Source organism: Alligator sinensis, unplaced genomic scaffold (genome assembly GCF_000455745.1).
Source record: "Alligator sinensis unplaced genomic scaffold, ASM45574v1 scaffold701_1, whole genome shotgun sequence".
Lineage (NCBI taxonomy): Eukaryota > Metazoa > Chordata > Crocodylia > Alligatoridae > Alligator > Alligator sinensis.
This window is the reverse complement of record NW_005841915.1, coordinates 2,116,465-2,188,553: the sequence shown is the minus strand read 5'-3', so window position 1 is coordinate 2,188,553 and position 72,089 is coordinate 2,116,465.

Sequence of the window (72,089 nt, the reverse complement as noted above, 5' to 3'; positions counted from 1 at the left end):
ATTCTACAAACACATAATCTTTAATCACACCATTTCATTTCTCTAATGATGGCTTTCAACACAGTGATTAAATGCTTCAAAATTTCAGTACTATGTTGATAAATATGTTGCATGATTAATCCTTAAAAAGGAACACACTTCACAAGTTATCAAGTGGACCAGCAAGAAATACCTTTCCAACCAACACACACAAACTATGAAGAGAAAACCACATACCACTGTAACTGAATAGTACTTAGGTTTTGAAATCTTCAGACAATCTATAATATATTGGCTAAATATACCCCTGTCTATACCTTGAAGAGCAATTAAAATAAGGAATATGTCTTGTTAAAAAAAACCCCCACCTACCCACACTGTCCAGTGAAACAGTATTTTAGACTACTTTTAAACTGGAGATTTCAGTCTGACAACTGCATTTATTTCCAGGACAGTCCCTGAGCTGCGGGGAGCCTGGTCTTTCCCGCCACAGCAGCGGCACCCCCCAGGGCCACCTGGGCAGGGCGCCCGCTGTGTAGGTGCTGCCCCACCTTGCAGGCAGCACCTGGCCTGATCCAGCTTGGCGGGCTGCTAGCACCCTGTGCACTGTCCCCACTGTGTTCCTGCAACCTGGGACCGCCTGGGAATGGGCTGGCTTTCCCCTGGGGCAGTGCAGGAAGGTGGCAGGTGGGTAGCTGGGTGTGCTGGTGACTGGAGAAGCTGGCAGGGACAGTACTTGGGGCACTGGAAGCCTGCCAAGCCCAAACTTCCCCAAGCACACCTAGGGTTCCAGCACCCCATGCACCATCCCTGACACTTTCTTTGGATGTATCACTGAAATTTGTTACATAGCAAACTAAAATACATAGGATATGTTTTACTTTGTTACATATCAAAGTCATTTAAATCAAAACATGCCACCACACATGTACGATATAATGAAATTGAATCATAATATGCCACCGCAGGTATAAACTGTGACGCAATTAAACCAGTAAAAAAGGGCAACTAAAACTCTAAAAAAGGCCAGTTTTGTCACGTGTACAAGTGCCCACTCAAGTCGGTCAGCAGTCACTCCACTAATTCAAAGGTGGTTCTTCTTATTTAAAGCACTAAAATTGACAGAACAACTTGGCTGCTTCTCTTGAGTTTGATTACTTATAGGTCAGTGGACTCTTCCTATGATGAGCATGACTTCCCACACATGAATTCCCAGCATCTAAAATTATAATGCTGTTTGATACTAAATTTCCTAGCAAGCATACTGCACAATTAAAATAGAAATTAAAATCCAGATCTCTTCCCCATCAGTTTATGACAGGGTTTTTTTTTTCCTTTAAACTCTAACCTTCTGGGGGAAAAGACCATGTCTCATCTGTGTTCCTTAGCTGTCTTATCACTGCCAAAGTACGGGTGACTGATGGATATAAGAAAAAAGAAACTTTCAAAATGTCTTTTTTATTATTCAATAAATGAAAAATAAATATTTTGGACCTGAATAAATATATTGTCTCATTTGAACACCTGGGTTGTTTGGTAATCAACAATATGGTGTTGCAGATGCTTTATAAACCATGGGAGGTAAGGCAGGTTAACAGGTTAGTGCATTAGCCTCATTAGGGTTCACAAAGGAAGATGCACAGAGCAGGTTTCTGGTTCTTCAACAGTTTTTACATAAGATGTCTGTTACTAAACAGTTATATATAACAGCATGGTGTAATATGTTCTACTGTCAGTGGTATCCAGGAAAGCCAACTGACTTCAGTTCTGTTTCTTGGATGTAACAAAGCTCTTAGCCTCTCCACTAACAACTCCTCCTCCCCTCACTTCCTCTTTTGATCATGGTGGACACTACTGGCATTCTACCTGTCACTCAGGCCTGTAACACAAGTTTCATCTTGGACTCTGAGGCTGCCTATACACATGCTCATTTGTGTCCTAATTAGAATGCTACGCTGTTGCTGCAGCATCACATGTATTAAGCCCCCGAGCATTTTAAAACGGCCACGGGGTGAGTTATCTAAAACTCACTGAACGAGGTTTAGATAAAGAATCCCATGACCATTTTTAAACACACAGGGGCTTAATACATGTGATGGTGAGGTATTTTAATAAGAAATTAAATTAATTTAATAATAAGCCCATGAAATTGCTCTAATTAAAATGCCACCCTGCCACATCTCCAAATATGTGTATATGCAGCCTGATGTTGCTCTAAGTCAGGTGCGGCCTCTGTGTGTGGCACATGGCAGATTCAGGGATGCACAGTGGTAGGTAGGGGAGGATGCAGTAAATTGGGCTGGGAGCACACGTCGGGATGCAGAAAGCAGAACAGTGGATCAACCAGGAAGCACAGAAAGCAATGCAGCGAATCAAGTGGGGAAGGGGGTCAGAGTGGCATGCCTGCCAAAAAGGTTGGCCCCACACTGCTAAGTCTTCACATTCAAGCTAAGATACCTGTGTCAGCCTTATATGAACTACCTGAAGCACCAAAAGATACCTCATTGGGTGTATCTACGCATGTTCATTTAATGCCCATTAGCTCAATTAAAGGCTCATTAAGGGTGCATATCTACACATGCGCACCCTTAATGTGCCTTAAAATGGCAATGTAGACACGCCCATTGTGGAAGCACAGAGCTCACCATGGGATGATTTGACTTTCCAAGCAGCTAGTTCAAGTTCCTTCACCACACTGCAGTCTGTAGTGTAGATTCTTTCTAACTGCTCTAAAATAGTATTTTCTGATCAACCATGCAGCTAAACTCTCATCCAAGGTGTCATCAGCTCATGCCTCAATTACTCCATCATTCTTTGCTTCGCTCTCGGTAATTGCAGTCTTGCCCAGCATTACAGCTATACAGAATATTGCTTCAAAGTTCAGTTTTCCCAGCCCATTGTTTCCCCACCCCTTTCTCTATTGTTTTAGTTTTTTTAGTCTTCACCATCACACGATATATAATCAGCTTCTTTTCACTTTCAAAGCACTTTATAGCCTATCCCCACCTCAGTTTTCATTATTCTGTATACCGAGATACCAACTTCCACCTCCAAAACGCCCAGGACACCAGCCTCCTCATTACATTTTTAAGCCAGCACTTTGATTCTCTCTCTTATGCTGCCCCTCATGCTTTGAAGGGACTCCCTGAAAACATCTGGACACTAAGGACTTGGACATAGAACATATTTACCCCAGTGTAACTGGGCTTTACACCAACATAAAAAAAAAGGAGTGGACAGACAACATACACCCATGAACTGAGTAACTTTTGCCCATCATAATTTGACATAACCTGTGAAAGAATTAGAAGTACAATTCATAGAATCACAGAAAATGAGGGTTGGGAGGAACCTCAGGAGGTCATCTAGTCCAACCTCCTGCTCAAAGCAGGACCAGCCCAACTACATCCCAGCCAAAGCTTTGTCCAGCTGAGCCTTAAAAACCTCCAAGGATGGAGATTCCACTACCTCTCTGGGTAACTAACCTGTTCCAGGGCTTTACTGTCCTCCTTGTAAAAAAGAGTTTTTCCTAATCTCTAACCTGAACTTCCCTTGCTGCAGCTTAAGACCATTGCTCCTTGTTCTGTCATCTGTCACCACTGAGAACAGTCTAGCTACATCCCCTTTTGAATCCCCCTTTAGGTAGCTGAAGGCTGCTATGAGATCCCCTCTCAATCTTCTCGTCTCCAGACTAAATAAACACACTAAACTCAGCCTCTCCTCAAAAGTCATGTGCCCCAGCCCCCTCACCATTTCCACTGCCCTGTGCTGGACTCATCAATTTGTCCACATCCTTTCTGTAGTGGAGGCCCAAAACTGAACACAGTACTCCAGATGTGGCCTCACCAGTGCTGAATAGAAAGGAAGAATCACTTCACTCTGATGGCAATGCTCCTACTAATGCAGCCTACCTGGCATGTTGTTAGCTTTCTTTGCAACAAGGGCACACTATTGGCTCATATTCTGCTTATTGTCCACCGTAAGGACCTCCGAGTCCTTTTCTGCAGAAAAGTATAAGCTCTACCAGTACAGGTATCAGCTGTCCACTTCCATTTGAGGGTAGCAGTTTGCTTCAGGCAAAAAGAGCATGGCTTTTTTCTAGCTACCTCATGGCAAAAACTCTAACAGCAACTACTAAGCGCAACTATCCATGCTGACCCTGTTTGCTTCAAATCCCTCTAAAATTTACACTGGCATACAAAAATGGAAGTTACGCATGTAAAAGCATCACCTATCTATGCCTTAGTTCATTATCCTTCTTCAAACCCTCCTTATAACTCCTCTTGGTTATCATGCCTGTAACAGTCTTATACCTGCTGGGTTGCTGCTGTGTTGAGATGACTGTCTAGTATAATGACCTGTATGGCTGTTACCTTGTATTCCCGTCATCCATCTGCCTGTCACCATTTGATGCCTCTTGCCCTAGTTTTAAATACACTACTTGGTGCAGAAACGATGCTTTGTTTTTTTTATGTCTGAATTGCAATTAGCACACGACAATCCTGCTCTATAACCACCAGGTCTCTTAAATGCTATGGTGACCAACTAGAATCACAGTTGTGCAGATTGCATGACAAGAGATTGGCAAGACAGCACATGGCCTCTCACCTCAATGTTGCCAGGTTGCCTGTGTGTGTCCAGCCTCAGCTTGAGGCAAGCAAAAGTGTTCACATCTCTCAACTGCTCAACAACCAATCTGAAATGAATTAATTTGTGGCTTCAGTTCCAAAGTGGACCAGCATCCATAGCATAAAAAGAGCCAATTGAGGTGACTAGTTAGCAGCCAAACTTTGTGGAGAGGCCAAGATTATGGGAACAGTATGGATATGAGACCATTTTCTCATCCCTAAAGCAAATTCCTGTAGAAAGGGTGCACTGCCAGAGCACTCCGCAGGGCCCCTTCACCCTGTGGGGACAAAACCCCTTGAGAACTGTAAATCTGGAACACTTCAGGAACAATAAATTCACATAAAAAACCCAAAAACTAACCTCCAAACTATTCAAAGGAAGGGCTCATGAATTGTCATTTTTATTTGCAATATACCTGTGAAAAGAGAGAGATGAGATATTTCCCCCATTATTCAAACAGGAGCTGAGGCACAACAAAGTGAAGTCAAAAAGCACTAACTAATTTGGCAGATAAGGATCTTTGGGTGAATCTGATATCTTTTATTAGACCAACTTAAATAGTTGGAAATTTTTTTCCCCAACTATTTAAGTTAGTCTAATAAAAGATATCAGATTCACCCCAATTCCTTGTCTGCCTATGTCCTTGGACCAACATGGCTACAACCTACACCCCTCTAACTAATTTGGGCACCTAGTTTGCAATGTCCTGGGCCAAGACCTGACTTTTCTGAGTACTTAGCATTGTATAGCACTTTACAAAGTTTAAACAGAGCTCCCATTGACTTCAGTCCCATCTGAGTGCTCTACATTGCTGCAATTAGACCCCAGGCCTTCAAATCCAGATACCTGCATGGCTTTAATGACTTGCATCACAAAGAGGCAGGGATAGAATCTAGCTCTCTAGCATAGCATTCAACTCCCTTAACACCAAGACCAGCCTTTGTTTTCCTATATTCCTGCCTCATTTATTACATATCTTGCAACTTCTGTGACAACTAAAGCAAGAATGCTAAACATAATAGTCTCCTACACTGCACAGCCCCAACACATCCCCAGAGCATCCATCCTATCTAACAGATGAGGCATGTGTAATTAAATACTGCCCCATAATACACATACACAAGGCAACTGAATTAAGGTTCTAGTACTTTTTCTAACTTCTGAGTGCTTGAGTGTGCAATATTAATACTGTTCTTTTAACATATATATAATTATGAACTAATTCTAAGATCCAGAGAGACCCAAGTAAAAAGTCCAAATCTAAACATTTCAAACAACTGGGCAATGAGGAGAAGGTGAAGCCCAGATCCAAACTTCACCAATTGGGTTTTCTTTCTCTGACAAATTGAATGAAACTCTTGACTTCAAACAGCGCTCAACTCCTGAATGAGGAGACCTGAAATACAGATCTAACTACAGAGGACAATCATGCAGCCGTGGTCCATGTTTTTTCAAGGACACTGACTGCAATGCCTAACTAAAATGGGTGAAATCTTACTGCCCAAGCCTGAATAATTTGGCTTTTACACGCTAAAGCCAGGAGTTCTGTTTCACTACCGGAGCAATTACAGAATACAGTCACTCAATCTGAAAGACAGAAATTCATTATTTTATTCATTTCCAACAAGCAGTCTACTCGACAACTCTTTCTCAATATGTTAATCTGTAAACTCCCTTCTCTAACTGGAACCCCAGACTTGCAGACATAATGTTTTTAACCTGTCATGTAGTTCATTACATCTCCAGAGTATAACACTGATGGATCATTTTGATTTCACTGTACCGTATCGACAAAAGACCCTGGGTCATGGACTTTTATGACCAAACTGCGCATTTAATCTCAGCTGCATCTATAAAATAAAATCATGTGGAAACAATTCACACGATGTATTTAACATGGATGTAAGGGACAGTACAAATACCAACAGTATATCCTGGCATCTTTCTCTGAACTCTACTCAATTTCTGCTTGGAAAAGAAAGGGGGTGGAGGGGGAGGGGTGTCCATGCAGACTAGCATTTAAGTTATCTTCTAACTCCATCTCTGGAAAGAGAAAAGAACCAAGAGCTCAATACCTTCCCAGAGAATGCCTGACTTTATTCTTCTCTTTGCAAAAGTGACATTTTTATTATTTCAATTTTACCTTAAATGTGACATTGACATGCATCCTGTAGTAAATTTGACCCCTTAGACTCATTCATGAATTTAGCACATTACCAGCTCAATTTTGATAACCCAAATAAAACCCTTGACTTTTCAAATCCATCAATCATACATTTGGATTTTCCTTTGGCACATAGTTGTAAGTTTGGCTTTGTTGTTATTTTCTGGCATGTCTCCAAAAGCAAATAAAATTATTGTCATATATAGCAAACAAACAGTTTTATCATAAGGTTGGCTAGGACCAAATGGTGCTCCCTTCTATTCACACAGGAAGAAACACTGCTACACATAGCTGTGACCACAGATGTTCGAACCAAAATTCTTTGCCCAAAACTTTATTCCAACTGACACCCAGTTTTTCCTGCCCACATCTGATTCATACGCACATCACTTCTATGTTAACAACATCTCTCTAGGCTGCGCAGTTAAAGGGAATGGTAATCATATGTACACAAAACCCTTTAAGCAAAACTGGATATCCAAATACTGTACAATTTGCTGCAGTGCCCAGGGACTATTATGTTCTGTTACAAAGACTGCATCTGACTATTTGTAGTAGGGAATGTGGGGAACCTTATGAATGAGAAGCAATCCACTGGCTTCACTCTGAAAGGTTCATGATTTTCTCAAGGCTCTAGTGACAAGGAAGTAATTACAGATCTTATGGCAACATTATGGCTGGAGAAGGAGTGGGCTATCTTATAAATGTGCTGCCTCACATCTCTGATTACAAAGAAAACAAACCATCCTTTCGACTTGCAAACAGCACAGACAACAGTTGTGAGGTCTGCTCAGAGCACATAGCAAAATCCATTTCCCATCCCAAGAAAGAAAGGAAAAGTCACAATGAAAATCAGGTTTCCGCTTCACAGCCCCAAAGAAGAGAGACACTCTGCCCTTCACCTAGGATTTTTCAGGCATTTTCTAGACATTTTCTACAATGGGTGAATAGTAGATACAGTTTTTCTTCCTTAAAATCAGCCCATCAAAGAGGAACGTCCTCTTGCTAAAGGGGGGAATAGGATGCAAACCCAAAGGGACAAGCAGCAATAAGCAACATAGTAAAGACTACAAGACATGGACTTACACTTTTGGTGTGTAATACTCCCAGATCTTGCTGGCTGGAAATAACTAGCCCATTTCTTTATGGCACTGTTGCTTCCATCTGATCTACTGAAATAAAAATATAGCTCTGTAATAATGACATAACAGGCTGCAGATCTGGCAGCACGTCAGGATGTCAGAAGCTGCTCCAAGGCATTTACTGCCAAAAAATACTAATGCTAAGTGGCAGATAAATAAATACCTTTCAGGAGGAGAATGATGTTTCTGCTCCTGCTGCTGCTCCTTGTCTTGTGTAACAGCAAAGGCAGCTCTGTGCCACTGACATGCTGCCAGCCAGCATTTCATACAGACACTCGTGGGGTCCTAGTGCCTTCCCCAGCAGTTGTTTGCTATATTATATCCAGGTAGATTCAGATTTCACTGACCTGGTCCAGCCACTTGCTAGTATAGCTGCATTTCTCTTAGCATGTGTCTATTCCAGCAAGAGGATATAGGTTCTCCAGTTGCATTAAGTTTTGCTGTAAGCTTCCCAGTAGCACAGAATGCTTGCAAAAATCCAAACCACATGACATGCATTTTGATCCTGGTTCTTAAAGGTTCAGGCCATACCCCCTGATGGGTTTGTGAGCTTTTGAGTGCACCCTTGATGTACTGCTTCCTGTGGAAAATTTGTGAAATTTTCAGGAAACCAGATAATGATTGCGAGTTTGGGTCAAATTTTGCCCTCAGCACTGGGTTCGTTTGGACCCAAGGCACAAAGCAAAACTCAATGGCCACATCCAGATGAGTGTGGACATGAAGTATGGGGCATTGCTGACCCACTTGTGGTGCCACACACTGCACATGCAGGCATCCCCCATGCTGCTACCTTTCCGTGTGGTGGGCGGGAGGTGCTGGGGTTGACCACAGGAGATCCCAGGGTCAAAAAACCCTTGCAAAAACAAAAGTGGGGCAGCGCAGATGGCAGCAGTGTGTGCCACCCAAAACTGGAGCCTAGCTGGCTGGAGCCATGCTCCAGCTGCCAGCCAGGTGTCCTGCCACAGCTGCAGCCCCAGGAGGCCCCTAGGAGCCCAGGTAAGACTGCTGGGGCTAGCACAGTTGCTGGCCTCAGCTTCCCCTACCCCACCCAGGGTAACCTGCCACACACCAGAGTGCATGTGGTACAGGTGTTCCCTGGGAACAAGTAGCAGCAGCATAAGGTGTGTCGGTGCTTCTCCCTGGGGAAACAAACATTTGCACACATCTGGACACACCCAATGGGCACAAAAGAGAAGTTTGAGTAAACCAAGCTAATTAAAAAAAAAAAAAAAACACATCATTTTTTACATGTGGTGTCAGAACAGTTAAGGTGGAACTGCACAGCATTCAGCCTTGCGTAATACTTTTCTAAAGCACTCTAGTGAACAGGAGACGCCTGTGTATTCAACCATGAAGCATTTTGTTAAACTGTGCTTATGCCAACAATCCAGTCTCCCATTTGCAAACATGCAGAGGGCTTACATTTTATCAGACCACACTCTACCAGTGGCAGCTCTCCACGGAAACGTGTCCTTCCTTTGCAAAGGGCCCTCAATAAAGTATGACCTGCACACCCCTCAGTGAAGGCATCTTGCTACGGCTCCAGAGTCATGCTCTGGACTCATGCAGAAGGCTGCTCCTCATTGATCGAACTGTAAATGAGTACCTATTTGGTCATCCATACTGAGGAGCCAAAAGCAGCTACAGATAATGGCTAGCAATGCGAATCCTTTGTGTGCCACTGGCTATAAAAACTGGTATGACTTAACTATGTCAGCCCATTATGCTTTTAAGCTTGGGCAGACCTTGGACATTGACAGCACTTGCACAGTTCCTAGTAAGGAAATCAAGGAATTCAAACAGATCTGTGGCTTAATTTGAAACTGTTCCTTTAACCGTTACTCTGCTGCATGACCCAAAATTTCACTCTGTCACTTCCTTTACCTACCCCAGACTTTTCTTACATTGTCAAACAAGGAAACTGAAGATGATATGGGAAATCAAAAGAAAACGTGCACAGAGTTACTACATGCAACTGCAGAAACAGATAGGGTCATAATGGGTGTTTTGTTGCCACAGCTCTTATGAAATGTATATGTCCGTTACTACCTCACTTAGCATCTCAGAGCCCCCATTCAACAGGAAGCAGCTAGCAATTTTGTCTACATGGCACTGGAGCAGGAATAATATCCACCACCTGCCTGCCTGTTTCTAATGTGGTGGCCATGACTTAAGTCTAAATTAGCCTTGCAAACAAAAAACATTTTCCTATATCCAACAGCAAGAGAGGTACCACCACATACACTGTAGGCATGTCTACATGTCCATTTACATTGGCTTAAGTTTACTGTGCAGTAAGTTACTGCACAGTAAGCAGCAATAGGCTGGCATCTACAAATGCAGGCATTAAGGTGCATTAATGCTGTGTGTGGACTGACTTGGGAATAAAGTTAGTCCCAAGTTAGTCCACACACAGTGTTATTAACCAGCAAGGTGTCTACATGTGCATTAGTGTGCCGTAACTAATTGGGCATAAATTTGTTATGTCGTTCAAGTTGGCGTAAGTCACCATATTTACTGTACAGTATGGGCATGCACATGTCGACACCCACCTGTACCGTGCAGTAATTTTGGTTACTGTGAAGTAAATGTGCATGTGTAGACGTGCCCTGTGTGGACGTCTTTTACTGTAACCTATATCTATATGAAGGTGGTCTGGCAAAACAACTTAAAGTGGGAAGACAATGCTTATTAATTAAACTATATTAAACCCACATCTAGAAGCTCCCACTGAAGAAAAGTGCTTTCAAGTGCTGTAGTCTCTTCCCAAAACTCATCTCTGTGTGTTGTTTCTTACAGCATGATGAAAAACAAACCAATGGCAAACAAAATTAAAAAATGAACCATTTTCAACCCTAAGTTTCAAACTCTCCATAGTCCCTCTGGTTTTGTATGGGGATGAGACATAACAAGCAACTAGAGAGAATTTAAGCAAAAAATGTATGTTGTTGTATTTCCACTAACGAATTATATGTGGATTATTATCAAAAGCACATGGAATTTCTATGAAGGTTTATGGATTTTCTTTGCCTTTATTATGCCCTGTGTTGCTCATCTCCTGTATTAATGCTTGAGATCACTGCTGCAAATAAGGTGGAATTGCTCCAAGGAAAATCAACATGTGAAAGCAAAAAGCTAATAACATTTTAAATGCAAGCAGGGTAAAAGAAAATTTTGAGAAAATGCTGGCAAAAATCCATGGGTTTTTTTGATGTAGACATGATCACAGTTATTATTAATCATTATCATTGCAACTTTACTGAGCCATTGTGGAACAGCGTATAAACACAAAGAAATACACGGCTCTTATCTATAACTCGGTCAGTAAATATGTCAAAAAAGCCAGAATGACAAAAATAATTTCTCAGGTTTTCACTAAAAATGTTTTCTTTTAAAAAACATTTTGGCAAAAATGTTCTGACCACCTTGTTCGTCTTCCAAGCATTTGCACAGTCTGAATCAGGCACACCTTGAGCTTCTGATGAGAAGACACTTAAGACTAATGTTTCAAAATAGTTAATTAAAACACTGGAATTCTTGAATATTGAATTGAATCCCTTTCTTGAATAGAGGTTCCATAGTTTTATTCACATATTTGTAGGCAATACAGATCAATAAGAAAACAGCTACCACACAACAACGGTTTGAATGTAGTCTAGATGACTGGATAGACACTGATGGGTGAATCCTATTTCACTTTACGTGTCTATATGGCATATACAGCAGTGTAACTGTCTATTTTGGCACTTATCCCTTGATTTGGATTCTTTTTCATCCTGTGCTAAAATACAATGGCCCTATACTCATACCTGCCAGAAATAAAATGGTGGAGACAGTACTGTAGCAAGAACGTTCAGTGCCCGGAGCAAAGCCTGCAGCGGCAGCCCGCCCTTGGGCCGCACACAGATCCAGGGGTCATATGTACCCCCATGCTTGCCCAGCAGTGCCCTCACAGGCAAGAGCTGCCCTCCCCCTTGCTATGGTACTTGGCAGAGAATGCGGCCCTTCCACGTTTTAGCCCAATAGTGTCGTGGTTAGCGCACTTTCTCAGGGAACATGAGACTCAGTTTCCAGGCTTTTGTGCTGCAAAGGGGGTTTGACTATGCATCTCACAAAGGCCAGGGGGTTAGACACTATCCAGACTTCCTCTTTGAGATGATCCACTGCAGCTTGCATTAATATTCGCTGTAGTAGTAAGAAAATTTCTGCACCATTGGGATCAAGGATCCAGGTTGATCTCAGAACTCCCTCTCTTCCAAGGCAGTGTCCATCTTGAGCTGAGTCATGTGGCTTGTCTTTTTCCTTCTGGTTCCACATACCTCGTTCTATGGGGTCAGCTTCAAGGAGAGGGCAATCTGACAATGCCTAACTTTGCCTGGCTAGAGCACTGTGCTAGAAAGGCAAACACAGGTTCAAAATCTGTGTCTGAGAAAACCCCAGAAGGGACCTTCCCTCTGCTGCCTTCTCCCCCTTTCCTCCAGAGACAGCAGCTGCAGCTGGAGCATACAGAATTTAATTAAGTCCCTCCACTTAGGGACAGCTTCATTTGTAGTCTTATGCAATAAGAGTTAATTTGTCTCAGGATCAGAGGGCTCTGCAGCCATACTCTTCTGTTTGGGCATGGCTTTAGAGCAATTTCAAAGGGCTAATGGCATGACAAAATGTCATTTCTGTCTGCGCCCTATCTGTCCAAAGCACAGCTCTACTGAGCATGCTCAATGAACATGTGGATGCTTGCTTGCCGAAAACTTCTCATCTGTAGCAAGATAACACTTTCATCTTCATAGACCACTTTCTCTATTTTTTTTTTTTTAATCTCAGTAGAAACAGGAAGTCAGTAAAATCCAGTGGGATTTGACTGGTATACATGAGAAAATACAGACCTTGCTAGAAGAATCAGAATTGTCCTGAGAACTGCTTCTCTTTTCTGTTCCTACAGCAGCAACAAATTCAGTTTTATCCTAGCAAATTCTTAGGTTTGAATGCATCTAGAAAAGGATTTGGGGTTTACTGGATTTGTACAATATTTGACTTTTTCCATAAGGTTTCCACTGCAATAGGTAAAATGCCATATTCTTTCAAATATAAGACACACTTTTTAAAATGAAACATTTCTTCTAAAAACTGCCTGCATCTTAAATTTGATTAGAAAGAAGAAAAAAAAGATATAAAAGCACAGAGGTTGCATCTGTAAATGTAAATGTATCTTTATGTGTTATTTTTTTCCTTTAATTGAAAGCCAAAAAAATTAGGTGGCTTGCCTTTGAAGGAGTATATTAGGAAAAAAAATGCTCATTAATGTTTTCACAAATAAAGAGTCTGTGTTTGTCTCCACTTGTTCATTGTTCATATCATTTTTTACAGACCACAGCCTGGGTGAAAAGTTAGCAAATGGGTCTATTTATGCTAGTATGAATTAGGGGTGTGTGAAACAGGCCATATTAGATTTGAATTCAGATTCAGCCCAAATTGGGGACAGTGATTCGTTGATTCAGACCACTGTCCCTGATTTGATTTGGCTGAATCCGAATCTGAAGATTCGATGCTGATTCAAAGAATCAGCAATCTGGCCATAAACCCAGCTTTACATGTTTTTTCTACATACATCGAGGTACCAGGCACAGCTCCTGAATGCTGCAGAGCTCGGGTCAATGAAGCATCCCACATGCTCAGCAGTGAACCCAGAAGTATTTCTGGTCCACTTCCGGGTTCACCGGGGACCACACTGGGCCCCCCCCCCCGGACCCCTCTGGCTCAGTGATCAGCTACAGGGGGACCCCAGGTGCCCCCCCCCGATGCAGGAGGCATCAGTTGCTGAGCCAGAAGGGTGCAGGAGGGACCGGGGGAGGGGGGGCCCCACATGCTCCCCAGTGGACCTGGAAGTGGACCGGAAGTGCTTCTGGTCCACTTTCGGGTCTGCTGCTGAGTGTGCAGGGGACCCCCTGCCGTGCTCCTGTGGGACACTCCATGTGCCCCAGCATCACAGCATTTAAAAGCCACCTGGTACCTTGAAGTACGTAGAAAAAACATTTAAAGCTGTGTTGATGTCCGAATCTCCAAATCTTTCTGAATCTCTCCGAATCAATTCAGAGGGTTCTGATTTGATTCAGAGAGATTAAAGAGATTAAAGAATCTCCACCGAATCTCCGCTGAATCAAATCAGGGACCAAAGCTTGGCACAGCCCTAGTATGAATCCTCTATCCATCTGATCATTTGTATCATGAAATACAATTATTCTATTATTTGATTTTCTTCTGTTTACAATACTTCAATCAGGAAGCATAAAAAATACTATACTACAATGCTGTACATAAATGAAGGAAATCTTTACAGATAGGCAGTAATTTAAATAGTCTTTGCCCAAACTTCTCAGTAAATAACTGAAAATAATTCAGAATCATTTCCTGAATAATTTTTTCTCGAGTTTCTAATGAGTGTAATTCACCTCAAGTAACTCAAGTACTTCCTACGCTATGTGTTTGAAATGTTTGCCAGTTAATAGAGAGATTTTGGTCCTGTTCCTGGGACAAGTCGCTTATTGTGCCAGTTCCTTTGTTTTCTCACCTGTAACATGGCTGTAACAATTATGGAGAGAGATTAGCACCTCTCCACAGTTAAGGGCACAGTTAAATTTCAGTTTTCAGCCAAATGTTGCATCTAATACATAAAAATATAACTAAATTGGCTTGAAATGTGACAGGACAGGTCAGAGTTTATGCTAGAATCTGGGGGGAAAACTTGAGATTTGCCCAAGAAATAGCACCGCCACTTTCTGCCAGAAGATCTTTCCCTTCCAAAAATACCCTTTTTGTGCGCTGCAGAGCATATGATCAAGCAATCCAAGCTCACCTCATCAACTGACTTCCTTTATATTTCTGAGGTTTATACTCTTGAGTTCCCTTCCCTTCTTTTTACACAGGGGTTGTGTAACAGTAGTGGAAAGTGAAGGGTGAGGTGGGGAGTGCAAAAATAGCAGCTGATGCTGCTTCAGGCCCCGCCACCACCACTGGCACCCTAGTTGTTAGTGCTACCTCGTGCACGGCTGCCATCCAGCGCGCAGAAGAGCCCACTTACGCTTCTGTTGTATAATGTTACTTCTGGAGCTGGAAACAACACTTTTCACGATGGCGCAAAAAACTCACCCACTCTCTCTCTCTCTCTGGGAATCAACATGGCCAAGTTTTGGAAATCATCATCTTCCCAGCGAACACTGCTCTCACTGCTGGACAGTGCACAGAAGGTAGTGGGCCAGGAATTCTGCTTGCCAGGGGCCACGATTGTCTGCAAAACCTGCAGAACGCGGTTATCAGGCCTAAGGAAAGAGGTCTGAGAAGTGGCTTTGAGGCCTTCACATCTGCTGATAACCTTATACGGAGGTTATGTTACCATATGGCATCATTTATCCCCCTCCCCACAATTTTGCTTATAGTGGTACTTACATTTAATCATCATTTTTGCATCCTCTCTGAAATGTAGGGCTCTGTCCACACATGGCATGGAAATTTGGTTCCCTGGGGATAACTAGCAGTGGCACATTTTGCACCGCTGCTGGCTGTCCCCAGAGAATGCCTGTGCCATGCAGCAAGTTACCCTGGAGGTGGTAGGGGACTGGTCCCAGCAGCTTTATCTGGGGTCCTGGAGGCCTCCTGGGGCTGCAGCAGCAGTGATTCTGCCATGCAGAGCCTAGCTGGTAGCCTCAGCGCAGCTCCGGGTGACCCGACTCCACTTTTGAGTGGCGCGCACTGCCTGTGCATGCACTACTCCGCTTTTTTTTCTCTGTGGGTATTTTTTAACCCCTGGACATCCAGCGGTCAAAGAAAACTCTCCACACTGCTCGCTTGCAGCAAGGAAAACAACTGAATGTGTGGTATGTGGTGCCACAGACATGGCTGTGCTCATCTGGAAAAGGCCTAGAAGGACAAAAAAGCCCACAAGCAAATTTTTCATGAAAAACTGAAAGATTAGGAGCCTGAGTAAAGGTTTGCATGTTATAACCAATTCTCAGGGAGGAGGCGAGGTGGGGGGGAATGCCAGATCTACATACCTTTCTATGTTTTCTGTACAATTGGACCAGTCCAAAACATGGCACAAATTTTAAGGCAATTTTGTAATATGAAGATCTGAATTTTCCCCTCTGGCAGGGACTGCTAAAATAATGTTGGGAAAGACACTGAAACAAGAACATTTGCAGCTGGCTTCTCATTTTGACCTTAATCTTTCTGCTTCCATGTCTGTTTTTGAAAAAATAGATAGAAATATCAACAACTATTAATAAAGCAGATCAGAAAACTGAATGTTCATTCCAAAGGAAATTCTAATATTTTAATATTGATCTCTTGATCTGAATTATAATGAAAAGTCAACATTTCAAAATTTCCTTCAGAACAGAACTTCTGAAGAAAATTCTGATTTGAAACCCATCTAAATGCTCTGGCCAATCATGTTAAATCCATGCATTTCAATGCCATTGAAACATTTTGTTCAAAAATTTGAATGCCAAATATTAAATATATAAAGATGAAATTAATAAGAAAGCTGAACCAGAAACCTATAAAGCCAAAATAAAATATTTGCCATTATGAAAACAAAAAATAATACGAACAAAAAGATGACTTTCTGCTATTAGAAATATCTTTGAATTAACAAATTCCCACGAAACATTTTTAGTTTGACTAAATAGCATTCCCCAATGGAATTTTTTTCCATCAAAGTTTTATGGACTAGTTCTAATTATTTTAAGAGCACCTCATAGAGGTGAGTGGGACAGGTGAGGTGGGTAGGTGGAGGCTGAAGGTGATAGGATCCATGGAGCTTTCCTAGCTGTGTGCGGATAGTTAGATCAGGAGGCTGAAAGTGGGAAGTTTGGATCTGCACCACATAGGAACTGGGTTTCTATTATGCAGGGAGAAAAACTTGGAACACAGAAACCAAAATTGGACTGGCAAGCCACGCACTCCCTACAGAGCCTTGCAAAATCTTTGCAAAGTATCTCCCATGAGCTTGAAGGATCTTCCTCACTTGCTTCACTTAGCCCAAGGAGGTTTAAGAGAAACTTCATGATAACTTATACAACTTATCTTGCAGCCTGACATGCTGCCACATCAAAACTTATTCTATAACAAAATAATGGTATTTTGCTTCTGTCAATAGAAATGTCACCAATTCTGTTGCACAGATTAAGGAATTACTAGAATTCATGTATTCTCCTATCAAAGACCTAACAGTGCTCAGAAGTTTGATTTCCCCAATATTAGAAAGCTACAATGTTGTGGCCGGCATGGTGATGTTATTTTAGACAGGGGTTTTTTTTGGACGGGTTACTAGTTTGGTTTGCTTGTTTTCAATCCTTGTGTCTTCTTTCCCCCTTAAAACTTTGTCACTTTCACGATTCGGGCACCTCTGGAGCAGTTGCTACTCCTTGTTGCCGAGGAGAAGCTCCTCCGGTTTCAGTTGCCATGCAACCAGTTCTGGGCAGTGATTTTATGCACATTCCCGTAGCTTGGTGATTTATTTTGTTTTTGATTTTACAACTTGGTTTCGTCTCCTTCCACAGCCTCTATCCGTGTAGGGTGACAGCGACTTCTTTTTTCAAACAGTCTCAAAGGGAAATGTTGTTTGGGTCTTCTGGGTTTTTTTTTCTTTCCTTCCATATTTATGTTCTGTATTAGCTTTCTGTGATACTTCCATGCTACAATAAGTCACAGACTTTCTGTCACTGAGTCACCTCAACTCACAATATGGTACAGCTATCAAGAGAGAAAAAAGTCAGGGTCCCATCCGGGGTACAGAAGCAGTGCCACCTTAGAAATATGAATGTACAGAACCTCAGCTGAAGCAAACGCTGATCTACCCATCTACCTTAGCTCCCGAACTCAAGTGACTTAACTATATGGCTAACCCTTTTCTCACGATGCAAACAAACAGCAAAAATGTTTAGACACTGGAGAAATTAGGAAGCATTTTAAGTAATGCTAAACACTATTTTGCTACTGCCACGCATATATATTTATGTAAATATACCTTCAGCACCTAAATGTCCAAGGTATCTTTGAATGAGATAGTTGCCACAGTTTTGTTTTTCTCCCCCAGAGTTCCAAAACTACCCCTGTACATTGTAATCTGGTGCTTAGATTGATAATCCATCCTTGCTCAAGGCTATAAAACTACCTAGGCATGTTATCTATAAGAACAGAGACAAAATCCTGGACTGTCTACACAAATAACACAAGCTAGGAATGAAAATCCCACCTCTGATTAAGTCAGCTGGTTTTTCAAGTAGCCGGGGGGAAAAGGAATGGAGGAGGCAAGATTTCACCCTAGGGGTGTGTCCAGATGAGCGCACACACCACATGCACCACACATTTAAGCATTCCTTGCACTGCTAATTTGCAATGCAAGAGGGGGGTTGACACCAGGGGATCCCAGTGTCAAGAAAACCTATGCCTAAAAAAGGCAGGGCAGCACACATGGCAGCAGCACACGCCTCCTGAAATTAGAGTCTGGCCTGGCCAGAGCTGTGGCTGCAGCCCCCGGACACCCCCAGGACCCCAGGTAAGGCTGCTGGGACCAACCCAGGTGATGGCCCCAGCCTTCCCTACCCCACCCAGGGCAACTTGCTGCATGCCAGAGTACACATGCACAAGCGTTCCCTGGGGAAAAGTAACAGCCGCACACATTGTGCTGCAGCTACTTATCCCTGGAGAAACGCACATTTAGGCTCGTGGGAATGAGCCCTAGGAGTCTACATTTTTGCCCAGAGACCACACACAAGCTCACAAGCAAGTAACAAAACCCTAAAACATCAAATACAAGAATGTTAATGTGATTAAGGCTACAAATCAGGCACTTAAAAGCTGATAAACTTCAAAATAAACATTACTCACGCAACATAAGAATATGAAAATTGCCATACTGGGTCAGCGTCTGACAGTGGCAAGCAGCAGATAGCAACCTTTATAGAGACCCTTAATATGTGCACTTTCTGAAAGAACCTTTAATTATATGATCACATAATATTTTTCCATTAGACTGCTCAATACCAGCCAGCCTGTAGGGACTCTAGAGCAGAAATTCAATGCAAGCAAAAGCTTGCAGTTATAAAACAGAAAGAGGATATACTAGAATTGCATATATGACTGGAACAGAATGCAGTCATACCCTATTTTTCTCCTAATTATGACATATACTCAAACAGACATCCCACTGGTGTATCCACCACAATACCTAGTGAGGTAACAACTAATTCAAACCTCATTGTTTGGCAGAAACTAGATTAAAATACCCATCTCCAACATTATAATTGGATTTTAGGTACTAAAGCAGGGGTATCAAAGATTCAATCTACAGAGCCCAATCATCCAACCCATCATACTACATGTGGGTCACCAACTGACGAGCCATACGCAGCACGTGCTGGTTCCAGCTCAATGAGCTACACGTGGTGTGCAGAACTTATCTGACACAGGCTGTACCTGACACAGGGCCAGTTTGGGGAACATGCTGCAGGCTGGATCTGGGGCTGGTCTTGATCGGGCCTACAGACCAGACTCCAGTGCTGAATCCAACATTCAGGGCTGGACTGGTGTGGGCACCACATGCAGCACGTGCCCCAGACCAACCCCACAAGGCAGAATCAGCATGAACAACCTGTCCTGTGTGGGTACTGCAGGCAGCACGCGCCTCAGACTGGCCCCACATGCAGCATGTATTGAAGTCATATTGCCTCTTCAGCAAAAATCCTCCCTTAGTCCCAATTTATAATGGCAATGAGTTCCTCTAGCATTGATATCCAACAATGTTTAGTGCTTTTAGATATGTCCAATTTGTCTTTGTCTTAAATTAACCAACAGGAAGTATTGGAAATACATACTCGATTTAATTAACCTGCAATTTCTCTCTTATTCACAGGCTGGTGGGAAGAAAGCAACCTTTGGATTCTCCTTACTCATTTGTTTTCACGGAGAAACTGCTACATTTATATATCATTTTTTTCAACTTAGCTGCTTTTAGCCCAGAAAATAGAAATCTTTCTAACCTTATCCACATATTATCTTGTTCCTCTTGAACATTTGTTGGCTCTTTGTCTCCAGTAAGGTGTTCTTTCTTGTTTCTATCCTTATTCCCCTAATTGTAGAAAGTTTGCTAAAAAGCTATGCATTCCTGTTTAATTCTCAGATTTCTTTTTTAAACATACAAATAGTAAATTGGATTTTGGCACGTGTATATGTAGTTTCATGTAAGACCTGAGTTTCTCTTCCTGTCCTGAATGGCACACACGGGCTAGCCACAACTGTTCATCTGAACACTCCTTCAGGGAAAACAGGAAGTTTTTGGATGGTGTCAAACCAATGAAGTCAGCTATTATGCCACAGGCTACTGAGCTTGCCGTAGCAGGGGTACCATGTTAATTGGCAGAAAATGGGAGTAATTCTTAATGGATCTTGCCGCACGCACGCGCACACACACACACACACACACACACAAACCCTGACCTATAGAATACAAATGTGTTAGGTGCCTGAGAACTAACAGTAATAATATTGTATGCATATACACAAGTTTGTTATAGCAGGAGCCACTATAATTAAATTTAAGAAGCACATTACAATATAACTTTCCCTTTTTAAAACGCTCCCATTTTGAATTCCTGGCCAAACATTTTGGGGAAGGAGCACAATTTTTGAATTCTAAAAATGCGCATGTGCCCAGATGTTCTGATCAGAAAAGCCATATGCATACAATTAAATACACATATTTAATTCAAACATGGTTTACTTTCTAGACTTTTCTGACATCTCAGGAAGAAAAGTGAATTTTATTCTGACATCTCAGGAAGAAAAGTGAATTTTATTATAAAGTTATTTGGCTTAAGAATAAGATTTTCATCCATATTTTGACAGCATGTCGTAGAAGTTGGTACTACAACTAGCTGGGGCTTCTGGAAATTACTATAACACAAGTCTCCAAGTTTGAAGGAAGTTAACTTAGTTATAAAATTATGAAGATTATTTTTTTTCCATGATATACAATAGCGTTTTCTGTTTGATTTCCTCATTCAACTTACAGCTTAAAAAAACCAGATGCGTCGGTTCCAGTGGCTTTGATAAAAGTCAGAATACCAGAGGCTTCAAGTCAAACACTTACGGACCTAGAACATTGCCAGTTGGATAAATTTGATCAAAAAAGAGGGGTGGGAAATAGCAATAGTTGGCTCTTCTTGTTGTGGCTGATGGGACTGAACTGATAGTGATGTAATGGTGAGGAAGTCCCCAAAGACTGCTTGCGAATGCAGACATAGTCGTAGGAGTTCACCTAAACCAAACCTGAAAGCTCACATGAACCAACAGGGTTTGATTTACTTCTGCAGCTGAGAGTTGAACTCCAAGATTCAGTTCCCTTTTTAAACTCCAAGATTGCCCCTTTTGCAAAACAAACCCTACAGGATAAGCATGGTCTTAGTTCAACTGCACTTTCTGGAAAGTTTTAAAGAAACAAGAAGGATTTGGGTCCCCATAAAGCTTTTCTGGAGCTTTCCCCAGCTTTCTTTTTGTGTAGAATGAAAGCCATTCTGTGTGTCATGGATGGAACTCGTCATAATTAACATTCATAGCTGGGACGCTCCTAAGAACAACTTTTGGTTTACCAGGGAAAGGCTCAAACAGTGTGGAAGCCAACAGAGACATCTACTGGCTGTACTATTAAATCTGCCTTTTTAACTTAGGCCGCATGGTTCCAGTTACTGTCTTCTGAAGATCTGTGGCCATCCCATTAATAGTTACAAACTAACCCTCTAATCTCTTCAAAGCAAGCAGCAATGTTTTTACTACTGTCCCTAGGTCACCAAAGAAAGCTGAGTATGGCAGAGTGTGAAAGTCTTCCTCACACTGCTTTGCTGTGCCTTTCTCCTTTTGCCACGATGTTGTCCAGAAATTTCCTTCACATCATGAAACTTAGCTTGCATATACAATTTCTTTGTAAAATGGAAAGCAGATTAAAATGGAAATGAAACTTTTCTGTACAGAGATTAGTTTGACCCACTTGTACTATCAGTTAACCAATGAAAAAGGGTCACTCATCTGGAGGGTTTCATAAGTACCTCAGGAAAAAAAAAAATTCTTTCCTTTGAAAGGTTACCATAGCCACTCATCAATCAGTGCAAAAGGCCTTTATCTAGTTTCCTCTGTTTTTACCTTATTAAAGCAATTATGCAAACACATATTATTCCGAATCCTTCTTCCTTTTAGTGTCCATCTTATTTCTGCTTCAAAAATTTAGTAAAAGAGTCTAAGCACAATGTAATTCAAAGTTAGAAATGCTACCAAAAAAAAAAAAAAAAAAAAAAAAAGCATAAGCCTGCAGCACAGGAAACACAATTGGAAGAATCTGTGAATGAGATGTGGAAAGGGAATAATGGTTAAACATTTGTCATTTGTAGAAGTTTAGCTACGACAATATGTGGCCTAGATAGTCATTATTGTATTTCTCATTGCAGTAGACTGCAAGAGGGGGAAAACTGCACTATTATAAATATTAGGCAAGATCCTGAATTCCTTCCTTTCTTAGTTTTACCTTGCCAAATTCTCACTGGAGGGATTCCCGCTGAGGGACTGGATGAGTAAAAATAAACAAGAATATCAGAAAAAATGACCTACTGCATTATAATTACATATTTTCCATATGTTGTAAGCTCATAATAATGTTCATTGATGATTTTTACATTCTATGGAACCCTGTATATGTACTTTGTATTTTACAGATGTGATGCTGGAGACAGCCAGCAGCAGGAGCAGAGCTGCAGAGTTACTATCAGCCCAGAGTCCTGCGGGAAGTCCCTGAACCATCGGGAGAGCACACTTGAAAACCATACCCAGCAGAAGGTGCCTGGAGTTATGGACAGCTGAAGGGGACTAACTGCAGCCAAGAGTGACAGAACTAAAGGTAGAGAGAGATCCTGTGGTAGAGGATTGGAGCTCAAATGTGAGTTAAGGGACCGGAGGGTCCAAGCGCTTTATGTTTTGAAGTGTTGTTTCTTTATCAATCTAGCCAGACTATTTGAAAACAGGGAAAGCCCTGTCCAGGGTGGACTTACTTATTTTCTAAACATGCGTTAAGGACCATGTATGAATTGGCAGAGGGCCAAAGTAAACCTGATGGAGAGTCAAGCACTAAGGATCCAAAACCTTACTTTGACATTTCAACTACCCTGACTGGGTGCAGGGTGTATGCAATTTATTTATTTTCCTTTCTCTTGTTTTACAATCAATTTTTCACTTTGGGAACACCACCTGGCTGGTGTGTGGATAGGATAAGGGGAGGCAGGAACCCTGTGAGTGAGATATGTGGACCCCCTAGCATAGCCCCAGTGACATCAGGAGCCTTCTGCTTATCCAATAAAATCAAGACGTGGCAGGAGAGAACAGAAGAGTGGCTTGCAGACATGGGTACGTGTTCAGGACAAGCTGTCTTCACATAAGGCCAAGTACATAGAGAGTTCTGGTTCTTGCACCTAGCAGCATCAAACGTACCTGCAGTATCGGATACACAGGACCACTGAATATCTCCTCAGGAAAAGCAGGAAAGTAACCTAATTCAACCACAAACCCTAACCTTGCAGAGTTGTTTCCATGGAGTCAGGAAGAAAATGAAACATTCCATAAAGAGGGTTTTCTTTCCTGTCATCTTGATACAGCAGCAGCATCTGAGAGGCCCACCCATAGGCCAGGGGTTCAGTGTGCTTGGTAGTGTGCAAGCCCAGAATAGAAAAGGTCTTAGAGCTGGGTTTTCAGGTGTCCCGGCCCCAGTGCTGGGGCCAGATTCTCAAATATACACAACAAACCTGACAAGCTCTTCTGAAAATCTGCTGCAAAGGGCCTTTCCCCGTTGCAATGAGAAATTTCTATATCCTGTGCACACCATGGCAAAGAAGAGGGTTTGGACACAAAGGGCAAGAACTCCAAGTACAAGGCACTTGTGGAGAGACAGTAAAAAGAAAAAGATACTAACTTGCCATTAATTAAAAGTTAAATTCAATCAGCTTATTTAGTGGTGCCTCAGAATCTGCCTATAATTGTCTTGCTGGAATTTGGACACATAACAGGACAGCTGAGGCTGCACTGAAATCAGTGCAGGTTGCAAAATCCACTCCAGGATCTTAGTGAATGCTTCGGTGGGTGCTGTGCTAGGCTCTGGGCTCCCATGGCTATACTTGAAAACTAGATCAGCTATGTCTACACCAGTTACAGTCACAGCAGTGACTGCAATGTAGTCATGTCCACCTGTGGGATCTGCTTTCCTTCCAGTCTAGCACCGTGCGTTGGAGGTAGTTAAAAGGTGCCATTAATGGATGAAGAAGAATCTTTATTGCAAAAATCCAAACCAGCTGTTGACAGTACTTCAACAGTTCAACAGTACTTCTTGCAAACACAGAACTGGTACCAGAATTCAAGGCATTTGGGTCCTCAAGCTGTTCTTCCCATTATGAGTCTATTTAACTAACTTAACAGACATTTGTTTAAAGGTAACCCCTGGAATACTCACCAAAGAAGGCTCACCACAGTTCTGGGGTACCCGGATAATGTAGGAACAGCAAAACAAGAACAGTAGCACAGTAGTCAGCCTGCAGCAGACACTCCTTCAGTTTCTCCAAAGGTGCTAGAAGACAACTCATTGCCAAACAGAGAATCCTTCTCTCTCGGTAAGCAGGGAAAAGCTTCTGTGGTAGATCAGAATCAAGTCACAAACAGCAGTTTCTGCTTGGGGAACCCTTCACAGGTTCTCTTCTAGGTACAGCCAGCAAGTTGATTGTAAAAGGTTGTTCTGCTGGATCCCTTTTATTTGCCTTCACTTTCCCCTCACACTCTCTCACCCCAGTGCTCTATCCCTCCTACCAGCATTTCTTAAAGCCTAGGATCAAAAGGCTGCAAAAAAACCCCATCTTGGATGTACTCATTGTACTGGTACTGACAGCAACATAATGACCAAGCCGTACCTTCTGAGTAAAATACAGCACAGAGTGGGAGGAGGAAGCTTGTCTTGGATTTCTTTTAACCTCAGGATGTCAATTAACATCACAGTTGTTATCCATATGGAATGGTAGGTTGAAATAAGTGTCTTTTCATGAAGGATTTGAAGGAGGAGGGAACAACAATTGGCACATCTATAGTACAAGATTACATCAACTACAAAGATGTGAAAATAGGTCTAGTCCTGAATCAGAGAAGGAAAATAAATGGAACTAAAGCAGGAGACAGAGAATGAGGGATAAGAGAAGAAGTAAGTTCAGATATAGATGGGCATAGAAAAGAACAAATAGAAAAAAAAAAAAATCAGACATTATAACCAAACTAGGTTGTCAATATTCAAAAGCAAATGAATAAAAGAATAGGACTGGTCCATTCTAGAAACCAACCTTCATTTTCCCCCACTTACATCTTTTGTGAACCTAGCAGTGTGACTGAGTTAACAATCTTATTATAGCTGTAAGTAACAGTGACAGATTCATGGAGACAATGATGCTCTAATGCAGGAAAAGGACTTGTGACTAATGAGATGAAAATTCAGCAAGGTGCTAACATTCTTCAGGCAGGAAATATGATAGATCAGACAGTTGTTATAATGTCTGGAAAAACCCTGCTTTGATTTATGGTACAGTTATAAAAATGCAATACCTGTTAAACCTCTCAAACAAGGTGTGGGATTCCTGGTCTTCTCAGGGAGCACTCACTTCTTACTCAGTCAGATGTAGGAAAAAAATAATAAATAATGCAGCCCCATATTAAAATGAGCAATGCTTATATAGATATACTCTAATACATTATGCTGCCTTTTCCAAGAAGGCATTACAGCCAGAGATGTTCAAGTTACTTTAAAATAATTCGCTACATGCAGTCGAACGGCATTAAAACCTCTGCTCTAGACTGCATCTTGCTTGCTTATACCGTGATCCAGCCCCCTTTCAAGCCAATACAAAGACTTTAATGAGAATTGGTTCTCCAATCTTAAATGCATATGACTCATTCACTTTATACGTAGGGTACCCATTGAGACTATCTATGACTCAACTGGGTACCATGACTACCTTGACATCAGACTATTACTACGCAGAGCTATTTTTAAAAGTAGAATATTCCTGTAAACAGTTACTTGGAAAATGATCTAATTGACATGTAACAAGCGACAGTACCATATTTTCCCACATACAACATGCCCTGGAATATAATATGCACCGTGTTTATTTAAAAGGTAGAATGAAATTAAAAAAAAGACTTTCCAGAGCAGGGACAGAGCCTAACCTTCAGCAGACCCATTCTCCCTTTCCTGCTTAACTAAAGCTGAAAACATAGCTGCTCAAGAAGACTGGTGTCCATGGATCTATGACGTTAAAAAGAGCTAAAGAGTTTCTAAAGCTGTGAAATAGGAGGCGAGAGACAAGGAGAAGCTAGCAGACAGCAACATTTCTTTAAAAAAGCTTAGCTTGATTAGTGGAATATCAAGATCATTAAAAAAGAGAGATGATCATTAAAACCTCTGGAGTGAAGAACAATGAGCCAATAAATCAACAGACTCTCTCAGCTACTTGAATAGTAATGCAACAATTGCTGCATGGTAGAGCAGGAATCAGAACAGGATGCTTCTTCTGAATACCTATAAAACACTCCCTTCTTGTAGAGAAGGATTTTCAGATTTAATTGACTGAAGAATGTCCATCAAAACTTGAATTAGGACTGGGAATATGGTTTTGGGTGTATTTTTCCCCAAGAAAAGTCCCTGCTCTCTGTGGACTATATTATCTTTTTGTCAAACCAAAAACAGGAAAATGTTTTCAACTGAAAACCAAAAACTATATTTTGAAATGCTGAAGTAGAGCCTCAGGAGAGTTATAGTTTAGTTATTCATGACACCATCCTCCAGGATGGGATATTCTGACCAGACTTCATCTCCCATAATACACCACAGCTAGAGATACACCTAAGGCACTGCAATGGGCTAACGAGGGAACAGACTGCAATTCATCATGGGAAATTTAGCCCAGCAAGAATGGAAGAAAATGGTGACATGAGGCACCCAGACTACAAACCCCAGGAGACAAAGCAATGGTATTTCCAAATTGAAATGATTGTATTTCAGGAAAAGTTTGTCTCCAAAATTCAAGATTTCCTATAAGGACTATGTACATGTTCTTTCAAGATCCCTGTATTTTTAAACACTCTCTAAAGGATCTTAAAATGCTTTTGAGACAAACGTAAATCATGAAGTGTACAACATCTCTTTGGACAATTACTGGCTCCGTTTCACATGAGTTAGAGATTACTGCGTAATTCTCATGAACAAGCATTATGTTTTTCCTTATTGAGAAAGTGACAAACGGATGCAGTAGAGAGGCAGTGTTCGTTTCTGTGAATGTTTTCCAATATGGAGTTCCTAGAGGAACAAGATTTCACAGAAAAGTCACATGTACTAAAGTATTGCTTGGCATGTAACCGAGCCACTGGTGCTTCCATGCAACCCAGTGAATGCAAGATACACCCATAGCAGCCTTTGGGGTACGTTTCTACTTTTGCCAGGTAAGAATTATAGCTACTTATGTGCTATACATAGAAGAAAATTCTCATAAACTATAACAGTTAAGTAGATAGAGAGTACTGGCAGCTGTGAGGACCTGGCAGACACTGACACTGATATAAGGGAAGTATTTTTAGCCAGCCGCCTCTCTCATAGCCTTGGTCTATTCCTGGGAAATGTTCTACTGAAACAAGCCACATCTATTCAGCACATCCAAACCAGCAGCAGTGCTGGTGCCTTAATGCTGTCTCTCAGTAGAGCCTACTATCATATGTGCAATAATGCACTAAGGTGTCGATCCTGCTTCTGCTTTCTAGATGCAGTGCATTGACAGGGGATGGACAGGGGACAGCACTGAGTTCCTTGGCATCACCCTGGAGTAGAGAGTGGCTCAGTGACCTATGACTTACGCTATTTACATTATTTTACCATTCACATTATGGGGAAGAAGGGATTGGGGAATACAAGGCCTTCTCCATCTGTAATAACATTGGTTCAGCACTGCTGAATTACTACTTCTTATCATAGACCCGCTTTTATTTTTCTCTTCTCTCTTTCAGTGCTACCTGCCAAGCTAAATACTATGTGTGCTGAGAGTAAAGTGATTTAGAGAGAAGCAATAGTATATTAACCTGCACTAACATTTGCTCAATCCATCCTCAACTATCTATTCCTTTCCTAGGATACAAAATAAAGGTGCATCAATACATCAGTCCCATATCGGATCAGCACCAATATAAGGAAAATTGACAGTATTGGTAATCGGCTTTTTTTGGCTGATGTGTACAATAAATAACTTGTGCATGTGCACAGCACAGCTGCAGCTCAGCACACAGGCAGCCAAGAGTGTAGCCCAGCAGCATGGAGAGCAGCCGGGTCCAGCTGGTAAGTCTGTTGTGAGGGAAGGGGCATAGAGGGGGAGCAGATTAAGACCCCAGAGGTGAGGGAGGGATTGGGGCTATGGTGCAGGGGCAGGAGCTGCACAGCCAGCATGGGGCATGGGACACAGCCACAAACGACTCATCTGGGAGGTGTCGAGGGGGGGCAGCTCCCACCACTACATGCACCCTGGGAGGGCATGGGGGGCATATGCCCAAGGATCTGTGCAGAGCAAGGGCAGGATGCCACTGTGAGCTGGGGCCAGGAGCGGTACCAGGGTCTTTGCAGTGGGGAGGGGGTTGGGCTGGGTTGCAATGGGGCAGGTGGTGGCAATGCTGGGAGGGGGGCTATGGCAAAGTTTGGGGTGGCTGAAGCCTCCCCATAGGCCCCCTCCCAGCATCACTGCAGCCTGCCCTGAATGCAGCCAAGCCCCTTCCCCTTCCAGGAAAAGCCCAGTGCCGCCTCTGGCTCCAGCCTGCAGCAGCAGCCTACCCATGCCCTGTGCCCAGATCTGGGGGGCACATGGCCCCCATGCCCTTCCAGGGTGTGCACAGTGGTGGGAGCCCCTGGATGTCCCCTGGATGAGCTGCTCACGGCTCCTTCCCATGCTCCACTCTGACTGTGCAGCACCTGCCTCTACCCCAGCCTCAGTCCCTTCCTCACCACGGGAGCCTTGATCTGCCCCCCCTCCACCCCGTCTCTCCCCCCTTGCCCCTTCCCCCCAACAAATTTACCAGCCAGACGCTGCTCTCCAAGCTGCCTGGGTGCATATCAGCAATTGGTTCAGTATTAGGCAATATGGCTCATTAAAAATTACCCATCAGTATCGTCCCTAAAAATCTCTATTGGTACACATACAACTAGTACACAACTTTTGTTCTGACCATATCACACATGACAGAAAATCTTCAAGTATTACTCTACTTGAAAGGAAACAAATTAGAAGTTTCTCTTGAAAATGGTGCTGTCCAATCAGGAGGAGATAAGTTAACCCAATGAAGCTACCTACTCCATCAGTGTTGTCTTAGTGGGTGTGTCTACATGTGCAATTAATGCACCTGAATTTTATATGCAGAAAATTCAGGCTCATTAATCAGCTTCTGGGCACATGTCTATATGTGCACCCACACTGGGAGCATATTGTGCCCAACAGGAGCAGCCCAATCCAAACCTGCTCTGCCCCCTGCAGCATCCAGGGGGAGCTCCAGGCTCCCCTGGGTGCCAGCCCCAGGCTGGCAGGGGGCATGGGACTTGCCCTGAAGTCCTGAGTGGAGGTGGGGGTAGTTTTCCCATCCCCAGGGGTTGCTCCCTTCCAACCACAGGAAGAGAGAGGCTGGCCCTGAGCCCTGGGAAGCTGAGGGAGCTTTCTCAGCTGTAGGGGCAGCTCCCAGCCACATGGAGCTCAGGATCACAACCTGGCTTCACAGCACTGGCCAGCCCCACTCTCCCTGCAGCTGGGAGGGAGTACCTTCCAGAGCAGAGACAACTCCCCCTGAACCCTGGAGGTTTAACCAGGCAGTCATTGTGACCCCCTGCTGCATAGGCTGACCAGGAGCAATTTGCTCCCAATCTGCATCTTCACATATGCTACTGCACATTAGTTAATGAGCCATTTTTCTAATACCTGTATCTGTTGGTACTAGCAAACAGTGCATTCAACTAATTTAATGCACAGTAATTTCTGCACACATGTAAACGGTGACACTTTACTGTGCATTAGATTAGTTTAATGAGCAGTCAAGCATCTTGTGTAGATGCACCTGGTATTTCTAGGAATGATAGGAGAAGTGACATGCTTTGTTGTTGATGGTCACAGTATCAATGCTTTTTACGCAGGTACCCTTTTCTTTCCAGATCTGTCCATCATACTTATTTTCATGGTATCTGGGTGCCTGTCCTGTACTCCAGACTTAGGCTTAAATTTAGGGATAAGGAAAGACTTTTCTGTTGTTGTTAAAATTAGATTATTGTAGGTTGGGAGTATGAGACAATGTTGTAATGCAAAATCTTAACATGTCTATTTAAACCACAGTTAATTAAATCTATTTCAGTGGATGTTTTCCAATATAATTTTAAATCATTCCAATTCATTTCAAACCCAACAAATCACTATGTTTTCAAGTTTCATGGAAAGTTAAATCTCTCTCAGAAGGAGAAAAATCGTTCTTTGAAGTTTTAAGTATGAAAAGGGAAACGTTTGCTGTAAACTTGAGATTTACAAATTTTGAAATAAAATATTCTCAGATTTTTAAAATGTGCTAATAATAAATCAAGAAAAAACAAAACTCAATACTGCAAAATTACTTTGCAGCTACTGCATCACTTTCACAGCACTCATATTACAAGTAATGAAGGAAGCCACAGCACTAAGACAGTATTATTTCATGCATTCTATAATATGTAGTTTGCTAGTCATAAATGGTCATATTGTCATTTTCAGTGAAGTTAATGGAACTAGGTAAATTGATGTCAGCTCATAAGCTAGCCCAGTGAGTTTGTGGTAGCTGTCAACTAATGAACTCTCATGGGAAATCATGAAATTTCTCTTGGGGGCCAGGCACTGTAATTACAATGCTAAATGAAATTAGCAGTTCATTTAGTACATGTCAATATATAATTTAGGTCATCAAAACAGGAGAGAAAAGGACACGAGGCCATTCTTTATGCAGTTATGAAAATCACGTGGAAAAAAGGGTCCCAGGCAATGCTTCTTATTATGGGTCTTGTTGACAGCAAACAGAATACTTTGAAAACAGGCTCTGATCACTCATTTCTTTTGCAGGGGGGCACAAAAGTCAGTTGTGACATCACATGGCTAATGGATTTACGCAGATTAAAGGAAAAGTCTAGAACTTGATTAGAAGGGAGATATATCATACATACTACTCAGACTTTATAACCATCCTAATTTTCTATGCACCTCATTTTTCTATTTCTAAGGCATGCCTGTTGCTATTAGATTCTCTATTCAGAGAGTAGTTTTAATTTAAGATGTCTGCTGCACAGGCATATCATTCACACTGCACTGCTGAGGTATTCCAAAGAGACTAGTAATGCTGGACGCCTCAGTACATGGATCCCCAAATTAAGAAACTTTAACAGACAGCACCTCAAAAAATTGTGTCACTAACAGGGAGCCAGGGACTCCCTATTATTTTAAGGGTGAAAGAATCAGGAGAGAATTCTCCAGGTGGAGGAAAACACTGCCTTGATGAGCTGGCTGCAGGGGAATAGGCACCCAAGGGCCACAGGCTAGGAATACCTATTGCAGCAGCAGGGGCACTGCTTCAGCAGGTACATAAGCAACCCATTTAGGATGAAAGAGAGGCAGCTGCAGGGAGTGGATCAGGAAAGCCAAGGCTGCAACCAAACTCCATCTGGCTTCACATATCAAGGATAATAAAAAGTCCTTTTTCAGATATGTAGGGAGTTGGAAAAAAAGCAAGGGTATGCTGAACCAAATGGGACAACTGATAACCCACACCCAGGAAAAAGCCAACCTGCATAATGGGTACTTTGTATCGGTCTTTCATAAGCCCAAGGGGACTGCCCTGCCTAGCATGACGTGGGACAGCCAGGGTGAGGGCATATTTATACCCAACATCTGTGTAGACCTTGTAAAGGAACACCTTGAGAGGCTGGACACCTTCAAGTCAACTGGTCCTGACAGATTACACCCTAGAGTACTCAAGGAACTGGCAGGAGTCATAGCCCAACCATTGGCAAAGATATTTGAAAACCCATGGTGCTCAGGTGAAGTACCTGAAGACTGGAAGAAGGCCAATGTGATACTCATCTTCAAGAAAGGGCAGAAAGTAGATCCCAGGAATTACAGGCCAATCAGCTTGACCTCAATCCCCAGTAAGATTCTGGAGAAAATTATCAAAGATACCCTTCTTGATAAGCTGGCTGAGGGCAACATCCTGAGGGACAGCCAGCACGGGGCTGTCGTAGGTAGGTCTTGCCTGACCAGTCTCATCTCCTTCTATGACCAGGTGACATATTGCCTGGACAAGGGAGAAGAGATTGACATCATACATCTGGACTTTAAAAAAGCTTTTGATCTGGTGTCCCATGATCTCCTCATGGAAAAATTGGCCAACTGTGGCCTCGGCTACACCACAGTCCGATAGCTGGGAAATTGGCTCCGAGGTCAGACCCAGAGAGTAGTAGTCGATGGTAGCAAATCATTATGGCACTCCATGACCAGTGGTGTCCCCCAAAGCTCTGTTCTTGGACTGGTTCTCTTTAACATCTTTATCAACAATGTGGTCATTGGTGTCAGAAGCTCACTGGCCAAGTTCGCTGATGGCATAAACTTTGGGGCATAGCGTCCACACCTGAGGACAGATTAATGATCTAGGCTGACTTGGATAAGCTTAGTAAGTGGGTGGATACAAACCTGATGACATTCAATACTGATAAATGCAAGGTACTCCACCTCGGGGAAAAAAAATCGCAACATGCTTAGAGGCTCAGCAGTGCTATGCTTGCTAGCACCACTGCTAAAAGTGACTTGTGGGTCATGATCGACCACAAGATGAACATAAGCCACCAATGCGATGTTGCAGCTGGTAAAGCAAACAAAATTCTGGCTTGCTTCTATAGTTGCTTGTCAAATAAATCTCAAATGTCATCCTTCTGCTGTACTCGGCCTTGGTGAGGCCACAGCTGGAGTACTGCGTCCAGTTCCGGGCTCCACAATTCAAGAAGGATGTGGAGAAGCTTGAGAGAGTCCAAAGGAGAGCCACACACATGATCAGAGGGCAAGAGAATAGGCCTTATGATGAGAGGCTGAGAGCCATGGGACTCTTCAGCCTGGAAAAGCACAGACTCAAGTGGCTGCCTATAAGTACATAAGGGGTGTACATCAGGATCTGGGAAAATGTCTGTTCACCAGAATGCCCTGAGGGATAACAAGGACCAATGGTCACAAACTCCTCCAAGATCATTTTAGGCTGGACATAAGGAAAAATGTCTTTATTGTCTGAGTCCCCAAGGCCTGGAATAGACTCCCTCCAGAAGTGGTGCAGGCATGTACTTTGGACTCATTCAAGAAACACTTGGATGCTTATCTTGCTGGGATCCTTTGACCCCAGCTGACTTCCTGCCCCTGGGGCAGGGGGCTGGACTTGGTGGTCTTCAAGGTCCTTTCCAGCCCTAATGTCTATTAAATCTATGAGGTGTGCCAGGGCTAGAAAACCACCTGACCAGAAGGGGCAGGGTTTAAGAGGTATATAAGCCCAGGGCCTGAACAAGGGCAGTCAGTCTGATCCTGCAAGTCATAGGGGGAAGAGCTCTACAGCAAAATGGCTGTGCTTGAGTTAATGCCTGAGACCCTGCTATAGCTGGGAACTGCAAGTAAAGGGCTGAGGGCTTGCAGGGAGTGGGGACCCAACATAAGGAGGATTCCATTATTCAGCCAGCGGGCTAAGAGTTTTGTTATAGCCAGGGGACTTATATTTTGTTTTGTGATTAAACCAGTGGTGTGGATTGGGACTATTGAGGTTGAGGAGGTCCCAGTTGTGCCTGGAGGGCATGTGACTGCTTTAAGCCCTGCCAGGAGCCAGGCTCAAGGCACTGACAGGTAGCAGTTGGAGGAGTTGAAGCCTAAGCTGGCTAAGGCCATAGCCCAAGAGTGTGAGGACTAGGGCCATGGGCCTGATGCCTGACAGGGGCAGAATCATAGCCCAAGAGAGATGAGAACCAGGGCCAGGGGCCTGAAGCCTGAGAGGGCTGGAATCATAGCCTGAAAGGGACAAAAACCAGGGCCAGATGCACAAAGCCCAAAAGGGGCAAAGCCTTAGCCCAGAAGGGGCAAGAACCAGGGCTAGGGGCACAAAGCCCAAGCTGGTAAAATCAAATCTTGAGAGGGCAAGATGTAGGCTACAACCCAGAAATCAGGTCCAAAGCAGTGGGTCTAGGTTAAGTAGTCAGCTAATCCAGAGGGGTAGAAACCAATAAAGGCCAAAGCCCCGAAAAAGGAAGTAGAGGCCTGAGGTGGCCTGGCATTGATTCAGAGCAAAGTGCCCCACTTAAATGATGGCAGACAAGGTTCCTTGGGTGAATTCTCCAAATAGTTGGAGAATAGTTATTAAGCAAGCTTTCGAGTTCAAAAACCCTTCGTCAGGCTCAGGAAGCTGCAGCAGTCGGTGTGTGCTCTTCCTGGATGGAATGAAAAAGAAGCCAGGGGCTGGGCTGGGCTGGGGAGTCAGTTGCCAGGCAGATTATAATGTATCAAAAATCCAATGTCTATGTTTAGTCCATGATCTCTAGTATCCAGGAGGTTGATGAAGTGGAGTTCATAGGCTCGTCTCTGGGAAGTGTTGTGTAACTTTCCCTTGAGGATCAGGACCGAGAGATTGGAGAGAGAGCGGCCCTCCTGTGAGAAATGTGCCCCCACCGATAATTGGGTATTTCTGTCGTTGATGGATTTCCGGTGTGCGTTCATTCTGGTGCGCAGTTGTTGTTTGGTCTCTCCTACATATTTTCCATCAGGGCATTTGGTGCATTGGATGAGGTATACTACATTCCTGGAGGTGCAGCTGTAAGATCCTGGGATGCTGATGGCTCTTTTGTGGGGTGTAGTAATAGTGGGGGTGGTGGAGATGTGTTGGCAGGTTTTGCATTTCTTGTCCTGCCACGGTCTGGATCCTTTTGGTGTGTTCTGGGCTTGAGGAAGTTTGCTTCTGGTGATGAGGTTGGCAAGGGTCGGTGCTTGTTTGAAGGCTAGGATGGGTGGCTCTGGGAAGATCTTTTTAAGAACAGGGTCTTAAATGATGATGACAGTTAACACCTGAGAGTTCTGGACATGGCTGTAGGGGAAGTTGGAGCCACAACATTAGCCCTTAAGGTGATTAGTGCCCCGGGGCACAGATGAGTCAGGAGGGACACACTTAGTGCCTGAGCGTTGGACAGAGAATGGTAGGGTAAGGGCTTGCTTTGGGACCCTAATAAGGGATCAAATAAGTAAGGTACAAAAGGAACAATAAAATTAAATGGACTGTAATTTCAAAAGGTTTTCTAAAATCTATTATGTTATTTATTATTCAAATGACAAAAAAATGATTACGGGTTTGGAAGCCAAGTCAGACAAAGAGAGGTTGAAGGAAATAGGTATGTTGAGCTTGTGGAAGAGGTGCTTAAGAGGGGCTTCATGGTAGCAGTCTTCAAATCCCAGAAGGTTTACCATAAAGAAGAGAGGAAACACCTTTCTTTCATCTTGCAAAGAGTAGGCCACAGACCAATGGCTTGAAGTTGTAGCAAAGTAGGTTTAGATTGAATATCAAAAAAAATGTCTTCACCATTAGAAGTGATTATCTAGGAAAGCTGTTGAATCTTCATTATTGGAAGTGGTCAGGAAGAGTTTGAACACATGTTGGTCAGGGATGATCTAGGAGCAACTATGTCGATGTTTTACTAAAGTATTTCAAATCCTTTGGGCTTTGCTGTTTGTCACGTGAGACTGGAAGGAGTTTTTCCGCTCCTATTGCTACATATGTCAGGGAAGAGTTTTTTGCCTTCCTCAAAATCATTGGGTGTTGGATGCAGCCAGCACTGTGGATTTTGACTGAGGTGTGCCAGTGCTCCTGCTGAGAATAAAAGCTGGAAGTTGCTGGCCAGAGAGTCTGGCCCCTCTGCTCAGGGTGAGTTTTAAATTAAAACTTTGATAGCGAATGTTTTTCTTAATGACACCAGATTTTTCAGTCAGTTTTAGTGTACAAGCTGACCAGCAGGCTAAGACAGCCTGAATATTCACTAAAGAAGTTTTAATTTAGAACTCTCAATTATTTGCATGGCTTTGCAGAGACTGAAGAGAATGGAGGACCCTGCACATAGTAGCTACGTGGAACAGATTTGGTGTAAGTTGACACAATCTAAGACACACAGTTATAAACACAATACCCAGACATTGCTAGGTCAGAAATGGTTGTGAAAAAGGAATACATTTGTGGCAATTACCTAGTGCTTATCCACTAAAATCAAGCATTTTTAGCCCACTTCTTGGCCAGGTGCTCTATAAAAATGGTGTCGTTCTTGACACAATGCTATAATGATTTTTTTTCAGCATAGAACTAAAGTAACCATCCCCAAACTACAAGATCATAATTATTCCTGTTTTATCTTCTGACAGTATAATTTTTTTCTGCATTACCTGGAAAAATTCTATTTATGTGAAAGTTTCTCCTATATGGCTATCATAAATAATATACTATCATAAATAATGTCATACACAGCTAAATGAACAAAAAGACATTAAGATCTCATAAATGATTTCAGACTTAGTGTGGAATTAGCAAATATTTTGGGGGTGATAGCACTTTACAAAAGGAGCTATGAATTTATTATGTCTTTTTAGCACCTAGCCATGACACAGCCAGTGTAATAGCACAATGTGGCAAGAAGAATATTTCACCAGACAACACTGCTTACAACAAAACTAGCTTGAAAGTCACTTAGTTACACAGGCCAAACTGCCTTCCAGCAGGAAAAACACAAGTTGAAGTCTTGGATAGTTGGGATGTTTCCCCATGCACAAAGAACAAAGCACGCAACTTTCAGTTGAAATAGTCAAGTTAGGATATCAATTGATGAACATGAGAGAAATCATGGAGGGTGAAATTCCAGCACCATTAATATCAGTGGGAGTTTTGCTACTTCCAACACGATCAGGGTTTCCCTAAATGGATACAGCTACACAAGACACCGTGCTGCGCATTAGACTAATACATAGCAAAGCATCACCATCTACATGTGTGCAGCAAATACTGTGCAGTAGATTAGTCTAATGTGCCACTTTCTAGCACCTGTAGATACAGGCATTAGAAATCGGTGCATTAAACTAATGTGCTGAAGCACACGTGTAGACACTGACCTGGAACAAATTGTTCCCAGTCACCCTAGGCAGCAGGGGGCCATAGGGGGCATGGAGAGCTGTCCTGGCTTGGTGGAATGCTGCCTCCCAGCCACATGGAGATCCAGGGGCTGGTCCCAATTTCCATGTGGCTGGAAGGCAGCTGCCCAGCAGCCAGGAGAGTTCTTCCCAACCCTGCAGAGATTGGGACCAGCCCCTGTGCCCCCTGCCACCCTGGACCTGGCACCTGGGGGAGCCTGGAGCTCCCCCCGGCTGCTGCAGGGGGGCAGAGCAGGGCAGGAGCAGCTCTAGACTAAGCTGCTCCTGTTGGGAGTAAATTTGCTCCCAACGTGGTCATGTTCAGATGCGTGTTGGGGTGCAGTTTAATGTGCCTGAAGTTTCTGCACAGAAAATTCCGGCACATTAATTGCACGTTTGGATGCACCAAATGTGTCCTCTTTTATTAAACCTTCAGTCCTGAATCCCTTATTAGTCTTGTCCATAGCTGGCAAACCTTTTACTCTTCTAGACATGGTACATGGAAAATAGAACTAGAAGTTATTACTAAATCAATTAAATGAAATGTCCATTATATTTCATAGTCCATGAAATGTCTGTTATATTTCATAGACATCTTAGTCCTAGGTAGCTAAGTGTCACATTATATTCTATTACCAGAGTTTTTACTAATACTTGTGTATAGCACTTTGAAACAGGTTCTGAAATGCACACTGCTTACACATCATAGTGGGCACACCTACACAAGATGCTAAACGTGCAGTAGACTAATTCCACTGTGCATTAGCATGTCATGGCAAAAGTCAGGCTAATGCACTAATGCACAGTAGAGTTAGTCTACTGCACATTAGCATCATTTAAAAGATGTGCGCTGGCACTACTGCACAATATCAGCAATTACCATGCATTAAGTTAGTACCTGTTATTACCGGTACTAAACTTAATGTGCAGTAATTAGGGTGCATGAATGCATGTGTAGATGTGCCTAGCTTAAAGAAAAAGAATCATGTATTCTGTCTGACTTCTGTAGAATTTAATAAAGAATTTACATCTCAGCTATTGAAATCTAAGATTTCACAATAACTTCTGTAGAACATTACTAGATTTCTATATATTTCCATTGGCTTAATACCTATTAAATGCCATAAGAATTTTCAATACATCCATTTTGGAAAACTAACTTATTTACTTAAAGATCAGTGCTAAGGATTAGTCTGATTTATTTGTCAATATTTGTGCTGTCACTTTATTTGTTACGGTACTGTCTTCTGAACATTGAAACGAAACCTATAATCTCTGGGTACATACAATTCTATGACATCATCTAAAATATCTTTGTTCATTCTTGATATAGGCACATTTTAAAACTAAATAATATTCCTTAATTCTAATGTGTTTCTTAGCCTAACTTTGTTTTTTATGAAAATTCCTAAGACATCTTTAACAGTTTCATTATATTACAGTCCTGTGAATAGCCTTTTTGCAGCTATTCTTTTAATCCACTTGGTGTCACTAAATAACTGCATTTCAGATATGAATCTTAAGAATAGTGAGGATATAAGAAATACTTTATTTGCAAAAAGTCAAAGCTGAAGATAGACATAGCTGCCATGAGAAAAAAAACATAAACCTAAACAATGAAAAGAACTAGAAAGAAATTAATAAATGATGTGCATGCACATTTATCCAAAAATTAACATTCCTTGGTCATTAACAGCCTACCCATGTATACAAGTAGTAGGATGATAATGACTAAGCTGCACAGTAGATATGAAGAATCTGCACTACAAGATCATGGTTATTTCAGATGAAAACAGAAACAAATGTATTGTATTCTTGAGTTCATAAAGTAATAGGTGCTGGGCTACACATAATTCAAAATGTAATGAAATCAGTGCATATACCAAATGCCCTTAACATAAAGGTACTAATACTTGACAAGGTGCTTATTCCTGAAGAAAAGTTGAGGAACGTTTATTTCAGTGCTAATATAATCACAACTAATGCCTTCAATTAATAACATATCATTTATACATCATTAGAAAGTACTTTCTCCCTGAGGTCTAGTTTTGGGAATCTGGTTCATATGAAACCCATCTTATGCTACCTAGTTTTCTGCAGCAGTATCTGTATCTGTTCTGTGGCGATGGACAGCCCCAGTAATAATAGATCACCCATGTCTTTGCATGATTTTTAAAGTTCTATTTTTAAGAGGTGAGTTGAGTTTTAGCCACAATATTTCCAGTAAATCACTGGACTAATCACTAGTGCTGTGTGAAATTTCGCCGGCAGTTTTGTTTCGACGCTGTTTTGACTCATTTTGAGCTTGAAACAGCAAAATTGAAATGAAACAGAGAGCTTCGAAACAGCCTCAGAATTAAACGGGGCAAGTTGAAATGTTTCGAAATTTTTCAAAACGTTTCAAGTTTCAAAGCTCAAGCTGGCCTTGCCTGCAGGGAAACAGAAACTAAAGTAAGGAGAGGGAGGGGGAAGAGGGAGGAAGGGTGGGTCTGGGGAGGAGCGCTCTCATTATTGACTGTGTAGCTGGCCAGTGACTGTCACCCTTCCCTGAGGTCTCTTCCAATCCTAGTGCTTTGGGGGAGGGATGGAAAAACTGCATAAAAGGCAGCATTGTTTGAACTGCCCTGCTTTCTGCCTTGGTGTCAGTTGAGTGAGGGCACACCTTAACACACACACTGTCACCCACCCATGTCACAAGTTCTGCCTGTCAGCAGCTAGAGGTGCAGGGCCCCAGAACCCAGACCCCCCTGCACTGATCTCCCTGACAGCTGGCAGGTTTCACGGCCTCAGCAGGGGCTAGCAGGCCTGCAGCTTTCACCCCGCTGCACCTTAACACACGCAGTGTCACCCACATCATGAGTCTTCCTTGTCCACAGCTTGAGGTAGTTTCCCCCAAACCCCTGCACCTGTCTCCTTGAAACGTGGCAGGCTTTGTGGCCTCAGCAGAAGCTAGCAAGCCTGCAGTTTTGATCCCACTGTGGCTTAACACATACACGTGACATGAGTTTTTTGCTTTCAAGACTTTGAGGTGCATTTTCCCCAAACCCCCTGCACCTATCTCCTTGAAGCTTGGCAGGTTTCACGCCCCCAGAAGGGGCTACCGTTCCTTCAAGTTTCATCCAAATCAGGCCCGAAATGACAAAGTTATAGGCTGTTTTGAGTTCCCCCATTATAGCCTATGGGCAAAATGTCAAAACAGCGTCGAAACAGCAAAACAGTTTCAAAGTGGAACAGAACAGCAGTTTTGAATCGAAACAAAATTCAAAACGAAATGCTGTTCTATCGAAACATCGAAACACAAGTTGAAACGGAACAGTGCCGTTTCGCACAGCCCTACTAATCACTCCCTAGATGCAAGACTATTCTTTATCATAGAGCTCTTCCCAAGTTATTCTATTAGAAAGGGCATTTAATCCCCTTCAGACTAGGCTATGGATCATGCCCAGAAGACCTTAAGGATTTCTGTCAATCGTACACTTATTTCATTTCTCTGAAACTACCCTGGTCCTAGTTAGACCCCAGCTTCCTGTTTACAGTTGCCCCCAAGACTCTTCATGGCAGAGTGTGTACTGATTTGCAGCCATAGGCTTTTACACCTTTTTCCTAAGCATCTCTGAAGTATTATGTGTAGGGATGAGTTGTACACCTTGCTCATCACCCAACCTTACCAACACTCATCTTTGAAACCAGGCAACACTGCTAATTCCATACACTTAAATCTCTTCTAATATTTGACATTTTATCCTTCCAACACACTATCACAGGGATCTCTCCTCAGCTTCTTGTCCATCCAGTGTTAACCATTGATTTATTCTTCCCACCTGTTGACATCCAGATGGATTTTAAAGTCTTGGTATGGGTGATACAATTCCCTAGTTTATCTTAAAACACTCTCCAGTTTGTCTTAGTTAATGAGGACTAATAGATTTGCCAATGAACCACATGCATCCATGTGTTCATTCAAAACAGGATGCTAAGGAGCCTGCTTGAAACAGTATGGATCAAATAAGGCTACTAATGTAACATTTTATGTAGTTTTAATTTTAATGACATCAGGAGATAACAGCTAACCAGAATCATCCCCCCAAACTGTAAATCTCAATCTGAACAGGTATTTTTTAGCTTCATATTGGTACTAGATAAGAATAGTATTTATTATTACTGCATACATGCATCTTCTTGCACTTGCTGGATCTGGTAGAGTATTAGGATATGATCAGAAATTTCTACCATTGCTGGAATTATTATCCATTAGAAAGTTTTTCACAAGACTACCTATTTCCCTGGGGATCCATCCTACTAAATCTTATTTTCATGAGTACAGACTTAGTCTCATATGTAGGAGGCTGCAGGATAAAGCCTAAGATTGCTAGCACAGTTTTTCACACTGGAATAAGTTCAGATACAGTTTGAATAAGTTATATCTCACCTTCCCATTTTTTAAATCTAAATTGAACCTTAGAACTTTTTTAATTGTCTTGTAACTACTAAAATTCCCACTGACATTGAGCAATGATACTGGCAATGCTACCTATTAAGGTCCTCTTTCCACACCTTTCTGCTGTAATACACATGAATACACCTGCTGCCTTTGATTTTCTAGTTCATATATTTTTGGCTGTATAAAGGAACTGCCTAAATTCCATTATCACTGCAGATCCCCTAAGCAGTAAAACAAAATGTCCTATTGTTTAATTATAACACATTTATACACACACTCAGACATAAGGGAAAGAAAGCTAAGTGACCTCAAGCATTCAAGTGTCTGTGACCCAGCAAGTGACACCAGGTGTTTTTTTACTGGGATCATAAAATTGATACTTTATGACAACTGATGTTATTACATCCTTTACTATAAAAAAACAGGCTGAGTAACAAAGCTGAACATGCATGGAAAAGGGGTAAGCAAGGTATGATTATACTGGTTCTGCAGCATTGTCATATATGGTCACAGGTTCAATTCTTATACTTGTAGCAGGCTTGCCTTTTGGAGCTTGGGTTGAGTTCCAGGCTTGAAATCTTGCTGTTTTGATTGGTGGAGCTCATCCCCTAATCAGGAGGCAGCAAGAGGAGTTCAGTCGTGCCCCTTTCCTGAGGGGAGGGGGAGGGGAGTTCTCCCCCCCCAGCCCCGGACCTGATTGAAGACTGCAACACTCAGGTCTGGAAGACTTCAGGGGCGAAGCCCTGGAGAGTATAAAAGGAGCTGCGTGCACAGCATGAGGAAACACATCTGGGAGAGAGAAGAGAGAAGAGTGGGGCTTGGAAGAGCTGAGGAGAGCTGCTCAGCAGGGCGAAACAGTAGCCCAGAAGCACCCCTGAAGACTTCCATCAGCGGGGAATGACAGACAGCTCCAGTAGCTAGGCTCTCAGTGTGCAACATGGCACACGGTGTCCAGACCCTGGTAGCTGTGTGAGGCAGCTTGGGTCTGCAACCTCTGGCGCGTGGCCAGAGACACGGTGCACAGGCTGGTACACCGAGTAGGATCTTTGGAGCGCTTGGGCGGCTCAGGTCCTCAACCCCCAGAACAAGGCTGGGAGCTTGGTGCAGGAGGCGCTGCATGGAGGGTCCGGGAGCGCACCGAGCCTGGTGCTAAACAAGGCAGCCCAGGCCTCCGACCCATAGCAAAAGTTTGAGTCCAGCGAGCCAAACAGTGCTCGGGCTACTGATCCAGCAGGCAGGGCTGAGCCAGAGGCCCCAGAACCCCTGCATAGTGGAGCCCTGTTCCAGGGGACAGCGACCGCCCTCCCCCACCCCCTGAAGCCCACTGCAGGCGAGAGAGCAGCCTGGCACAGTGGATGAAGACCACCCTCCAGGCCTGGCAGCCATGAGTTGCAGGGAAAAGAGGATTCCCACAGGGAAAGGGAGTCCCCCCACCCCCTGGTTAGTTAAGGACTCCTGAAAGGGGAGGTCCCACTGGGAGGGCCCCCCTCAAGTTACCAGCTTCTTTGTAGGGCTTGGGAAAAGCTCAATAGCACTGGGGTTTCCCCTCATGATTGAGTTTATCTTTGGGGTTTATCTGTTTCAGATCAGATACTTACCTATGACTTACCTGTATCTGGAGCACTGGTATAAGGTTTTGTGTCATTTACCCAGAGGGTATTGTTTATGTTACTGGTTTAGATATCTTATAAATTATATATACACACACACACACACACACACACACACACACACATTGTACATATGTTTATATCCACGTTCCTTTTCCTTGTGATAAGTTAATGTAAATAAATGTCTATATAGTTAAGTCCCCTGACTGTCCTGGCCTGGTTCTATAGGGACAAAGGGAAACTGCGCAGTCTGCAGTTCCTCCTGCCACAGCACACCTGCCAGCTAACAATCCCCTTCAGTTGGAGAAGGGGATTATACCCAAGTTACCTGGGCTACACACTCATGCTTAGTCTCAAACTACTCTGACAATACAGTGCTAGGAACAGGGCATAGCTCTTAAGGTGAAGTATCAAACTAAGTCCCTTCTTCCCGCTGAAGGTGATTGCCAGATAGGCATGAAAAAGGTGGGAGACATAATTGTGGAAGGGAGTTTTCAAATGGGTAATTTGGCTGTACCACAGATTACAAGCATCACTTTTGAATGTTCAAAAATGCAAAGGTGGCTGCTAAAAAAGTTCTGAAAATTCAGCCCTTGATTAGGATCCATCCTAATCAAGGTACACATCCATATGAACACTGACTCCAGGGGAGTACTATCCTTCATCAAAAGGCATCTGTCACAGAAGATAACAATGTCCAGAAAGTCTTATACCTGTTGGTTGCTAAATGTATTGCTTCATGGCTTGGGGTGTCAAACATTGAATAGAATGACAGAGAGTCCAGGCAAGGATCATTAAGTAACAGGAAGCATTGCACAGATTCAACAGACAGATAAGACAGCAGAAATACTAGCACTGTCTAGATGCATATAGAAATGTTCTAAGCTCATTCATACTATAGCTGCTCTAGAAAAAATATGTTGCAGACAAGGAACAAAGAGATTCGGCCATGGGCAAATCTAGGACTTTGAAAAGAGGGGGTGGGGGGTACAGATGGTGATGTGCATCATCCCCAGGGCTGGATTAATGCATAGGCAAACTAGGCACATGCCTAGGGCCCAGAACTGCGAGAAGGCCAGCCCCAGCCCTTTGCTCTCTGGTGGTGTCACAAATAGCCCCGTCTGCCTCCCTTCACTTCCCCTCCTCTCCACTGGCCTCGCTGCCAGGGCAGCCATTAACTCCGAGCCCTGCTCCCCTAGCACTTTAAGGCCCAAGCAGGCTTCTGCTCTGCAGCCCCGGTTAAGTGCACTGCTGCAGTTACTACTAATCAAGGCCAGCTGACCCCCGACCCTTTCCCTCTGGTTCTGGAGCTGCATTTAAGGAACTTCTCCAACACCTGAACCTTGCCGCACAAGACCCTGGTCTCCAGGCTCTGAAAAGCTCCTGCCCTGGCAACATTCCCAAGCTCCTGACCCCACCTTCATCTTACTCCTGGATTTTGGCCTCTGGATTCTCCCTGCAGACCTGCTTCCTGTCTTCTGGCCCCAGGTTGGCTTACTCTTGGATTTCACTCTGTGGATTTTCCTTCCAACTTGGTAACTAAATTTCTGATTCTTGGCTCCTGACCCTGGTTAGGCATTTCAGTTCCTGACTTGTGGCTTCTGACCCTTACTCCTGCAACCTGCCACTCCACATCAGCTCCACCCACTAGGCCAGCCACCCTGGTGGACCATGGCAATACTTTCCTCCAGGTCAAAGGAAACCAGAAGCTTTACGATTATGCTAGGGGTCCAGACCTATATTATTCAGTTTAAGATCCAAGCAAAACCAAATACAGCTCTATTGGAACGAGTTTAAAAGCAGCCTGCAGGGCTGTGCAATAAGAGCTGCATTGTCAGAAACATCTAACAGACAACAGAATTGGAAGGGAAAGACCAGCTTGATTAGTGGAGCATCAAGACCATTAAAAAGGAGAGAAGGTCATTAACATCAGTGGAATGAAGAGTTCCAGAAGGAATTCTGTGGGTTTTTATGAGCCACTTGATGCTCTCACTGCTGCCTGAACAGAAGTTATGCTGCCTCTGCCAGCAGTTGTTTTTAAACTTTGGGTGGATCATCCAACCACCATTTGCCAGCAGCTTCTCATACCTAGTCAACAGCACACTGATCCAAAAGAACCATTCTTTAGTTGGTACATGAGGCATAGGAAAACGGACGATGAGATCCCAAATGAGGGGCAGAAGAGGATTTTTCCCTTCCTGTTGCAGGCACAGAGACAGGCAGGGATACTTCCACATACAACTCTGCTCAGCATCCTTCAACCCACTACCTATCTACAGCTCACCATGGAAGCCAAATGATTTTACAACCAAACTGTTTCAAGTAGCAATACCAATACCAACCCACATCAGGCTTGATGTTTGTCCCAGAAGAAAGCCTTTTGACCCATATAGATACATAAAGTTCAAGTCCCTTTGAATATGCCAGATATAATGTACTAACATTTTATGGGACATCCTGTTGTATATCTGAGTAGTTATTGCAGTTCATTCCAGGTAGGAACATGTCAGGCTGTGACTTCCGGGTAGGAACACTTCAGCTACCTACTGGCAATGCAGTTTGAAAGCGCACCTGTGTAACTGACTGTGCCACTCCTGTTTTAATTCAGGTCAAACTCCAGAACAATCAATCCTGCATCAAATAAGACTTCTGTTTATAGCCACAGAGACATAAAACTGGATCTTTTATAAGCTGCCATGATACAATAACAGTTTGGGCCACATGAAAAAAAAAGGAATTACATGCATAAAAGTAAGGTTGCTATTCATAACTCTTGGCCCCAGGAGTGGAACGCAGAACCCTGTGTCAGGTGCCCAATAGGGCTGTGCAAAACAGCATCGTTCTACTTCGATGTCCATTTTGTTGTTTAGACAGAGCACTGTTTCGTTTTGAGTTTCATTTTGAAAGCACTGTTGTGTTGTGTTTCATCAAAACTGTTTTGCTTTTTCAATGCTGTTTTAACATTTTGCTGACCCAGCACCAGGAAGATTGGTACTGCTGCCCCAGACGGCAGCACCAGCCCCCTGTGATCCAGCAGACAGATTGGGAGCCCGCAACCCTGGGAGGAGCCCAGCACATCCCCCCGCAGCCCTCCTGGGGGTGCGGGCAAGCCCCCAATCTGCCTGCTGGATAGCACGAGGCTAGTGCTGGTGGCCTCCTGGTTGATCTGATCTGGGATAAGCTCTTAATCTGAGCTGATTTGCCTCAAGCCCCGCACCATCCTCAGGCCAGCTCCGATATGGGGCCTGGAGCAAATCAGCTGGTGCAGGAATCCACCTGTGCTCCGGGATTGGCAAAATGTCAAAACAGCACTGAAACAGCAAAACAGTTTCAACGAAACAAAACAGAACAGTGCTTTCAAAGTGAAACAAAACTCAAAACAAAACAGTGCTCTGTCTGAACGTCGAAACGGACATCAAAGTGGAACGATGCTGTTTCTCATAGCCCTATTGGGCACCTGACACCAGGTTCTGCGTTCCACTCCTGGGGCCAAGAGTTAGGAATAGCAATCTCACTTTTGTCACAACCCAAAGTTGTGGATTTTTTAATTGTGTGTGCTTCGGCACCGCTAAATTATGTTCCCGCCGAATTACAGCTCTTTTGCACGACGGAGTGTTCTGTTGTAATGGAGAACCCGCATGCAGAAAAGTGTTTCCCGCCGTTCTGTAGCCTTCTTTGCATTGTGCATGACTCTTGCATTTAGTGATGCATGCTGCAAAGGAGTTTTCCCGCCATTTGTATTGAGTTTTGAGCCACATTATTGGCCAGTCTTAATTTAGGCACACGTGGCGGCTAGCTATTTGGTTTTTTGGCACGTGGTTTCCACCCAAGTTGGAGAGAAAGACGGAGAGAGACGGATCTCTAAGCGCTGTGGGGCCTTTCGAACCCAGCACGTCTTTCTTAAGAAGGCGATAGAGGCTCCAATTGCCGAACCCCCGGAGCCTAGCAAACTCCGGGGCACCACTTACCGATGGCCTCTAGCCTCTCCCCATCACCGATCGCAGCCCAGACGAATCCCTACCCTAGAACCCAGTTATCAAAACCACAGAGTCTAAACCACTCCGAGGACCCTGGGAATGGAGTTTTAGAGTCCTCCAACGAGGAAGGAAGCGGAGCTGTACCTGGGAAACTGTCCAGCCTGTACCGCGACCATCTCCGGTGTAAGTAAGTAATCTTTTCAACCATTATGCCTCCATGACTGATTCTAGCTCGAGCGTATTACTCCACCCCGCGACTTTTCTCCGGCCCCGCGTGCCCGGGCTGCCGGCCACAGCCCGCGTGCACATAGACGGGCCCGGCTCACGCCCGGCGAGGACGGGACTGGGAGCCGGCCCGCACAACTTTTAGGCATGTAAGTCCTTTTTTTTACGTGGTGCAAACTGTTATTGTATCATAGCGGTTTATAAAAAAATTTATATCCTGGTATTGGCTGAAATAGCAGGAGCCTGGGCTTGGTGACTGGAGGTCCCTTCCAGTTTTATGTCCCTGTGGATGTAAGCACATACTTGATGCAGGATTGATTGTTCTGGAGTTTGACCTGAATTAAAACAGGAGTGGCACAGTCAGTTACACAGGTGTGCTTTCAAACTGCATTGCCAGTAGGTAGCTGAAGTGTTCCTACCCGGAAGTCACAGCCTGACATGTTCCTACCTGGAATGAACTGCAATAACTGCTCAGATATACAACAGGATATCCTATAAAATCTTAGTACATTACATCTGGCATATTCAGAGGGACTTGAATATAACCTATCTATATGGGTCAAAAGGCTTTCTTCTGGGACAAACATTAAATCTGATGTGGGTTGGTATTGGTATTGGTATTGCTACTTGAAACAGTTTGGTTGTAAAATCGTTTGGCTTCCATGGTGAGCTGTAGATAGGTAGTGGGTTGAAGGATGCTGAGCAGAGTTGTATGTGGAAGTATCCCTGCCTGTCTCATTGTGCCTGCAACAGGAAGGGAAAAATCCTCTTCTGCCCCTCATTTGGGATCTCATCGTCCGTTTTCCTATGCCTCATGTACCAACTAAAGAATGGTTCTTTTGGATCAGTGTGCTGTTGACTAGGTATGAGAAGCTGCTGGCAAATGGTGGTTGGATGATCCACCCAAAGTTTAAAAACAACTGCTGGCAGAGGCAGCATAACTTCTGTTCAGGCAGCAGTGAGAGCATCAAGTGGCTCATAAAAACCCACAGAATTCCTTCTGGAACTCTTCATTCCACTGATGTTAATGACCTTCTCTCCTTTTTAATGGTCTTGATGCTCCACTAATCAAGCTGGTCTTTCCCTTCCAATTCTGTTGTCTGTTAGATGTTTCTGACAATGCAGCTCTTATTGCACAGCCCTGCAGGCTGCTTTTAAACTCGTTCCAATAGAGCTGTATTTGGTTTTGCTTGGATCTTAAACTGAATAATATAGGTCTGGGCCCCTAGCATAATCGTAAAGCTTCTGGTTTCCTTTGACCTGGAGGAAAGTATTGCCATGGTCCACCAGGGTGGCTGGCCTAGTGGGTGGAGCTGATGTGGAGTGGCAGGTTGCAGGAGTAAGGGTCAGAAGCCACAAGTCAGGAACTGAAATGCCTAACCAGGGTCAGGAGCCAAGAATCAGAAATTTAGTTACCAAGTTGGAAGGAAAATCCACAGAGTGAAATCCAAGAGTAAGCCAACCTGGGGCCAGAAGACAGGAAGCAGGTCTGTAGGGAGAATTCAGAGGCCAAAATCCAGGAGTAAGATGAAGGTGGAGTCAGGAGCTTGGGAATGTTGCCAGGGCAGGAGCTTTTCAGAGCCTGGAGACCAGGGTCTTGTGCGGCAAGGTTCAGGTGTTGGAGAAGTTCCTTAAATGCAGCTCCAGAACCAGAGGGAAAGGGTCGGGGGTCAGCTGGCCTTGATTAGTAGTAACTGCAGCAGTGCACTTAACCGGGGCTGCAGAGCAGAAGCCTGCTTGGGCCTTAAAGTGCTAACCCAGGCTACAGAGCAGAAAAAGTGTGCTGTGTTATATGGGATAATCAGGGCCAGATCACCCCTTTAGTGGGCCCTAGGCAAACAAACTAGTGGGCCCTGGGCTGGTCAAGACCCACCCCGCCTGACCCTGATGCTGCCACATGTGGGGAGCAGGGCTCGGCGTTAGTGGCTGCACTGGCAGCGAGGCCAGTGGAGGGGAGAGCAGGGGAAGGGAAGGGAGGTGGATGGGGCCATTTGTACCACCACCACAGAGGGAAGGGCTCTATGAAAATAAACTTCAGCTTTGTTACTCAACCTGTTGGGTTTTTTTTTTTATAGTAAAGGATGTAATAACACCAGTTGTAATAAAGTAGTAATAAAGTAACTAAATAAAGTGCTCCCAGTAAAATACTTGTAATAAAGTAATCCCAGTAAAATACCACCTGGTGACGCTTTCTGGATCACAGACAGTTGAATACGGGATCAGGGTGGCAGATCCCCACACCAGCTGATATGCCCCAGGCCCTGTATCGGAGCCAAGCCAAGGTGAGTGCAGAGCCCGAGGCAAATCAGCTCATGTGCAGACTTACCCATGCCCCTGGATCAGGGCAGTGACAGGGCCCTGCACCAGCTTATTTGCCCCGGCCCCTTACCAGAGCTGTCCCAAGGAGGGTGCAGGGCCGGGGCAAAACAGCTCATGCAGGGACCCTTACCCACCTTGGGATCAGGGTGGTGGTGGGTCCCCTCATGATCTGATATGACCTGGGCCTCGTACCAGAGCTGGCCCCGATTCTGGGGCGGAAGCAGCTCCCTGCGTGAGCTGATTTGCCCTGGGCCCACCTGCCACTGGCCCCAGGCAGAAGCACCAGCCTCCTGTGATCAGGGAGGAAGATCGAGGACCTGCACCCTCAGGGGGAGTCCAGCACAGACCCTGCAGCCATCCCAGGCTGGCTCCTCAGGCTGGCTCTGGTACAGGTCCCGGGGCATATCAGCTGGTACCAGGACCTGCCAGGGAGAGGGAGAGAAGCTGTCCCCCAAACCCTAAGACAGACTTTCTCTTCCTTTCCCTTAGATTTCCCCTTCATATATCTCCACCCCACTTCTCCAGTGAAGGTGATGGAGGGGAAACTCCCCTGCCCCCACCATGAGTAGCAATTCGTTGCAGCTTAACCACCCAGTCCCACAACCACAACCTCTGTAGCAGCTCTCAAGGAGGCCTGAGCCTTAGCTGAAAGATCTTTATATAACCTGGCATGACATCACCCCTAAGTATCCAATCATGGGCTGCCAGGCCTCCAGTTTTTCTTCTTAGCCAATTAATTTTAGTTAATTAATTACTTGTGCCAATTAGGCTAGGGGTCTGACCTCCTCTCTAAATGCAACTGAAGCTAGCTTTTTTTACAGTACACAGTAGGGGGTGATTTAAGACAAAAGCCACAAGTATCTGCCTACATGCTGTTTCTCTCAAAATCCCAAAGCCAGAGGAGAGATGATACACAGCACAATACACAGCAAGTGAAAAAAGAAATATACAGTCATACTTCAACTAAAACCATACACACAACACACTTTGCAATACAAAATGGCTTGTACATTTTGTGTTTGCTACCTTGACATGCTATGCTTAAGACTGCAAAAAGAGTTTCTGTTGAATTGTATTTCAACTGTATTATTTTCACAAGTTCCAAAACTTTCATCTTTTTGGAATAAAATTTTTATACTATAGTTCTATTATGCCATCAATTTTTTAAGCAAAGCTCCCACTGACTTCAGCAGGGAGTTTTTAAGCAGAAAAGACCTATGGCAAAGCTGTTTGTTAGTAATTTCTTGTTCCTATTAAAATTTGAACAAGCTCCCTTCAGTTACTTTTGAGTTAGGAGTCAGTGGAAAAAAATACTCAATATGCTGTTTTGAAGATTGCTACTGATTGAAGCCAACTGAAATTCTAGACGGACATAGAACACAATGAGAATTGTGCATTGCCTCAAAAGATAGAAAGATACAACTGTCTGACAACTGCATAGTGTTCAAAGTAGCCAGTTTTGTTAAATCTACATAGATGTGCCTATCTACCTAGATGAGATATGCATACCAGAGGGTGCATTTATATGAGATGCCACATGCCCAGTAGGCTAATTCTGCTGTGCATTAGTGTGGCAGGCAAAAACCACACTGATGTGCTAATGCACAGTAGAATTAGTCTACTGCACATTAGCATCACCTAAAATGTGTGAGCCAGCACTACTGCATATTAATGCACATTAGTACCACCAGGAATTAGTAGACCACCTCCTGTTCCCACCACGATTAATGACAAAACCCACACTGATTTTGACTATAAAGGATAGGACCTCAAGAATAAGACTGTAGCAGAAAAGAACTTAACTTTCTCTTTTGACAATGGGCATCAACCTACAAAATCTACTTTCCATAGGCTGCCAAGTGTCCTCAAGCCTCAGGTCAAACTTATCTGTGGCTGGTAGCAGTGCTGAAAAAAAAAAACTTCTTACAAGTTTTTTGAATAATGGAAATAAACAAAAGTCAATATTTGATTGAAATTAAAGGAAGGGCATTTCCCTGCATTTCCAAAATACTGAGGAATCAAGAAGCTTTACAAAGGTCAGAAACAATGCTTTTGCTCACTTGCTAGCACTCTTACACTATGCAGTATTGCTGTTTGTAGTGATACACTTTCAGAAAGGTGGTACTTTGCTGGATGTGCTGTCCACAGGAAAAGTAGTTAAAAAATGCAGTGGCTTTCTGAGTCAGGGGTAGAGCTTTTATTCAAACAGGGAGTTGTAAAGAACTTTAAGGCACCCAGTTCCAAGACCCTTAAGATACAGACAGAAGAGTAACTCCCTGTTGCAACTCTTACTGCTTTGCAGGAAGCGCTATGAGTTACAAACATCCCCCAGACCAAACAGAAGTTCATTGTTGGGTCCAGGAACTGTAGATTCCAGCTGCTTGCTGTAGCCTGGTCTCTGTAGCAATGCTATGTCCCCCTCCCAGCCTGTTCCTGTTTCAGAATGGGAGTGGGGAAAGGGAGCAGTGGGAACTCATCCTTGGGGTTGCCCAGCTGCTGCTGGAGGGTGAGGTGGGTGGATTGTAGTCCCCCCCCCCGCCACCTTGCAGGGGCTCCAATCTACCCAATCCATCCTCCATCACTGACTAAAAAACCACAGACCAAACTCCCTCTGCTCCCTTTCCCCACTCCCATTCTGAAAACAGCAACAGGCTGGGAGCTCCTCAGACATAAGTTACACAATGTGGTCTGCTCTGGAGCATGTTCATCTGAACTCTCATGCAATGAGGGTTCAGATTTTTGTGGGATCAACCTCTTTTAAAGTGGTCTGCAGCCATGCACTACTGTTTGGTCATGGCTAGACCACTTTCTGGGGCCAGATCAGGTGAAAATAATCACTTCTATTTGCACCCTTAATCACTTTGACAGCTGTGACTCACTACTATATTTGAATCCAAAATTATTTTTTTTCCTCCATGTAACATGGGAGGAAAAGGTCCCTTGTCTTGGATTCAAGTACAAGGTGGCAGCGGGGCAGGTGGCTGCTGTGGTTCCAACTCTGGCCCCCACCACCTTGGCTCTTCCCTTCCACTGTCTCTGACCCACACCGCACTGTCCTCTCTAGCAGACCCTCCACCACAGTCTCTGCCCTCCCTGCTGTTTTTTTTGTGTCTCCCACCTATCACTACCGCTGCTTACTCCTTGCTCATGGGAGGAATTAATTTAAGATGACCCTCCAATAACTAGATTCCAGACATGGAAAATTATAACAAATTTATAAATTTTCCATGTACAGAATCTTAAATTCAGAGTCATCTTGGATTCAGATAAACATGATATATAACATCTATTTCAACCTTTTGTTTCTCATCTGTGCATCTACATATGCATTTAAGCACAACTACATGCACATTAAGTGATTTTTGGCAGGTGTCTACATGTGCAGGGACTTGGCCTTAAAGTTAGTGCACTTGTCGCTAAAGTTATTGCCAAGTCCCTGCAGCCCTGACATGTGCCCCTAGTGACTGGACAGGCCTGGCACTAAAGTTAGTGCTGGGTTGTGTCTACACATGTGTTAATGCACTTTAACTAATTACACCTAAATTTGATACCTGTATTTGCCTAATTTGATACCTGTGATTAGCTTATTTTCACCATTTTAATGTGCATTAAAGGTGTATACCTGTAGACGGGTGCTATGCGCATTAACACATCTCATGTAGACACACCTATTGTGTTGTAGAGTGTGGGCCGTGCAAAGTATTCTTTTTTGTCCTGTTCTATAGTTTTCTTAAGCTTGACATCATGCTTCAGGGAGTTTCATCCCAATTCTCCTCTTCTTCTTGTGTCTTGACACCTCATTTAACCTTTTTGTTACACATGCTTGTGCTGGTTTATTGTACTTGGCAAGGTCATTCATTGTATAAGTGTCTTCAAGCAGCAGGCACTGCAGCAGGTGTTGCATAGTCTGAGGCTCTATACCAGAGTCACAGGTGATTGAACCAATGGCCCAGAGTCACAAGTGGTTTAACCAATAGCCGCACTTTATTAGTTCCTTGGAGCATCTGACTTCTGTGTGGAAATGGTTGAGATATCATCACCTTTGACATGGTTCATAAGTTCCTGGTGGTAAAAACTTGGCTGCTGGAATGGTTTTTTTTGTTGTCAGGTATTTTCTTCAGCCTCTCATTCCACATTTGTAGTCATGTCTTCTTGGGTGTGGGATCAGGAGGTTGGATACTAGTGAGGAAGCTCCTGTGTGATTTCAGAGGGACCCAATTTTGACCCAGTTCTGTTTGTAAAGGTTTTATGGAGGAGACAGAGCTGTTAATTTAATTGATGTTCAATGCCACCTGCTGGAGGAAATCCTGTAAGGGAGTCCAATTGAAGGGAATCTAATCGAGGTTTTCATTGAAAACCTGGCCATGAATTTATTTCAGTTGACTTCTGGGGTTGCTCATACTTAAGTTCCAAAGTATCCACCTAGGCTCTTGAAGAAAAAAAATATTTTATGATAAACAAGCCTTCCTTCTTATGCAGGATGTTACATAACAGTTTTAATTTTAAATGGCCAATCCTCTGCCTAAGAGTTTGTAGAGGTTTCTTTGGCAAGACACATATACATAGATTAATACTGGCATGGACTCTTCTCTTAAAGGCCTCAGCTCACGGAAGCAATTAAGAATGTGTCTCTATGGATGCGTCTACACAAGACATTTACTGTGGAGTTGCCTAATCAGGTTGGGAGAAAATGCCTCGGCATCTATACATGTGGCCCTACTAGGCCTCAAGAAACAAATAGCAGGGTAGTACTTGTAAATACAAGTACTATCCTGCTACAGTTTTTTTCATGCACAACGGCACACATGTAGACACCAACAGGGCTGGCTGGGGCATAAGGGTGTTTCAGAGTGGCTACCCCTGGCCCCCCCCCCTCCCCCCCCCCCCCGCCCCGCCCCCCCCCCCCCCCCCCCCCCCCCCCAGCCACTTCACAGCTTTTTGAGCTAGGTTGGAGCAGCTCCAGGCTGGCAGGCTGACCCCCTGGGCCTCCTGCAAGCTGGGGCTGCTCCAACCTGGCCCAACATGCTGTGGACCTGGGCACATGTGTAAATGCAGTGCCTGGGAGCAGTAAACTCCCACACGATATGCACCAGAGTTTATTTCATGTCATTAATATGCACATGTAGATGCGCCCTGTAGGTATCTGCTAAATTCCCTCTCTACTGAGCAATGCACTCGATTGTAATCAGTGCTCTGTTGAGTCAGGCCCTGAAGCAGTAAGTATGTTAGACTATCTGTGTGCAGTCAGTTTTGCAGGCTGAAACCACTGCTCACAGCCTGAAGTAAGGGAATGGGTGCTTTAGTCCCTGTCCTTCTTTTACTTGGTGCCAAGTTATGGTAATGAGCAGCTTCCTGCATCCCCTTGTGTCTCCCAACTGCTACTCCACTGGACCTAGGGGACTGTGAAGCTGCACCGCAGTTTGTCTCATTTCTGCAACTCTGGGAATTGTCTCAACCTGCTCCAACACTTTGTGCCACAAAGACCTAGGGAAAGTAAGGAAAAAGAACAGACATGGCCCCCGTTCCATGTGGAGGCACCTCCAGCTTCCTATGGTGAGAGGGTGGAGGAGGAAGCATATCTGCAAAGAGGAAGAAGTTAAGGGAAGGAAGGTACATCCAAATCCTGACTCTCACTCCCCCAGTGGGAGTTGAGGGTGCAGTGAGCATTGGAGTGGAGGTGTTTTCAACTCTCTAAATTACTCCCAGCACTGTGCTCAAGAGGTTCAGGCTCAGAGCAAGTGTCTCTTCCTCCCTCACCCTCAGCTGCTGCAGCTTTAAGGCAAAAACAGCTGGTGGCTGATCAGTTGTTTCCTTCTAGAGGTCACACACTGAGGTCCAAATGGTACCATTTGTCTACATTTCTGCAATGAAGGTTCTCATCATACCATTACATGGTCAGACTCTACTCTCAGACTTCCAGTGATGTAACCAAGAGCAGGATTTCTCTCCTACATGAGCCAAATTACTCTGGATGAATTTAACCCATGTAAACAGTGTTAATTAGTGATCCAAGCCTCCAAATGGGACCTAGGTGGCACATAACATCTGTGTGGCTCAAGCATATGAGTCAGTTCTCCCACATTGGGTACACTTTTTCTTCAGAATATGTGGCATTAAACACACTTCTTCAGAATATGTGGCATTAAACCTTGAATTAGTCACAGGTTTTAAGTAAATCCTATGAAACATGCAATTAAGAAATGTATTTTAATAAAAATTGCTTTACTTTGCTTATGGTTACTCTGCCTGTGGTTATAATTAACCACTGGTGCTGGAGTCTCTTTCAGCTTATTAGAGTCTTAACTTCTTTTTTTCTGATAAAATATTTTCTTTCATAACTTACATGCAACACATGGGGGCATTGCAGACATATCTCTGTAGCTGAGTATCATAGGTCGGTTTTACATATTCAATGTATCACTTACTAAGTGCATTTATAACATGGAAAAAAACGTATTCAAGCAGCTTAGTACATGTTAAGAGCCATCTTGGTGTTTGAAATTTGTTTCCTTTCATGTGAAGATTATCTAACATACTAACTTCTATATGTCACAGCATTCTGATAATTTGCAACTCAAATGTATGACTAAACCCTATATTCTGTGTTTCAATTAATATGCCAGCAGTCATTTTGAGAGCAGGAAAGGGAAGGACTTACATGTTGCATGCTTAAATGCTCCCAATATCAAATTAAGCATATTTGGGTACTCCAGGAAGTGTATTGGAAATTAAACTTATAGGACTGTACACACCTGAGTCTGCATTCTCCCATTAACTTAAATGAGCATTACCTTTGTTTTCAGTGGGTGCATCTACATGAGATGTTTACTGTGGAGTTGCCTAATTAGCCCCACAGTAAACATCTTGGCATCTACACGTGCACCCCTATTAGGTCGCTGGAAACTAATAAACTCTGCAGCAGTACTATCCTGCTGTAGTGTTTTTTCATGTGCAGAAGCACATGTGTAGATGCTGATGGGGCTGGCTGGTTCATGAGGGTACTTCAAGGCAGGGGCTGCTTGCTGGCTAGCCCAGCACTGGAGCACCCTCGTGTCTGAACCAGACCCTCTGGAGCATGATGAGCTTGGCTGGAGCAGCCCCAGGTTGGCAGGCTCACCCCCTGGGTCTCCTACCAACTTGGGCTGCTCAGTTCTGGCTCAATATGCTGCAGTCCGGGGCGCACATGTAAATGCAGTACCCAGGAGCAATAAACTCTGGCACTATAAGCACCAAAGTTTATTGTGTCACATTAATATGCAAGTGTAGATGTGCCCAGTGTAATGGGGCCTTAACATGGCAGGCATTATAAACACACTGCTAGAAAAGTGAAAGGGGACATCAGTGCAGTCTAGAATTCAAGCAATAATAGTTTACACCCATCAGTCAGTGGGGATTTGGTTAATCATTGTCTATATTCTGAGTCAATGTTTTAATGTTAGCACTGTCACATTCATTGAATTTATATGCACAAAACCTAACATGCACTGAATCCTAAATCTCACCTTGTCTCTCCAGCATCTCATCCTGGATGGCTCACTACAAGTTAGGCCCAACAAGACTGAAAGGGAGATACTTTTCCTCCATAATGTCTCTATTTTTCCCCTTTCTCTTTCACCCTTACCAATCACTAAAATGCATGCTCTCAGACCCAAACCCCAAGATTAAAGACCTCCCTCTCCTAAATACCAGCAGATTGTGTCCAAGTTCATTTGCTTTGTTTTGGAAAACAGCTGAAAACTAAACTTTTCCCAGGATTCATTTCTCCAACCTAGTTTTGCTGGCAATAGCATCCAGATGAGTCCTGAACATACTATAGACAGGTTAAGACAGGCCCTGAAGCTCAGCAGAGATGAGCTGGACTGTTGCTGAGGCTCATGCTTAGAAGTTTTCAGTGTAGAAAGTTAGTAGTTCTTGGCTTGAGAGTGGCCTTGAAGTTAACTGCCACTTTTGCTGTGTAGAAGTACCCTTATTGGCACAACTATACTGCATCTGTAACAGGAAAGGATTCATCATGATGGGAAATATGGGCATCAGCATGCAATGTTCAGAAGAACCGCACTCACCCTGATAGTGGACTCCCATTTTATGAATATTTATCATCTTTACTTTTGTTAGTTGACTGATAATGATTGAGTAAGCAGCAAGTACATTAAGTGCCATTATAGCAGATGCACCAGTTAAAAGCGTTGTTGGTTGTAGCTGTGTTGGTGTAAGGACATAGGCAGACAAGGTTCTTTAGGTAAATGTGATATCTTTTATTAATGTTGGTCGTTAAAACAAAAGTTGTTGTATGTGAGGATCAAGTGTATAAGTTCAGTAATATCTGAGTTGTAATCTTCCTTTTGTAAGACCCAGTTCTTAAAGAGATCTTTCCAGAACCACCCATCCTAGCCTTCAAAAAGGCACTGAACCTCACCAATCTCATCACCAGAAGTAAACTCCCTATGGCCCAAAGCACACTGAATGGATCCAGACCATGCTGGGTCAAGAAATGTAAAACCTGCCAACACATCTCCACCAGTCCCACAATAGCTACACACCACAACAGAACTGTCACCATTCCTGGATCTTACAGCTGCACCTCCAGAAATGTAATATACCTCATCCAGTGCACTAAATGCCCAGATGGAAAATATGTAGGGGAAACTAAACAACAACCGCATACCAGAATAAGCACACACCAAAAATCTATTAAAGACAAAAATACCCAATTACCTATGGATGCACACCTCTCACAAGACAACCGCTCTCTCTCCAATCTCTCAGTTCTAATCCTCAAAGGCAATTTACAAAACACTTTTCATAGACAAGCCTATGAACTTCACTTCATAAATCTACTGAATATAAAAAAACATGGACTAAATATAAACATTGGATTTATGGCATATTATAACCTGCCTGCCAACTGATAACCCCACGTAACTTGTCTGCATTTTATAAGCTACATTCTTCCATCATCAGTTCAACATTCCCCCTTTTCCTCCCCCTCCTTCCTGTCTCACACCTATCGTCTTCCACCCCTCTGATCCTCACTGCCTGGCATTTGCATTTTCACAGACCTGCATTTTGCATTTTCACTTCTATTCTACCCAGGAGAGCACACAAATCACCAGCAGAATTTTGATATGCCTGAAGAAGGGTGTTTGTGCCCAAAAGCTTACAAAGAACAATTTTTCCAACTATTTAGTTGGTCTAATAAAAGAGATCATATTTACCCAAAGAACCTTGTCTGCACCAGTTAAAAAGCACTTTAATTCTTATTGTATTTGATTTAATACACTTCCCATTTATTTTAAGCTTCCTTTGGTTTTGCTGGTCATAAGAGCTGGAGTTTTCATAAAAGTCAGTGAATGATCAGATGGAATGGGCATTTTGATGGGGGCTGAGGGGGCATGGGTGCTAAGATGCAAGGTTGACTGACACCCAGAAGGTCACAAGTTCAGGACTATACCAGAAGTGCTTATGGTGTGGCCCTGTCATATTCCAATGAATCTATGAATTCTGCTAAATTACTTGTCATGAGGACATGAAAAGGAAGGAAGGTGGCATCTTGATATCTGAATCACCCTCAGGTGGCATGTTTACACATACAATTAATTAGAAGCAATAAACTCCAGTGCTTAATGTACAGGAATCTATTGCTCCTGGGCACGCTGTTTGAATGCACACCCAGAACTGCAGCACACTGAGCTGGTTTGGAGCAGCCTTGGCTGGCAGGAGGCCTGAGGTGTCAGCCTGGCAGACCCCAGCTCTGACCTAGCTCAACATGCTGCAGATGGGCTGGCTGAGGCATAAGGGTGCTCCAGTGAGTCTAGCTGGCAGGCAGCCACCACACTGAAGCACCCTTGTGCCCCAGCCAGCCCCATCAGTGTCTACACTAGCGCTGCTGTGGAGTAAAAGACTGCAGCAGGATAATACTTGTATTACCTGCTGCAGAACATTTGTTTCCTGCGGCCTACTAGGGATGCACGTGGAGATACCAAGACATTTACTGTACAACTAATTACTCTACTTTGCAGTAAACATCTTGTGTACATGTGCCCAGGTTGTCCACACACGTTGCTGAAAGAAAACATCTCTCATCCCAGCTCATTTAAGGTCCCATTATGACTAAATTTGGTTGAAATTCAGTCTTTCCATTCTACAGAAAAGTCCATAAGAAATTGCTTTTCATGTTTTGTTTTGATAAGGTCAAAGCACTGCATTTCTTCAGGGTGGATATGGTTTTTTTAGACTGGACCATTTTGAATGTTATATGATATCCCAAGTAAAACCATGAAGTGAAGAAGATGCACTACAACATTGTCATTAAAAAAACCCAAAAAACTTTGACCTCATTCAATTGAAACATATTAACCTTACTGAAACTAACTGGTTTGATCTAATTCTTCTACCCAAACTTTTGACAAATAGATATGTTCTCACAAAGTATTTCAGTGGAATCTGCAGCATTCTGTAGAGGCAAACGTTCTCAGGGGAAAGCATTGCACTGGATAATTGGTAACAGCTCTAATAATAGCCCCTCTCTTCTGTCTCCCATTTGGGTCTCACACTGAACATAACTTAGCCAGACCCAATTACCTGGCCCTTAACTGTTACTCAGGCATGATTAACCAGCTCCAGTTCATGTAGTGGTAGCAACATTTCAGGTGTTTGTTCACTGGTTTCTAACAATGGGTACACAGTTGCTTCACAGAAACAATTACAAAGCAATTCAAGATAATAATGGGCAGAAAATTGCTGCAAACTGCACACTGGCTTTCAGCAGTGCTGAAGCACTCACCATCATGAAAAGCCTACCCTTAAACCATCCTCTTTAAGATACCTAGTAGTGAATGGTATTGGGGACTAAAATACATTGTCAGTAAATAATCCACTGTACTGTAGCTGTGAGCTTTTGCCAACAAGCTATTTTCAAGTCATTTAGCTAAATGATAGAGATCACTGGTTTGCAAATTGCATATAAACATAACTGATGTTTTAAATTAAAGAGGTTACAAATGAATTAGATAGTGCTCCTATGATGATCTGGGTAATCTCTATACCAGTAATGAATTCTGGGTGATATTATGAAATTGTTACTATGAAAACTGCAGTATCGATAAATACCTTTTGTCTTTGTGTGTCCACCACGGCTGGCAGACTTGATCCTGTCTCTGCCAGAGCAGGAACACTAGCAGGTCCTTAAAACTCATTAAGCACCTACTCTGGCTTCTTCACTGTTCCTTCCATGCAGGAAAAGCACACACCAGCTGCAGAGGCTTCCTCAGCCTGACAAAGGGTTTTTAAACCCAAAAGCTTCCTAAGAAATTTTTTTTTCCAACTATTTAAGTTGGTCTAATAAAAGATATCAGACTCACCCAAAGAACTTTGTCTGTACTCAAAGTGAATCATTTTAGGAGCCTAGGTTTGTTAAAACTGGAAGAAAAGTACTTCCTCCTTTTGTCTTATCACGTAGCCTAGACCAGCAGTTCCCAAACTGTAGGCCATGACCCCAAATGGGGTTGCAACATCAGCGGATAGGGGCCTGGCATGGTGCTCTCTCCTGTGCCAGGTCCTGCCTGCAGAGGCCGGTGGGAAAAGCAGGGAACCCCAAACCTGCAGTGGGCAGCCCACTTCCTCCCCTGCCTCCTCCATAGGCCCAGCTCTGGGAGGCAGGGGACTGCAGGCCCTGGGCTTGGGGCACTTGGGGAGAGTTGGAGGCTGTGGATTGGGAGTGAAGGGCACTGGCAGGGCCAGGAATCTGTGGGCCAGGAGTGAGAGGCCATGCTGAGGAAATGGTGTCATAAATGGGGTCCTGCTGAGGAAAAGCCTGAGAAGCAGTAGCCTAAACCATGTTTTATAAACCCTATGTCTTTCAATTGTTTAATTATCTTCTTTATCCCTATTAAACCTACTTCTTTGTAGTTCTCCTTCCTTTTATCCTTCATATTTAAATTCCCTTATATATTTCAAACCCTTGTTCTCTGCAGTTAAAACCCTTGTTCTCTCCATTCATAGCATCTGAGGAAGCAGGCTACCACTTAGGAAAGCTAGTTAGTCTCTAAGGGTGACTAAAGTGAGCACTTAAAATGCTAAGTGCCCACTGGGCTTCTTAAAGATACACCACTTTAGGCAAGGAGTATCACTGAGCAGTGCTACCTACCTCAAGTTAGCTAAACTTCTGGCTGCTCACCTGAGACAAAACCACCACTTTGCAGCCCTCCAGTATCCCAGCACACACTGCTCCCAGGCAGACTAGCTATTGTCTAGGGCTTTATGGCCCTGGACTGACAGCTGGGAACTGCCAGGCACCAGGTGAGTGGGGAGGGAGGAGAAAGGGATGAAGGGGAACAGAGGAGGAGGCACGGTGAAGGTGGGAGGAGGAGGGAAGGGCGAGTGGGTGGGCAGGGTGTCACTGAATTATCCCCTGAATACCCCCCTCCACCCTCTGATCGCCTCCATGCTACCTTGATTGCTGCCCGGCCGCTCTGATTGTCCCCTCCACCCTGGATCACTGCCCTGCTGCCCTGATCAGCCCAAGACCTGTGGCAGCAGCTGGGGGGGTGAGGGGAGGGGAGGGGGAGCTGCTGTGCAGCTGCAAGGCCCTGCAGGGGCTGGGGCTGGATACATGGGAATGGTGCAGGCTGCAGGGACCCTGGGAGCAGGCATGGAGGGGGACACCCCCCCCCCAACTGCCACCACTGCTGCTCTTGGGCTGACTGAGGCAGCAGATCAGTGATCCAGGGTGGGGGCACGCAATCAGGGGCTGAGATGCTAGGGGCTGATAGGGTTCTGCTGGGGAGTCAGGGGGTGCAGGGAGCCCCTCTCTCCCATCTTTTCTGCCTATAGTGTGGCTAGAGAGCTGGTGAGCAGGGCAGGGATGGAGCAAACTTGCAGCCCTTAGCTATGTCCCTTCTCACCAGCCCTCAAGCTGCAGGTTCAAGTAGTGTGTGTCAGAGAGGGTATTAACCCTTCACATGACACTGATACTAGCACTTGCTAACCTTAACACCAACTAAAGTTCCTTACGATTAGCACCTGTTAATTCAAATGTGTACTCTCCCCCTGAAAGTGCCATCCTTCCCTGCCTTTTGCTTGTCTTTAGACTAACTGGGCTCTAATTCTCTTTGCCTGAGGATAGGAAGAAAATGGGAAAACTCCTTGGAGGTTGGTGACAACTGAGTCGGTATAAAGCAGCCCTGAGGCTGTTGTAACAAATGCTGGGGAAATGCTGGAGTTTTTAGTAGATAATCAAGGCAATCTGAGTAACCTCATTTATACAAACCTTCTAAATCGATATCAGCCGCAGCCAAGAACCTGGTCCTTTGCTGGTGGCAAGTAAAAATCTTATTTATAATCACATATAAATGTTAAATGCCATTTCACAGCATCAGTAGCTCAGTATGTGCAAACCACTCACCTGACCAGCTGTACATCCAACACTCACTATGCAACACACATTTCCTCTCCATTCCCAAACTGCCGATTTCTCAATAGCAATTTAAAGGATGCTCATCATGGAAATGAAAGCTTCTTTTTAACTGCTGCCTTTTCATGCCCAGTGATTATGGAAATGCTAGATTTGATGGATCTTAAATTATGTGGGATTATAATGCATCCCTGCATGTATGACTTAAATGGAATAGAACATAGTCATTCCTGACAGTTGAGCACATCTCTGGTAGAAAAGAAACTGCCTTGGGTCATCATGTCAGTTGGTAATTTATTCGGTATGGAGCCAGTTCAACTGAGAGAAATGAGATGTAACAAGAGAAGAAAAAGCTGAAATGAGTTTCTTCAAATGGATTTGAGTGTCACTTGATTTTTAGCTCATTGTAGTGTTGGCACAGCTTATTTCATGGCCATAATACTTGCTACTTGATGATAGTTACTGATGCATCACAAAGAATAAATAGGGTGTGCAGGCCCAAAATTAATCTAAAAAATAATATGTATTTAGCCATTGTCATGTACAGCATTCATTTCATGGGTGGAAGGAGGGAAGTAAGGTGAGTATTTGGAGGAACTAGTTCTGCTTCCCAGATGCCAGTTTAATTTTGGAATGGTTTAATGAATTTCACCTGAAAGACCATCTTCTTCCAAGAGCTGCAGTCTTAGTTGTGCATTGTTTCACAAAGCATTAGGACATTTTGAAATCTGGATGTATCCCAAATAGGAATGAAACTTGAAATAGGAATCAATATTGGAATGAGTAGGAATGAAATCAGAATGAAAAATCACTTCAACACTAATGAAAATGGATAATTTCAAAATTCTCCTTGAAAGAATATTTGTTTTGATCAAAAGATGTCATTTCAAAATTGCCTTTTTAAAGTGTTCATTATAGTTCCATTTCAAAATAAAATTGGTTTAAAAACAATTAAGCAAAATTAAATATAGTAATCCCCAGTTGTCAATCACAAAGACATGTTAGATGTTTATCTGGCCTTCCATTACTGTGGTATCTGAGTACCATACAACCTAAACTGCGTTTATGCTGTCAATATGCCTGTTAGATAGGGAGGTACTATTATTCCCATTTTATAAATTGGGAGCAGTGGGCCAGAGACACAGAGCAACTGGCCCAAAGTCTCATGGAAAGTTTAGCTGTCTAAACACTGATATCCCAGTTTAGCTGTCTAATCACTAGATCACCCTTCCCCTCGACTGGCAGCCAAAGTACAAAAATAAGTGACAGATATTATAGTTTCTCAGATAGTTTTCCAAATGGCAAGTATGGCAAAATCTTGGAGATTATACAGTCACTAAAACCAATTTTATGTTCCATTATTTTGTAGGATCAGAGGGTTGTGAGAAGGTAATAGTGCTCATGGAGGAGGCGAGGAGAGCAATCGTTTTTATCCAAGCTCAGTAATAACCCACACGCAAAGAAAAAAGGACCCGGTTAGATTTGGAGGTGGGACACACGTTCATAATAGGCTTTGGGGATCACAACAAGTAAAGTTTTGACCTTAAAAGTCAGGCAGTTAGTTAAGTTAGTAAGGGCTGTTAAAGCAGGAAGCAGCACCGTAGCAGAACTTTTCCTGCCAATGTAAGACCAAGTGACACAAATCAGCCGTGAGCCTTGTATACTGTACATACAATTTTGTTGCAGCCCCTCTCAGTCCTCATCTACCCATCCCTAAGCAATGCTTTATTCATATACATCTTTAAAAAATATAGAAACTATACCCTGATAGTACAATACTTGGTAAAAATGATATTTTAGCAGATTTTATGCTTCCTGGGGAAAGGAATCTTGCTAACCCAATAGTCCATACAGTGCTGAGCACAAGAATGAAATGCTGGTTCAATGGGAGTTTTGCTTCGGTGACTTTAGTGGAACCAGAATGCTACTCTATAATAAGAAAAAGAAATTATACACAGAATTACATTTCTGTTAACATAGAATTAAAACCGATAATTCTGTCAGTTTGGATACAGAGAAACACTTTCACAGATGCTTTTCCATTCACCTTTGGGAGAGAGGAAAAGAAAGAGAAGTCATGGGATACAGCTGAGATAAAAGAAATGGGAAAGACAAAACTGAGCAAAAATATGTGATGAAACGTGGTGGTGTGTGCATGCTCACTGGAGAGATGCAGCTCTGAAGCTTCTTTAGCACCTGTGTTTTTAGGCTTTTCTTTCACCATAGACCTAGAGATGGGTCAGCGTTTGGGTCCTTTAGAACTAAATCCCCTTGAGCTTTGGAGTCAAGAATCTTGGCTGGATCCATCACTAGCATTTCATTTCAGAAACTTCTTACCACTATGGATGGAAATACTTTTTGGACTCTGGTGGCCTTTTCAAGGATATAACAGCAAGGAAAGAGGGGTTTACAGGAAAGATGTAAGTGTTGGATTCAACCCTGTTGATATGAACTTAGTCCCGCCAAACAAAACCTTTCAGGAAGAATTGTTGATAATCAATATACTGATTGAAAAAAACTTTAATAAATGACTTACTCTGAGCAGTTCTTTACTGAGGCAACTTACTGATAATGGGGAAGCCAGAAAAGAGAGGTATCTAACATCTCTCTAGAAATGTAATTTTTACTAGACAAAAAGTCACTTGGTAAATAATAACAAGGAATAATAATACATACTTTGATGTGAGAGTATTTTGCTTCTTAAAGTTCAGATAGTGTGTTCAACGCTGTATACATGGCAGGCATTGCGATAGGCCCTGCCTTCCCTGTTTTCTTGAATTTGACACAATGCAAAATTGTGATTCAAGTGAGGCCTGCTTACCATTTGAACTTTTTCTGCACTGTACTTTGCCTTTGATACTTGTTCAGCCACCTGCTTCTTGGTTTATAATGATCTTCCATCCACCCTGTGGGATCACAGCTTCTCCCTTTTAATATTTCATGAACAACATTATTCTTCACATCAATTTTAAACTACCCATTACCTGCCAACCATTGGATTATAAAGAGTATATCCTGGAGGGACCATGAAGAGTTTTGCTATAAATGTGTTAGCTCTAGTAATGAGACTCATTGGTGGTTCTGAACTTCTGCATTAGTCAAAGTACTCCAATGAATGTGTCTGGATATAACTGAAAGCTATTAGGATGAAAGGCAAAGTCAAGATATTATTCAAAATTCTTCAGTAACAAAGATGTCTTAATTTATAATGGCTCATTAGCAGGGCACCTTCCCAGAAAGCATTAACTTAGCACTGCAGTCAGGAACCACCGCGGACATTGCACTGCATTGCAGCCCTACAGCTCTTCCTCCCAGTGGAAAGTGAGAATTTCCCTTTTCAGCATCATAATATATAGTCTTCTTCTCCTTCTTCCAGAGTCCTCTCTCACATTCCCTGCTCCGGACAAGACCATGGTGAGGTTGGGCTTCAACCCCTCCAATCCTGCTGCAGCCAGCCCTCTCCCATCCCTACTTCTTATACTTTCTCTTGTTTTGAACAGCACTGCACCCAACTCTTATTTCTTCACCCATTTTACTTCCCACCCCACGCTCTACCCTGTCTCGCCCCCACCTCCAACTTCTCCCTACTAATCTTCCTCCCTGATTTTTAGCTCCTGGCTCTCCTTCTTCTGCTAACTATGTCCTGTACTCACCGTACATGACTTCCATGTTGATATGAGCCCCTATCAGCACGTTCACTCCCTTTCTCTTTGAAAGGCTCTGGCTTTTTGCTGCTCAGTTCTTCCTCTTGGACCATTGCTTGGTCTCTGTCAGCATCATCCATCAGCTCTTTTCTTCCCACACCTTGTTGCTTAGCCATTATGTGATTTCCAGTCTATCAACACTAATGACTTTTCATCTACTTTCAACCCTGCCTCCTCTTTCATCCCTTGATAGGGTTGTTGATTCACTTCATGTTTAATTGTTCTTTACCTTGAATATTTTTGCCTTTTGTATTGTAATTGCTATTCACCCTACCAACCAGACCCTGCATCATCCCCATACACTTACCTAGTATCACTCGCTACAACCTTTATGAGCATCCTTATGAGCTCCCTCTAGTTCTTCCCCACAACAATACAAATACTCTTTAGTCTCACTCATCTTTAAAATTTACTGTTTTGCCCCCTTCCCTTGTTAACTACTTCCCTCTTCATCCCCCTATTTCCCTTTCCTCTCTAAGCCTCACTGCCATCTATAACTTCTATTTGAAATTCGTTATCTCCTCCCATTTCACCCTACCAGTGTCTCACCTTTCACACCACTGAAGCCACCCAGGCAAGGTCTCTCTTGGTCTTCTTCCTGGCCTGGAGTGAAGAACTAGTATTTCACCCTCACCTTCTGTTGCCTGCTAGCTGCTTCTCTTCTTCAAATCTTGTCCTCCTTTTGTTTCTTTCCTTCTTATCTCTCCGCTGTGCTCCTTCCTCTGTAACTGCCCCTCCAGTAAATCTATTGAAAGGTTCTCCTTATTTTCCCTCCTGATTTTGTGGGAGTTTCACTTGGCTGTCTCCTTGGCTTTCTCTACCTCTCTCCCTCCCTCCCTCTATACCTTACCCTGAGGCAACTGCATCCACAAACATTTATCTATAGTCTTTAGGATGACAACTTGGATATTTATTTATCTACTCCAGGCTTTGTCTTTCTGTCCCCACTAAAATTTCAGCCTACTTCACTGACACCTCTTTCAGGTTGTCTAACTCTCAGCTCGAGGTCTACCTGGAAAAAATAGCTATTGAATCTATTTTCCCCGGCTCTTCCCTCTCACATCCCCTTTCTCAGTCATTATGACTGCCACCTCCCTCTGGCTTTTCATTTGATTTGTAACTTCGGTATCATCTTCAATGCTCTCTGTATCAATAACCTATCATTATATCTTGCCGATTCTTCCTGCATAAGATCTCAAAGTTATGAACTCTCCCATTTATCCACCTCGCTAAAATTTGTGTCCATGATTTCATTATCTCACATCTTGATTTCTACAATGTTGTTTTATGTGGCCTTGACAAATACAATCTTTCCTTACTCGGATCTATTCAGAATGTGCCTGCAAGGATTATTCTACCCTATCACCTTGACTGTGTAACTTCTCCCTTGGTGTGCCTCCGCTGGCTCTCCCTTTTCTCTCAGACCCAATCTTCAGTGAATGTCTGTCTTGGCTTGCCTAGTCCTACCGCTCATCTGTTTCTCCTTCAGCCCTGAAACATTGGCTCCCACTTGTGATTAGGTAGTAATACCAACCTCTACTTACTACATTTGCAAACAAAAACCTTTCCACTTTCTCCCATGATGCTGGTCACATCTGCACAGATATTTCATTATCCTCCTTGAAATCCCTTACCTCTCCCATGATGTCTACCGAATCTTGACAGTGGGCAGGCCTGATGTTGTGATACCTCTGCTTGTCGTGCTGCCTGATATTATCTGTTTCTCTGTAGTCCACAGGGCTGGATGAGTTTGGTGCCCTGAGTTAGGTAATCCATTTGCAGTGATAAAGACGTACGTTAACAAGCAAACATATAGTAGCAATAATTAACATGCATTATTCATAGCTGAGCTCTACACAAATGCCCTCTTTCACCAGCCTCAGAGGTCAGGAGCTTCTGCTGGATACAGCAAGGGAAAGGCACCCTTTCCTCCCCTCCCACAGTGGAGCTCAGCTTTCCCATTGGCTCCAGTAAGGGGAGGGAACCTGTGGGACTGGGGGGCGGCTTTCCTACATGATTAAGGATGGTGTCTGAAGCAGAGTGGCTTCCATAAAAAGGGCTCCTAAGCCCCCTGTCTTGCCTATGGTGCTATTCTATCTTTCTTGGGAGCAGAGTTGAAGCTAGTTTAGAGGCACTGCTCTGAGTAAGACATCAATAGCTCTGTTAGGGTTGGACAGGAGTCTTTTCCCCAGTCAAATTGGGCTGAAACAGCATCTCCCTGCTCCAACTTCTCTTCTCCTCAGCAACACATCAACTTGGTGGAAAGTTTAATTTGTAAATTTTATCATGTCACAACCTGGAAGGTGCCTAGTGGGGGACTGTTTCCTTGGTCAACCAGAATATCTCCATGGAAAATGGAGAATGGATTTGAGGCTCTGGTGGTCTGGGATGCTGAGTGGCCCATACCATTAACCTTGGTATAATGGGAGGATTGTAGGATGCCAGCAACAGTACTGGGACCAGTGCAGGTTAAAATTTGGACAGGGCTCTGTATTCTCCCAAATGGTGCTGACTGGAAGGATGGGTGCCCTTCACTGAACAAGGTATTACTAGGCAGTACACAAATGTGGTGTTAAAATTAGGGCTTAGGTGCAAACTATTGTATTTGTCCTGCAGTGCCCAGGACAGTGCATGTGTACAGATGCAAACAGGTAAAAATTGGGTTGATTGTGTTGATGTTGGACCTTTTAGTGAATACACTGAGACATCTAAAGGGAACTGCTGAGTAGTGAAACAGGAGAATTTGCAGAATTTTCTAAAATAATTGTTACTAAATAGCAATGGATAGTTGTAACTGAATAGTTATTAAGGCATTTTTTTTTTCAAAAAGAGCACCAAAGGTTATGCCAATTAGGTGATGGTATCACTGATCAAAACTCAGTTCCTTCCTCCTGCTGAGAATGACAGACATTGAGACTTGTCTACACATTCCTTTTACTGGGAATTGACTTGAGACACCTTGTATACGTGTCAATAATTGGTAGCATTTTACAGAGTTTGCTCTAACAAAACAGAAAACAACTGTGCATGTTATACTTCATATGTGCAGTCTCCCAGTGAGTGACTGAGTATCTCAGGGTCTTTTCTGAAAGCAGGGATGAGACAAAAGACTCCTGTTCTTTCATTGGCATCCTTAGTTTCTTAGACCAGATCTGCAGCTGGTAGGGATTGGGTATCGCTTCACTGATCTATGCTGGGTCACACAGACTGAGGCTCTGGCCCCTTGTGCTTTGAGAAGTCAAATAGTTGCTGTTTAGGAAAGGAGGGTATAGGACTGAATTCCAATGTGGTCGTGGATTAAATGATAAGGGGCTAGCAAAATATATGCATGAAAATCCTATGAAGTAAATTCACAGGTTTCAAAGTCGTAACTGGGTTATGAATTAATGCTACCAAGAACGTCTGGTATCCTGGTTGTGGAGTTCAGTCACAGAAAAGTGATGGCATGTGGCTTATGGCTAATAAAACAAGTGCTGGATCATTTATTTCCGTGAGAGGGACCAGTGAGAGAGACAGCTAAAAACCACTGTAAAAACTATAAACATTTCATTATCTAAACAGTCCATTGGAGTAATACAACTGCTCTGGCCATGCACTAGATATTGAAGTCAATGGAACTACTCAATGTTAAGTACATGCAACAGTTTTGCTGAACTGGGATTTTCATTTGTATTAATTAGTTTGTCTTCCTACTCAGCAAGATTTAAAATTGCAGGTCAGAAAACAAGCTAATTATTTAGTTAAAAACAAAAAGTGTATATATGGATTCAGCTCTGCCTATAAAATGCAAGGGTCTGATAGCAGCAGCTGACAGAATAATAATCACTTCCTGAAAATGCATTTCACAGGCGGTTAATCCCATTTACTCCAACGTGCAAGGCAATGATCATTTAATTACAATGCAGTAAATGACAACAGTGCAGTTCAATTTATAGTCATTACAAGATTTTCTCTGAAGTATGTTCTCAAAACCTTGGGAGAGTAAACATTTTCAGCCAGTTTAACACCAAGGTAAAGGGAGCAGAATGTGATGCTTATGGCAGAATTGGATTAGTTTAAAAGAAAATCAAACTTTCAGCAATTTTTCAGAAATGTGCCTACATCTTTGGATGGTTTTTGGCCAGAAATACTACTGTATGCATATCCCAATAGGATGGTAAATAGGCCAGAGTAAAATAATAGAAATATTATGTGAAGGTTTACATCAGTGAATTTTTACAGCATGCGCACACACACATTTTTCAAGACTTTGTGGCCTTTCAAAAGTTTGGGGCCCCACACGGATCAGTTTGCAAAATCTATATCAGAATTTTCCAGAAGATGTATCAGAAGAGGAATCTGTTGTTAGTAGTAGCAGCATTTTGTATTGCAGCAGTAGCCATATCATGCAGCCAAGGGCCACATTCTATGCACAGTTATAACTGTCTAAATCACAAAGACAGAAAGTGTGGAAGGGGAAACAGATCCTCAGAAGTCCCAGTGAAGTGCTGACTAACCCTGTAGATACCTAAATTTTGACCAGTGAAGTCCCAAAGAGATCTACATTTCTGCATGGGCACAGCCAACCAGCTTCTGATGACTCCAAGCAGCATTGTGCCTATGCCCACGGGGTTTCACAAACCAGGCATTCTCGTCTCGCTCACCGGCAGTGCCTGCCCTAGTTGGCATTCTCAGATTTTACCAACCATAAATACAGCTGCTGAATGGGGCTCCTTGTTCCTTCAAGGTGAAAGCAGCCCATCCAGGGAGCTCTGCAGGACAGGCAAGGCACGGCAGCTACAGGTTGCTGCGGGTGCTTGTACACGTGACAGTCGTCACAACGTGCATGTGACAGAAATGTAATTTGTGTGGCTTAATGGCATCACACATTACACGTTGCCAATCTGGGAAGGTTTAGTTGAGTTTGCATTGTTGCCAACTAAACTATATCTGGATGTAGTTTAGTTGGCAACGATGCATTGCACATGTCAGCTCAGACCCTGCTGTGGGAGAAGTGGGTAGGCTCTGCAGGAAAAAAGGATCGGGCCTCTCACTGTTTCTGCTTTCAGGAGGCACCTGTTGAGGGCAGAAGCAGCAAGGGGCCCGGCCCTTTTATTTTTATTTTTTTGGTGGAGCCTGTCTGCCTCTCCTGCAGTCAGGGGGTGAGCTGCCAGTG